A 50,562-nucleotide genomic window follows, 5' to 3' on the forward strand; every position below is an offset into this window, starting at 1 on the left:
ATGGGGAGCATTTAGTCCCTATCGTTCACTTTAATAGAATGATTGTAAATTTTGATCACTAAGCTTTCTTACTCATGATTTTGGCACATTTGTATCATCATATGCTGATTTATATTTTGCTGGGGGATTATTCATGAAAATGTTAAATTTCATAAAAATATATTCATTCATTGAAACTAATGTTTAAACTTACTTTTTAAATATTTTTTCACTATATTAAGTAAGTAACAAATATTATTTAAGTAACAAAACTATTATTTGGTAAACATCTGCTACATTCTCTTTCTCTTTCTCTCTCTCCCCCCCCCACCCCCTCTCTCTCTCTCTCTCTCTCTCCTCATTCACCTTTTTTATCCATCTTCCACTTTCTGCCCTGGTATCCTTTTATAAAATAAACTACTAGAAACCAATCTATCCCAGTCGCTCTTTTTCAGTGTTCTGAGTAACACTGTCTAGGAAAGTGACTGTGTATGAATCATTCAAGGACTACTCCTGAGTAGGAGTAGTGGGAAGATAAGGGATTTTATGCAGCAGAGAGGATGCAGGAAACACAGGTGTTCCTCTGAGTTCAAATCAAGGAGTCTAGAAAGAATGGAATCCCCAAAGAGTATGAAAATAAAAACAAACACCAACTTCATAAAAGTAACATAAAATAAGAACCACTGGTAGAAAAATCAGCGCCCTCTAAATAAGTGCCAGAATTAGCAACATTTTCTTCTTTCTTCTGTTGTGCAAATGGACCCAGTGCTACCTAAACAGTTTGAGCTGGAAGCATTTATACAGTGTATAATTTTATAATTGGTATTTAATATGTTTAGTTTTATACAATAATTGACGTAATTGTTGACGGAAATGTAGAAAGCTTCAGGTTTTTTTTTTTTAGTTTATGTGTGCATGTGTATCTGTGCATGCATGAGTGAGTGAGTGTGTGTGTGTGTGTGTGTGTGTATGTGTGTGTGTGTGTGTGTGTGTGTGTGTGTGTGTGTGTGAAGTGAGGGCAGGTGCCTGTGGAGCCCAGAAGAAGACAGCAGAGCACTGGAACTGGAATCACAGATGGCTGTTACCTACCCAAGGAAAGTGCTGTCCTAGGAATTCATGTCCTATGGATAAGAAGTAGCTACTCTCAACTACGCATTCATCTCTTCTGCCTTTTCATGGTTTCTTAAGGCGTTGTGTCCTATCCTCTTTGACAAGTAAAAATAAAATCACACTGTACGATTGCACTTTCCTAACTGAACGAGATTATCAACAAGTTCTACATAAGGAAGCAAGTGCAGAGTGGCGCAGGGGACAGTAAGGGGGACAGTCAACATGATTGCTCAGGATGAAAGATTTTATTTCTCACATTGTTAAAAATTAAAATCATTCGAAAAGGTTTAGACTGTCAAGGGTATGTAATGTTTGTGATCATAACTGGCGAAAATATATCTTCTAATAGATGGTCACCAATGGAAACAAGACACTGGTTTGTAGAAGAATAAAAATCACAGTAGAAGCACCGTATAGGAATATTTAGTGAAACTAATGTAAAAATTTAATGTGCTTATATCTTAGCACTAATTAATGCTTTCATATACAACTTTCACGAAGGGCGCCTTTCTTCTCTGAATCTTAACTACTCCTTTTGACTTGTTTTTGATGAGACCTACGATAAAAAAAAATAATAGTAAGAAGAGAATACATAAAAATTTGTCTAAAATTCCCTAAATTAATTTGTCTCCATATTTTTGTAAAATAACCTATTTTGTATATGTACATATATTTATTTAATGTATTCACTTGACATTTAAATCTCAGTCCCTCCTCCCTCCTTTCTTCTCAGTCCCACCCTAAGAAAGTCATTTTGCATGTATTATAGTCACCAAGCCTGGGTAAGTATAGTACAATTCAGGTAAAAATGCATGATCGCCTTCATAAAAGGATAGATGTGGAATAAACATTTGGTTATTCAAGTAATATTTTATTTAATTTCTATGTTCTTTTTATTGTATTATATCATTATTATACTTGGGGGGAGCAGAAGGACATTAAGGTTTTGTGTATTAAAAGAGAACTTTCAACCACACATGGAGGCTCCTGCTTTGATCCCAGCACTCGGGAGGCAGAGACAAGCAGATCTCTAAGTTTGAGGCCGGTCTGGTCTTCAGAGTGAGTTCCAGGACAGCCAGAGCTACAAAGAGAAACTCTAACTCAAATTTCTTAAAAATAAATTCTTAGGTCTTAAATGTTTAAGAAAGAAGCTTGAGGCAGAGAGCTGGCTCAGCTATTACGAGTGTGCACTGCCCTGGCACAGGGCTGACTTCACTTCCCAGCGTTTACCTTAGGAGCCTCATAGAGCCCTGTCACTCCAGGTCCAGGGACCTGATACCCGACTTGGACTCAGCAAACACCTGCACACACAGAGCACCCATATACAGATGCACACACATACACATAAATAAAAAAGTAAAAAATCTTTTAAAAAAATTAAAAATTTTGAACCTGTTGTAAATGGATAATTTGTAAAAAAAAAAAAAATGCAGAACAGTTATAGCTAGCATACCTACCAGCATTATCTAAGTTTAGTTGGTGGGAGAATAGTCATTAAGTCATTATATTACTTCCTATAAGTAAGGAAATATTTATTTCATAAGTATTTCATGATTTTAGCATAATTATCATTCCAAATATCAGTGATTTAATGGGAAGCATGTCTTTCGTACCTGTTTTACATGATCTCAGACATCTCCTTCTGGTAGTAAAATTATTATTATTTCCCCCACATCCAGTGTAGTTAAATCGGTGGCATTTCCCAGTGGCTGAATTGTAGTAGAATCTTCTCTCACTGGCTTTACATAATCCACTGTCTGCTGGTTGAAGACACCAGGGACGGCCACGATAATCTAATAGATAGATAGATAGATAGATAGATAGATAGATAGATAGATAGATAGATAGATAGAATTTTAAAAATCAAGAAAACATGTTAAGTTCTATGAATAGTAAATCTGAGCCTTCTTATTAGTATTCCTTGCAGATTGGCTTTATGGCACGTCTTCTGAATAAAGCAGAATCCTACAAAGATTAAAACACTGCAAAGCCCAAGGGTTTCAATTCCCAGAATATGGTTAAACAAATTAAAACGTCCATAATACCATGATTTTTCTCCAAGGAATAAAACATAGCACTTTTGATAAAAAGAAAAGCCTGTGGTTAGTATTTATGTGAACAAACTAGTTATACACAATTAAAACAATTTATCTTCTGAAACTTCAACTATGTATTTATAAATACATACAAATTAGTTTATATGAAATAAAATTTTCATTTTTCCATAGTATAGTAGGACACTGGTTTGGAATCGATAGCATGGTCTGTCAATGGGACCAGCAAACATTCAAAAACCGAGACCATGCAACTCGGGTAATAAGGACAACAGCAGCAGTGATGTTAAGTCTGAGGAGAAAACCGGGGGAGCTTATTAACATCTTTTTAAGTTTCTTTGATGGTTTCTCTCAGGAAGGACATGCCAGTACTTCTCAGCTGTCCAGCTATGCTTGATGGTTGTAAATGGAAGCTGAATGTAAGGTGTTGGATGGTATTGAACTATGGAGGAAAACTTTAGTGGCCGTGGTGATGGTGCGATGTCATACAGCACATGCAAGGAAAGACTGACAAACGTTCATGAGCAGGAGACATGACTGAAGAATCCAACGGCCAACAAAGGCAAGCAGCTGTGCAGAAGGCAAGCGGCAATCTTTTGGTACATAAACCCTAAATGGAAAAATACTGTAAAAGAGAAGAAGCAAAATGAAACAGCATGTAAGAAAAGACTTAGTCTGATAAATGAAGTTTTATCATCTCCTGCCTTCTAGACAGATAAGTAGAAGCCAGAATGTCTGGCTACAGCAACTGACATTCTGAGTAAAAACCTAGAAGATTAGGGAGGACTGCGGGTGATGGAATGATGCATAGGAGAGTTAGCATCAGATGGAGAATGTTTAGTTTCATTTAGGTCGTTGGCTAAATACATAGACAGCACTTCTGAAAGGAACCCTTGAGCTCTTTAAACAATGTCCACAGAGTGCTAGTCTGCTCGTCTTATACTCTGCTACCATGCACCTTCAAACGTGAATGTGCTCCATCAGAAACCCAGGTTAAGAACATGTGATGGGAATAGGTTCTAAAGTTCCCAGCACATGCTAGCATTTTCTTTCACAAATAGTCTGAGGAAGTAATCCTTTTTTTTTTAGATGCTTTAAAATATTTTTATTATGTTTTAATTTACATAAAAGTACCTCATGTTCCTCCCCAGTTTTCTCCTTCTAGCTCCTCCCAGCTACACTTCTTCAAATCCATATCCCTGCCACTTTCAAGTAGATATTATGAGGAAGTAATCCTAAAGGTACCAGAGAAATGTTGCAGTTGGCTTCTCCTATTGTCCAAATAGCTCCAGTGGGCACCCCGTGTTTGCTCACCACGCCCCAGTTTAAATTTGAGTAGTGAGCACCTGTACCACCTTGGTGTCCTGAATCTCCAAAGCCACCACCCATGTTCAGAGACAAAGGTGGCCAACTAGAAGCAAGTGAATAAAACTGATAAACAGAGAAATATATTATTTGTTTTATGTTTTTCCCCAGAAAACACCACATATATTTCATTACAAATTCTGTGTAGAATCATATGTAATGTACACATTATTTTGAGTTAGTGTTTCCTATACAAGATAAGTCAGTCCGTGGTAAGTTTCAGAAAGTGTATCTTAACAGAGCGAGATCTATAACTGTAATGTTAATTACGATGTGTTAATAGCAGTGCCCATGCTAAGGTCTCTTATGTCAGGACAGAAAGAAATTTTCATTCCCTGAGTACAACGCCTTCTCCACTTAACGGATGCAAGTTAAGCTTCATAATCAAAATCAAGCATGTTTCAAAGTGGAAAAGAAGCTCATTTGACTATTGCCCCTACACTGGAGGTAAGAAGACAGAATGTTACCAGAAACCAAAAGCTTACATCCCAGGTGAAAACTAGAACCAAAACAGCCTAGATTTCTAGGGGAATACAAATTATGGAGGGTATGCTACAGGTATAGTAGGCACACGGGCTCTAGCTTCTCTTTCTCTAACTGCATAATAATCCAGAAATATGAAGAAACCAGCGGAAGTGGGTTTAATGCAGTGCAGGACAGCGGAAGTCCGGTTTAATGCAATGCAGGACAGCGGAAGTCCGGGGTTATGTGAAAGCAGGCACTTGGGAGCACAGGTGCATCAGGAGACGCTTCATTACCAACTTAACCATCCAAGACATCACATTTCTGCTCCCTATACGCCGTGAGCTCTGTATAAAGGGTCCAGCATGGTTCTGAGAGCTGAGGTCAGCGTGCTTATGCACACCCCATGCCTCTTCATCTCCCCAAGAATGACCCATGACTGCTGTTTGCTTATCTCACTGTTAGTCCTGACACCACTCCCTGTCTACACAGGTTCAATACAACATACGCCATCCATAATCGTGTTCCTAACGTTGGGGAGAATGCTATTTTCAGAGTAGACTGCAATTCGAAATTTACCACTAAGTAAGTTTTTATACTATGCAAAGTTAAGTATTAAAAGACACAAAATGATTTTTGTTTTGGGAGCCTTTCAATAAGGTATTTATTTTTCTAGAACATAAACTGTAGATTAAATTGAAATGGATTCATTGTTTTTAAGATTATTTTAGTTCTGACCACTATTTAATTACTTTAGCATACATCATAGGTTTAAAGAAAAAGCAGACAGTTTCTGCGGGACGTTTGGAGTCCTTGACTCCAATTAAATTTCAAGAGGTAAGAAAAGGAAATATTTTTGTACCCCATGAAAAATATAAGTTTGCCTATGTTCAAATTAACAAATTTATTCTAGACATAGGTAGACACTCACCTATTTAAATTCCAGATATTGATAATCTACAATAAAAGAAAATATGTTTTGAAGTAGTTGCATACTGTGATTTTCTGGTCTACATCATGATTAGTGACAGAAATTTAAGACAGAATAAAAGGACACTAACCTGTCTGGTTTCTGTTCATGATCCAAAGGGACTTTAAGAGCCAAATGTATTCTATCTTGATCCCGCCATCAAAACCAGGTTGAATGGATTCCATCTAGAAGGCTTTTTTGAGAAATTTCACACCAAACCACCTCCTTTTCCATATTTTTGCTAGAAAACATTACTGTCTAGGGTGACTGCTAAAATACCAGGAGGTGGCCCAGGGTCCAGTTTTCAAGTAAATTGTTTTATGTAGATTTACTTTGTAACTCATACAGTAAACTTTATATTTAATGCACTAAGGCTTTATTGCAATACCTTATCCCCACAATATTTTCCTGTGTACATTTTTATTGCAACAAACAAAATAGCGCTTATGAACCACTGCATGGCCTGTGAACTTGTTTTCTTCTGAGCTTTTTTTTTTGTGGGAGAATTGATTAAGAAGTTTTTCCTTTTTTTAACCTATAAGTTGTACTAACAAGAAATATAATTTTATTACAACTTTTATGAAAATTTAAATAATACAAAACAAAAATATGAAACAAAACTTCTGCATGATTCCCTTTCTCCAGTTAAGTTACTATCAATGATTTGGTAAATGTCTTTTGCAAGTACAAACTATATATACTACTCTACATATTATTACTATCCTTAATTGCTTGTGAATGTATATTTATATCTTGTACAGTTATACATCCTTTAAAATATATGCATATTTCATCAGTTCTATTAAACATCACTTACATAGAATCTAATGCCTTTGATTTTAAGATGAACTATTTTGTATACTGCCTAATAAGGAAAAACTGACTATATTATTGTATGCTATCAGTGATAGGTTTCATCATGGTTACAGTCATATTAAATGCTGAAAAATGTAGCAGAGGGTGGCCTAGTCGGCCATCAATGGGAGGAGAGGGCCTTGATCTTGCGAAGATTATATGCCCCAGTACAGGGGAATGCCAGATCCAGAAAGTGAGAGTGGGTATGTTGGGGAGCAGGGCAGGAGGGGAGGGTATAGGGGACTTTCGAGATAGCATTTGAAATATAAACGAAGAAAATATCTAATAAAAAAATTGAAAAAAATTTTTAATTAGAAAAATATATTAATTTGTATTACATGTCAAGATACCATATGTGCATACATATGGAACCACGTATACAAAAATGAAAATGATATATGTTATTAATTGTAAAAGTACTGAGAGACTATGTTATAAATGATTTCTGTAAATAAAGTTTTATCGGGTTGTACGCTGAGAAGTTTGCTAAGCTAAAGGTCTACGAGTAAATGTTTATATTGGTAAATGTTTATATTGAACATATTATATGTTTTTGGACACCTTCAGCAGAAACTTACAGTCTTTTAATCATTTGCTATATGATAATTTTTTAAGTAAAATAAAATATATTGACAACTCACTGGGGATTTTTTCCTGTATATCTGATTATGATCAATTTTTACTGCTGTTCCCTTTTTTCTGTATGCTTAATGTTCCTAAATTCTAATGCTTTTTACAAAATAAAAATAATTGACTAGATTATTAATTACTAATAATTCCAGTTCCTTAAAGTGATAAAAGAAAAACCCAGAGCAGACTGAAACGTGCTGTGGCTGGTAACAGACAGTAAGGCCTGCTTTACAGAGAACACGTATCCTCTCACTGAGTGTGTGACCAAAGAAGAGCAGTCACTGAACTAGCAGGAACCGGTGCTCCATTCGACATGGGAAAGGGGCAAGGGCTGCTGGGCAGTTACTCTGAGGATTATTTCTCCCTCCTTGTGTGTACTGGGTCACTTAGCAGAGGGTGAAGTGTGGAGATTGTACAGCCAGGGAATCTGAGATTGAAAGGTCATAGGACAGACTGTAAGAAATCTCTCCTGGACAGGAGAGCCTGCACAGATTAATGAGGAAAGAGAGAACCTAAGTAGCTATTTGTTTGCTTATGTCAAGATGCTGACTAAACCATACCCCGAGCTCACTAAGTTAGCTGCGCTCAAGAATTTTTTTCTTAACAAAAATGGCTTTAGACAATGACAATTAAGAAGTTTTCGTGAGCATACTTTTTTCCACTTAAGTGCCTTATTAGAAAATATATGTTTGGTGAAAATATACTTACAATCAGTACCATCACACGAGTGCTAGCGTTTTCATCTTAATGTATTATGCAGAGGGGCTGGAGAAATGGCTCAGCAGTTAAGGATAGCTGCTGCTCTTACAGGGAACCCACATGGCCATTCATCTGCACTTCCAGGCCAGGAACTGCTGTCAGCTGCCTCATGCAACGCATACAGAGATGTGCAGACATACATGCATGCAAAACTCTCATACAACATACAACAAAATAAATAACTGTAAAAACCATTCCATTGAGAACCCTAGGAAAGGCTATCGCTTGTGATTGCTGACATGTGTACCATAGACCTTTCATCTTCTGGGCAGCAGATCTTTCCTGCTCTTCTGTATCCAGACCAATCAGAAATCTTTTTAGATTATCGATATAATTTTTTCAAGATAGTTTTGGGTCTGGATACATTTGAAGCAACTCATTATGTGTGAAATGGAAAAAAATAGATTTAAGCAAGATGAAAATTTAATGTTTATCTAATATGTCAGTCAGTTTTAATCAAAGAATGGGATTCTAACAATCAGAGAAACAACAGGCTGTGGATACAAAATAGTTCCAGTTTATCTGGGGAAGTATTTTAGAAAGTCTACACTAGTTAAAGAACAGAACACAACAAAGAGGATGTAGACTGCAAATCTGGGAAAACAGATTAATATACACACACAAAACCTATGGGCAATTGAGGAAAGCTGTCAGTGGGAGGAGTGGTCTTCCCCAGGAAGACTTAGCAGCAAGTACCTTAACCCTGTGACCTGGGACACCGGTACTCACATTTGAAATTACAACTTATTTGACTCTGACTCTGTCCTGCCATACTGTCTGTAAGGTCTCAAGCCAGTTACTTACCTGAATCCTTCACCTATCTGGCAAAAAAAAATCTCCTATTTTCATTCTTCCATTTCCGGGTTCTATTACAATCCCTTCAGCCAGATCATCAATTTTTGATAAATCTCCCTAAAGTTAGAATATAAATTTATACCTCAGGTCCTAAAGGCGGATAGATAAGTGTTTTAGGCCTCCAAATAATCATAAATAAAATCAAAAGACACAAAAGATGAAATTTTATTTAGTTAATTATGCTTGAATTTTGCAAGCACTGCATGTTAGCTATAATGAATCAAGCTTCCTCAATCTAAGGTTACAACATTAGTTGTACTAAGACTATAATCAAATATGCATTAACAAGATCTTTCAGTCACAATAGCTTTTATGCCTATAAACCTAAAGTGAGTTAGGGTTACCATCATCACCACCAAAAATATTAAAATCAATAATCTTGTTAATGGCAACCCAGAGGGTAATGTTACATGCTACTGTAGTGTTTTAAATACTTTATGACATAGTGTATTCCACGTGTAGCAAAGAAAGAACTAGAAGCTAAAGGAAACTGCATGCTTTTTTTTTCCCAAGGGTACAAAACCAGTCAGGAAACCAAAGAACTGGAATTAGCTCAAACTCCATTCATAAAGCTGATGTTCTTGACCAGTATGAGACATCTCTCCAAAGCTAAATAAGAAATCCTGCTAGACTGACTGGGCAAAGAGCTGATCAGATCAAGTTTGTGAAACTTCCTTATTTCTCATCTCCAAATCCCTTCTTCTCTTAATCTCCAATCAAAACGACCTGAATGTGCCTCATGCACTGTCACACACAAGGACTGATGCTCATCAAGTCTGAACAAGAGGAGAGACTTCAATGAAACAGACAACCTAATAAGGAGGCTGGAAACCAGCCGTGGGGGCAATAGTGGTGAGCCAGATAGCTTCCCAACCTCTAAAGCCAGATCATTTGATTGGCACGTTCAACCTGGCCTCATTCTAGAAATCACAAACCTGGACCTTTGTTTCTGGGATCAGATGCACAGCAGTGAGCACACTCCTGGCATTCAAACAGTTGGAAAGTCAGAACACAGCCCTGTGGTGCTGAGAGGGTTAGAGTTGGGGGCTCCTTACTGAGTAATTCTCACCTCAGTTCTGAGAGCTCATCTGATCTTCAAAGAGAAAAGCGACCCTCAGGGAATTATGACTTAGAGTATCATAGATTTTCCTAAACTGAGTCTTATCCCTCGTCTGTCTTCTTGTTGTCAATACAAAATTCATATTCCAATATGGATTTTCCTGCTCTCTTAAGAAACAGAAATCTTAAAAAAAAAACTAATAGTATAAATTAGTACTGTATTAATATGCAAATAAGTTTTGGTTGTAGCTTTATAATTGTCAAAAACTTAAATTTCTATTATTTTATTCAGTACATATGTTATTTAAAAGAATTGGCTGACAGAGTGAAGTTGTCCATTTCATCTCTTGTAAAAGGATCTGTTGATGTCTGAGGAGTGTTTCTCTGGAGGGCTCTGCCGTCTGGGACAACGATTGTCTTTGACTAGACTCAAGATAGTCTGTGACGAGATTTACTAGGTAGGTAGGGTGCTGTCTGTGATTTTGGCAAAGGAAGTGCCACATTCTTGTTTCTTGCCAGCATTCTTGACAGGAAGTAGAAGGCCTGGTATGAGCTCTGCTAAAGCTGTCTATTTATGGAAACCCAACTTGCCAGAATGTCAGCAGAAGCTACCAGATTTACGATGCAGGAATACGTAGATTGTGAGATAGATCCTATGCTTCTCAGTGAGAATACATTTGAAGGCCACCATATTTGTTTCAAACTGTATGTGCTTGTTGATGAAATGAGTGCCCACTGCACTCGTGACTTCTTGGGGTATGCATTTAAATGTGCAATTCCTTAGTTGGTGGGGTATATTTTCTTCCCAGAAAACTTAAATGATTGCGAAGTTCCTCTGCATGTAATCAATATCTTCCAAGAGAACGTATAGGTGAAAGCATTCTATTGCAGATCTCTAACATGAACCCATCGGTGATGACATTTGATTATTGAATAGTTCCTCTGCCAACATCACTCCTCTTCCAGAAGGCCAATGATTATGTGTATAATTACAGGTGTTTACTTCTTTCTCACCGTTTTCTGTGAGTGTAGAGTTTGGCCCTGGGTTAGCTGTTAGATAGAGTCAGGAAAGAGTTTCAAGTGGCCACAGGGTCTTCTTTATTACATCTAGTCATTCTCCCTGGCCCTGGAGGCTGGCATGAAGCAGGACGGCCCTGGCTCAGTGCTTAGGCGCTCCTTTCTCAATCAAAGACCAAGTGCTGGAGACTGAGTTAGCAGTAGGCTGTTGAAGTCTAACCAAAGATGAGTTTTTTCAAAATATCATAAAGGTGATACAGTACCAAGGCAGCTGTTAAGAGATGATGTATAGAAGCAAGGTGGGCTGTGAGAATTTGGAAAATAATTAACTTTTCTCCAAGAATGATCAGGTAGGTCTACCCACAAAAACCCGGAACCAATGTGACTGGTCTTTCTTTCCTAGTTGTAAGTTTACCAGTTAGACATAGTAAAAGATTATGTTAACTATGAATGTTAATATTAAAACTTAATCAATAATAAATATAAAAGCATCAAGTGCTATGTAAATATTATGAAATAAGCCCAACGGCAACAAGTAACAGAATATACTATCCAATCCTAAAGACAAAATAGAGTACGTGAATGTAGACGGAACTCAGAAAGCCTTGGTAAGTATAGTCAGCATTCTTCCAACCACCATTTGTTTCTTCTTTTGTAACTGCAGATCACAAAATTAATAAATAAAAAATATAAGTCATCTACCATACGCTTGACACTGAGATAAATGCTGGAGCACAGGCAGGCTATAAATTGTCATACTCAAAACCTTGTAGCATAGTCACATAAGCAAAGCAAGCACACCAAGTGACAGCCATATCAATGACTGGTTGGGTAGCCAGAGCAAAGGCAGAGGAAGGAGGTCTCTGCACAGTAGTGAAACCATAGATAGGAAGAGTGGGCCAGCGAATATCAGTTTCAGGGGGGTGATACATAGAATATTCTATGGAATGAACATGGATAACATGATTATGAATAATTCCAATGGGAAGAAAGTCTTATATTTAAAAGTTAGTTTTTAAAACTCTGGAGTAGGAAAAAGCTAACTGAAAACACTGACAAATTCAAACTGAGAAATAAGGCTACATTAAAGCAAAGAATGCATAAGTGCACATTTTCTACATGCTACATACACAGAAGCCCTACCGCAAAGCACATTCTAAACGACATTAAGAAAAATGATACTCTTATAAGATTAAATTACTTAAATTGATCAAATGTCTATAATTTAACATGCCCCTCAAATAATAAAATCATTATTTTAAAAAAAGATAATTCTAACACACACACACCTTCTATTGATATATCATAATATAGTAATAAAATAATAATAATAATAACAATAATAATATTCTTACCCCGACGCCTGGGCACTTTGGGAGACTGGGGAACCACGATGTTATTTACAGTACTGCGATCAGTTACAGTATTTCCATCAGTTACGTAGTCACTCATCTGTACCTCATTCACTGGGGAAGGGGAGTGGACTGGGTAGAGGATAGAAGCCATAAGCAATTACTATCTGAAAACACAACAGAATTTCATATCTTGACAGACAAGCAAATGTAACTGTTGTGTCAAAAACAGCAAAGTTGTTGCAATTGAGTTCCCCTGATGCTCTAAGCCAGGAAACAAGGACTTTTAAATACATGTGCAAGGTAAGATTCCCATTAGTAATTTTGTAGCTAGTGACTGAAATCCTGCAACAGTTAATACATAAGGTTTCCTTTTTCTTATTTTTTATGAGTAAGTATTAACCCTTATATTTTATAAGAATAAGAGATTTCAGCATTCCTACCATTTTGCTGAACATGTTCTGCAGTACTATGAGGAAAGTTAAGTACTTTAGCTGAAAACATTGTGAGATTCACAGTAACTGTAGAGATGTGTTAATTCTCTGTTTATTTCTGTTTGTTTGTTTGTTTGTTTGTTTGTTTGTTTGTTTGTTTGTTTAAACACAATGGTGAATCTCTTTCAAACCTAACTTCTGTTTGCCCAACTTAAACAGAATCTGAGTCCATTCTCAGGGGATCCTCATTTTAAGCGATACCTGCATATGCACCTACATGAGATGAGAAGGGAAGGTACCTGGATTCTCACAGATCTTCTTGCACTCATCCAAAGTTTCAAAGTTGTTGCGGTTGCCCAGGCAGCCACCGTACACGAATCGTTCACACTGCTTTGTCTGGTTGTTATAAAGATACCTCTTCATGTAACCTCGGCAGAGTCCAGGGTCCTCTTCCAAGAAGCAGAAATCTGGCCTTTCTAGAAATTGCAAAGTATATCAGAAAGAAATATTTTTGTTTTGTAAATCATTTAGTTATTTTAATAAAATTCATAATTAACTTACTTAGAAAAATCAGTCTTAAAAGCTTAAAGACTAAACTAGAAGGTATTTTTATATCTCATTAAAAGTAAGTAAAATGACTTTGTTAAAAACTGAATCATTATCTATCTAGCCATTTTGGTGATGAAAGTATATCATACATTTTTTTAAAAACTGATATTTTAGCTTTAAGTTTCTTATATTAGAGTACAGTGAATTCTATCAACATTTTCATAAGCCAATAAAATAAAGATACTGGGTTTTTTGATAATGCAATGACCTTCTATAGAAGTACAAAGTATTATGGTAAGTTTTGCTTTAATGATTTCTGTTGTTTATTAAGAAACAGTCTACTAAAGTGTCGGGAATCGCTTGGGAAGGAGTACGTGTTACTTCATTAGGAATGCTGTAGGGACTTTAAACTTTGGAAAGGATCTGAGAGGTACGGAAGCTGCCCTAGCTATTCTTGGAAGTTCCTGAATTCTTATGCTGGAATTAATATCTGCGCCCAATATGGCATGCTCCACTGTTAGGCTTCTCCCTCCCTTTCCACCCTTTCTTTTCTTCTTCTTCCAAGCATTGGACTGAACCAACAATGTAGAGGCAGAAAGGAAATACATGTTCAGGGATTAGAAGGGCTTTTGCAAAGTCTAAAACCCTTTCTTTGATCATGCTCCAAAACAGGCTAAACATAGCTGTCACAAAATTTTTAACATTATGACCTACATAATAATCTCTGTCTGCATGTGCACTGTTTAGAGAACTGGGTCAATGTTCCAATGTATTTCAATCAACATCTTACCACACTTGAATATTTTAAACAAAGTTGCAATTCCTCCATTTTCTCCTGTAAATGTATTTCTGTGGTAGTAAAATGAACTATAATACCCTATCGTGTCTTAAAGCCCCTTGTTTTCTATATCAGGAAGTCAATGCTCACAGCATTCTATTATCAAAAAAAAAGCATGTATTCCATGCCCTTCAGATACAGAGCTCAGATTCCCTTCCTTTTGCATGTACTGAGTGATGGCATTGATTGCTACTGTAAATGGAGGCTCTATTTTTAATTTAAAACTCTGATGAAGAGCATCATATTGCTTTCCCTGACTGCTATGTAAATTTATAATTTATAATTATTAATTTATAATGATAATTTATAATTTATCAGTGCTCTTCTCTCTTGTTAACAACCATTAGTACAGGAGTTTGAGTTGGAATTTATATTTCTTTGATAACTACTATTGTGTAATCATTCCCTATCATATTCTTGTCCTTTAACATGAGTGTCCTTATGATATGTAACACTTGGGAAATTTCACAGATGTTATGGGATATTAGAGAAAAAAAGTTTTGTAAACTTTTATATTTTTAGGGAAAAAAATGAAAACACTCCTTTGTCATGTGAATTAGTTTTAGTATATAGTTTTTCTTGAAATTTTAAATAACCCTTAAAATATACAAAATGTATGAGTAAAAAGTTAATGAAGTATATTGCATATTAAAAGCAAAATTATAATAATTTATGCTAATGATCATGATTAATAAATTCTGTATGGAAGTTAATTTTACCTGAGATACCATCAAATTGTGAGAATTTATCTTACAAGAAAGCTGAGAATGCACAGGTATTCTATATTTCTTAGTTCTACTATTTAAAATATTATTAAAATAAAAAATAAAACAGGATTATACATAAGCTAATTCTCCATGTTCGTTACAGTTTCATTCTTTTGGATTGGTGTACACACTAGTGATAAATGGTACTCAGTTATAATTGACAAAGAATGTTGATGCAATGGTGTGGTGGCACACGCCTTTAATCCAGCACTGGGGAGGCAGAAACAGGCAGATCTCTGTGAGTTCAAGGCCAGCCTGGTCCACAAAGAGAGTACAAGACAGTCAAGGCTGTTACAGGGAAACTCTGTCTTGAAACACCAGAAAAATCAATAAAAGTTGATGCCACAGAAGTTATAATGTTAATTTCTGTGCATGCCCACACATCAGGAAATTGCTTAAGACTAATCTTTTTTTTCCTGAGGTATTGTCTTGACTCTTCATTCTCTTTTGATTCCTTTTTGATATCTTGTGATAATGTCACTATCATTAAACCTGGGAATGGATTTGTCCTATTTCTATGCTAAGAAGCCATAACACTACAGGATTTCTCTGTAAATCTCTTGATGTCCTGGAACTCGCTCTGTAGACCAGACTGGTGTTGCAGGATATTTGATCATACTGTGAACCCTGAGGTTATGTTATTTATTGAAAAAAAAACTGTTTTTAGTTGTGGTGTGGCTCAACCTTAACACACACCTTGAATCCAAGAGCTTTCTGCTTGAATATTGTAAACAGGATTAAATAGAGTCAACCATAGGTCAAGAGATGGAGTAAGCCACCAGTGGCAGGAAGTGAAGACAGGATTATTAAGAAAAACCATGGAGAGTAAAAGGAAGTCAGGAGGATGGAGAGAGAATAGGGACATTTAGTTTGAAGGACATTTTTTGAGACTGCAGAAGAGAGGGGCATACCTTGTGGGGTATTGGTTCAAGAGGAAGGTCAGGATCATTCACTAAAATTATACAAGACCCAAGAGAACTGAAGCCTTTTGCAAAGACTGACTTCAGCTGTAAATGGAATAGCATCGGATTCAGAAGTCAGACAAACATTAATTGAATCTTTGGCTTTTGAAACTGCTAATTCAGAATGCAAAAGAGTGATTAGGTCTTTAAAGACAAGATCAGCATGAATAGATAGATGGATTAGAAATGCTGCTGATATTGGATCTTACATTTATGATGGTACTCTGATAGGAGAAGTAATTTCTGAAAGATTTTTAAAAATCAAAATGTCAGATGTTTTAATTATGGTAAGGTCATTTGAAAAGGGATTGTAGGCCAGGTCTTCTTAGAAACAATGTTTTTTCTAAAAAATAACCCAAAAAGATGGCCCAGGTTCAGGAATATGCAGAAGGTGTGGCAAAGGCCAGTATTGGATTAACGAATGCAGATCAACAAGAGACAGGCAACATAACTCTTCGCTATCAGGAAATGCCCTATGGGTCCTCCTGTAGACCCTAATATCAAAATTGACAGAGCCATGAAAAGACTTAATGCCTATTTTTAAAACAACACTGTTCTGAATATAATAAAGAAAGAGAAGCTTCAGTAGATAAAACAAAAAATTCGAGAGATCAGTAAACAAGTATTCCTGCAAACTGCTATAAATGATGAGAAACCAAAGCTATGAATGGCATTGGTAATGAAGATTTAGTAGACATGGAAGCAGATGTAACAATAATTTCACCAAAATCTTGCCATCCAGATCGGCCTCTTCAGGAGGTAAATATTCAGCTTATAGGGATTGAACATTTATCTCGGCCCAGTATATAGGGCCAGAAGGAAAATTAAAGCCATATGTGGCTAATACAGGCATAAATTTATGGGGATGTAATCTGTTCCAACAATGGAAAACACAGATTAACACTCCTCCAATCTCAGAAACAAGCCATAAAATAAAGAGTGCTTCTGAGAAAAATATTAAAAATTACTATCAAGAACAGTTGCAGACTCTTCAGGCTATACATAAGCAGGACCCACCAGCTGTTGGTCTCTCGACGATACCAAGTGCTTTACCTTTAAAATAGTTAACTGACAAACCTGTGTGGATGGAACAATAGCCTGTGACATCAGAAAATAATAATTTACCAAAGGCACATTGCCTTACTGGCAGAAAAGTGAAAAATGGGTTTTCTTAAACCATGTGTCTTAATTTCATGCTGGACTGTTAGACTGTAGATTTCCACATGGCCCACGCCATCTTGGACGTTTTAGCTTTTGAGTTTTCTTCTTAAATAAAAAGGATATTTTTGCTGTTTGTGCTTTTAATAAAACACAGTTAAGAGATTTAAAATGTTTGAAGTAAATTCAAAGTGTTACTACTGTTCCAACTTCTTTTCTGAATCTCTAAGGAAGGGTTGGAGTGATTTGGAGCTAAGATAAAATGTATTTTCCTAGTGGATCTCTATAAATTAGTTGTTTCCTAAACTATGGAGTTACAGTGAACGAGGTGGTGGTGGTGGCACAAGCCTTTAATCCCATCACCCAAGGGGAACTCAGATGCAGCTCCTAATTAGTATGTTTGCACACTAAAGAAATCATATTTATAGATTATTATAAAAACCCTCTACAGGATTACTAGAAAGGCATCCACTTTCCCATGGGGACAGGAACAAAGAGCAACTTTTGTGGCTGCCAGTCAGCTCATCTCCATGCATGCAACCCGGACAAAAACTGCACCAGAGGATACCCTAATCATGGATATCATACTTCTGGCTGAATTGGCAACTGGAGCCTCTTCATGACTCTCCACCAACATTTGCCTGGTGACTTATAATGTGAATACTGTCCATATACAGAGGATAAATATCCTCTCATTGAGAACAAATCTGGACATTTTGTGAGGCATGGAGAACGTTATACTCAGTCATTCCCAACAACCCTATGGTCATAAGGGAACCCCTTACAATGATTGGACGGCCTGTAGATTGGATCTGTTCAAAGGCAGAGTCCTTCACAGGCTTGGCCATGGAAGGAAAGGTCTTATACTGGGACTGGTATATGAATTCCTTCATGACCAGGATATGGTAGCAAAGGGGTCTGGGCCTTCCCACACTGAGGAAATAGCTCAGTTGTCTACATGGCTCACCCCTCCCCCAAAGAGGCACCTACTGAACTGTGGGTACTGACAGAATGGTCACAACATTTGACTAACACACAGTTTACTGATGGTACATCAAACACTGATGGGCCCAAAGCTAATGGAAAGTGGCAGCCTATAGACTGGGGAATGGAACGCACAGTCAGTGTAGTACCATTGGCTGAGACAAACAACTAGGAAAGCAAAAGGGAAATTTCTATCTTCTCCAATTCGTGGTGTGTGCAATGGTACAGCTATATGGTCATCAAAATGGAAAACCACTAACTGGCAGATAAACGACAAAGATATCGGGTCCTGGGAGGCATGAATGGAAATGGAAATGGCAAAACCTAGCAAAACTTAGCAAAGACATTAAACTTTATGCAGCCCATACAAGCAAGACAGATAAAACATCTGAAAATAATGAAACAGTGGACGCATTGTCTTCGTGTTTAATTAAAACTAGAATATTAAAATTTTGCCAGGGAACAAATTCAAACTCAGTCAGCAAGAATGGTAGATTATATATCTGAGAAACTTGAAAGTTTACCTCTAACACTAAAAACAAAGGGGAACTGGAGAACCAATTAAACCACAACAACCCTATGAGAGTCCCTATCACAAGGGATCCGTAGCCCATAGCCCGGTGGTGGTTCACCACTTTAATCCCAGAGTTTGGGAGGCACACACCTTTAATCCCCAAACTTGAGAGGCAAAGGCAGGCACATAAGAATTACAGTGATTTAAATCTAAAAGCTGCTTTCCAAAGGCAGGCTGAGGTTTAAAGTGAATGTCCTTTGTGGTATAAAAATAAATTTACTTAAAGCTTGAATTTATATATAAAGCAAAGGGGGAATATAGCTATATTTCTCCACATATACTATGATACATTTAGTTTCAAAGTTTCAAAAGAATGTTGTTTTTTTTTTTTTAACTTCAATTGAAAGATAATACTTTTTCTGTTGCCAAAAACACTTTGCCCTGGGAAGGATATAACTGACCAAAAAAAGAAATCCCCAGAGTTAGGATTGGGTAGGGTTTTGATTTTATCTTTCCAGGAGAATAAAAGCATCCAACTAAGGAAGCTGGAGACCACTAGACAAGAGAAATGTCTGAGGAAACAAACGAGATCATCAACAGAAAAGGTCCCAAGAAAAAGAGTACATTGGCCAAGTGGTTTGGCCCACTTCTATCCGACCAGCCTGAAATCCCCGTTAGGAGCCCTGAACCAGTGCAGGCACCCATGCCACCATCTTGCTGGAGCAGCCAGGACCAGGAGTGGGGACAGCCTGGGTGCGCACTCCCTTCTTTCCGCCGCCATGGTTGAATATTGTAAACAGAACTAAAGAAAGTCAGCCATGCATTTAGAGGCAGAGCAAGCAACCAGCTGACAGGAAGTGAAGACAGGATAATTAAGAAAAACCATAGAGAGTAAATGGAAGTCGGGAGGATGGATAGAGAGTCGCACTGGAAGTAGATAGAATGGAGAAAGGACATTTAGTTTGTGGGGGATTTTTTTTTTCCATGTGAGAAAAGAACATTCGTTCTGGAACATCGGCTGAGGAGGAAGCTCAGCTGGGTGCTTTCTCTACCTCTCTGAGCTAGCAGGCTCTCACACCAGCATCTGGCTCCCAATCCTTCATTGGTAAAAATCGATTGAGATTTTGTTTAAAAAAAAAAAAAAAACAGACTGGCCTCGAACTCAGAGATCCACCTCTGTCTCCCGAGTGCTGGGATTAAAGGTGTATGCCACCACCACCACCACCTGGATATTTTATGCATTTTTAAGTTGAATTCTACTAAGTTAGGTCTGAAGATTTCCAATTAGTGAAGGATATATTCAACTGATTCCAAAGGGATGGGTTAAAACGTGAACAATGTAAGTGTACCCTAGATTCTTCATCTTCGCTTCCTTTACATAACTTAATCTTTTCAGGATTTCCAGGATTTTGAATTAAACAGCTTGGTCTTTGGATATTTTTCTATTCAGTTCAAATATAATAAACGGTAACTGGATTAAATCTATTTCTAGGCCTCTATCAAAGTAAGTTGAACTTGGTGATTGGCATATCCCTGGACTATGCCAAAGAAGCCAATAGTGCAAGACTCTATTATAAACACAAAACTGAAAACAGACAGAAAAAAAAAAAAACGGAGCTTGGTTTTCTTAACACAATCATACTATTATTATAATAAATCTTTTGAAAGAGTTAGATCTAGTAAAAAAAAATCTTCATTCAAAAGAGTATGTGCACAGTAAATAATGATGGCGGCAATTATTGTTAACTTATCCATGCTCACTTCAGCATACAGAGCTGATAACAGCTCAAGAGCATACATCTTTTCAATGACATCTACTAAAGTCACACAGTGCTGAGATTAACAATGGCTTAGTAACTGAAGAATGAGACAATCAAGGGTTTAACCATTATCTGCATGGTATTTAAAAAGCCTTGTGAAAAAAAAAAAGCCTTGTGGCTCTTGGGCAGTGGTCTTCATCTTCCTAAAGCTCTGACCCTTTAATACAGTTCCCATACCATAAAATTATTTCACTGCTACTTCATAACTGTAGCTTTGCTACTGTTATGAATTGTAATATAAGTATCTGGTATGAATGATATCTGATATGCAGCTCTTGTGAAAGGGTCATTTGACCCCTCTGAAGGGGTCACGACCCACGGACTGAGAGCCCTAGATGCTTTGCTCTAGATGCAAAGCTCATGGCCCATGGAGCCTTCCCAATGAACAGTGTCTGTAGTGTCTAAGTTTTCAGTTAAGAAAACATTATCTCTGACGTCATGTGGATGTAAAGAGAACCCCACCAGGGGTGTATAAGAACTATCTTAGATCACTGCTACTGATTGACACGTAAGTGAGCATTTACCTGCTCCAGATGCTGCCTTCACAGCTGTCTTCTCATAACCTGCCAAAGGAAGGATGTGAATCAGTGGCCGTCATCGACAATGTACTATTATGACTTGATCTTCAACTAGGACAGTTACATAATCCAATTAGCATTCTCATACATGCCCTAATGAACCAAGTTTTATAGAGAGAGGTTATTTTAGCCAGTCATTTTTGTTTCCTTGTTTTATTATTGTTTTTACCTATTATGTTAGTGCATATCAAATGCAAGGTCTTATAAATGCTATGCCAAAAAAGTCTACCACTGAACTGAATCCCCAGATCCCACTGCCGTTTTCTAAACTTGTTTTAACTGATAGATAGAAATGTAGAATTATACATAGCAATGGGGTGTTATGTCATATTTCAATTCACTGTATACTAAGTGATGTTTAAGTGAGGCGAGATACATCTACCCCCTCAAATATATATCAGATTTTTTTGTTGAAACTTTTTAAAACTTTTCCATGCAGCTTTGGGATGCATAATATTGCATTGCATGTCGCTCCCCTACTATGCATTAACACCAGGTGGGATTACAAATGGTAAGATTGGCAATCATTATCAAAACGTTATAAAATTATGATGTGACTGAGAGTAAGAATGCCAATGAAGTTTAATCACACATTATATGCTTTATAGTCTTTCAGCCATATATTCAATGCCAAAGCTAGACCAGGTAAAGTTTACATGGGAGGGATACAATTTTGATGTTTTTTTGTAGTATTACAAATTTTTCATATAAATGACTCATTTCTAGGTCAGTTTTAGAAACTCTAAGCTTACTCAAATAATAGAAGTTTATATGTGATAATACATTTATCCTTAGAGCCTAAGGGTCAGTTCTCTGACTCACTATCTTCAGAGAAAAGCGTTGGAGGAGCATGCTGCTTATAAAGGTGCAGCCAAGTCTATAGGAAAAACAACTGTTTCCTGACTGCCCAGCTCCCAGGTAGGTACGCTCGCTGCATTAATGTCATTGTACCTATGAAAGTCTTCCATGGACTATGGGTTTCTTCCCTTTGCAGTATAGATAATAAATGAAGCTTCATAATTTTATGATAACTGGTAGGATGAAATCAAGAAACAACAGTGGGCCAGAAACCTAGAAATGTAAACAGCAGGCTTTCCTGGGAAATCACATTGTTCTTCTAAAATTATTGAATCTGCACTGAGACCTCAACCACACCAACTCTTGTGCCACAGGCTTCCCGGAAACCTACCTGGTATGCATGTTTTCTTACACTCTTCCAGGGTATCAAATCGGTTCTCGTTCCCTTCACATCCCCCGTATATAAATTCTTCACATTGATGAGTATACATATTGAAAAAATAACTCCTTATCATTGCTTTGCATGGACCATCATCTGCCTTCATTGCACAAAATGTATGTAGCGGTTTCATTGACCCCAGCTCAGAATCTACAAGGTAAATTTTAAAACATCACGTGTGTAGCTCTCTCCCAACACTATGATAACATCCTTGCTGTTGTTTTGCCAAATATACAATTTCCACCGTCAATTTTTAAATGAGAAAATTAAAACTGAAAATTCAGGTTATTATGGGTTCCATGCAAGTAACGACCTGAGTGAGCGAGCCTATATGTTCCACGTGTTTGATAATTTATATATGATCTATAAGGAAGGCACTTGAGGCTTTAAATGGCATAAACCAATTTGTCCTTTAGAGGGCAGCAGTGCTCTGTTAAGAGACAATCTATGAGCACTACTGTAAAACATTCTCTTCATTCACCATTATTTTAAATACTAAAACATGAATGGACATCACGTCAAAGTTCTCACCTAAAAATTATTTTAAAACAAAGTGTAAATTGTACATAGATGATAATCTAGTAATAAATCCATTTTTTTAATTCCCTACAATTTTAAAATGTGAATTTTTGGAAAATATTTTACATACATTTGATCTAGGCTACTTTCAACTATCTTCTTCCATTTGCAATTCATTACTATAGTTAAATATTAATTAATATATTCTGGCCATATTTTAATAAAGTTATGATTCTAACAAAGACATTGGAATGTTCCCACTTATTTCTTCCTTTTTTACTTATTTACTTGTTTGCGAACATGCTTGCAGGTATGCATAAGTGGAGGGGTGCACATACTCCCTGACTGTCTCTCTTCAATTGCAATCTCTCACTACCCTAGAACTCAAAAGGCACGCTAGGCTGGCTGGCTGGCTCTGGGGACACCGGGCCTCAGGAATCTGCCTTTCTCTGGCTTCCCACTACAGGACTTACAGACATGCACCGCCAAAGTCCAGCTTATTTTTACATTCATTCTGGAATAAAACTCAGTTCCTGGTCTTACAAGTCAAGCTCATTCCTGTCTCCTCAGCCCCAATCACCTATAGTACTGGTAAAATCAGATATCTGTGGTGTCAAACGTCAAGTTGACTGAATCAAGAGTTATCTGAGAGATGGCTACTGAGCAGGCCTGGGGTATGGCGGGGAAGCACTGATTGATTCTTTGACTCCCACGCTCTGGGCTGAGAACTAGACAGTGTTACCGGAAGGAGAGCTAAGCACAGATTTTGTCGTGCTTCTCTCTGGCTGACTTATATCAGCTCTTGCTTACTGAAATCGTGTGTGTGTGTGTGTGTGTGTGTGTGTGTGTGTGTGTGTGTGTGTGTGTGTGTGTGTGTGTGTGTGAGTGTGAGTGAGTGTGAGAGAGAGAGAGAGAGAGAGAGAGAGAGAGAGAGAGAGAGGGAGAGAGGGAGAGAGAGAGAGAGCGTTTCTGTCGGTATGTGTTCAGGAAGACACAGAGCCCAAGTTCAGCCTGCTATTTAATAAGTTGGCCACAAGAGGGAGACAGTGTACCACAAAAGAGTTGTTTCTTCAGTGCTGTTGATGTAGTTACAGTAATTACCGGCAAACTTTCCTCTGAGTAATTACAATCTCATGGAACTTCGTTATAAAATCATCTAATGATCTCCCAGCAGTGATGCCAGACACCTTTAATCCCAGCACTTGGGAGGCAGAGGCAGGCAGATTTCTGAGTTGGAGACCAGCCTGGTCTACAGAGTTAATTCCAGGACAGCCAGGGCTACACAGAGAAACCCTATCTCAAAAACAAAAACAAAAACAAAAAGCAGATCTACTTTTGTAGATGTTCTTTGTGATGCAGGTTTTATCAAGTTGCTTAGACTTATACGTGCAGATGAGAGAACTGACTCTCATATGCTATTATACCAGGTATAATTCACAATAATAAGAGTAAGATTATCACAGACCTGAAAGGCTGAGATTTCACCCAAATACTTGGACTAAACAATTCAATTTAATAAAGTAATGTCTGCTCAATAGCACTCTAAAAATTGCTTTATAAAGCTGGAACTCATTTTTGATGAAAATCTGGTGCTAAATTCATAGCAACCACGTAAAGACAAAAACACTATCAACTTTTTATTTCGTTATTACCTTATTTCTTTAGAATTCCCATATTAATGAAGTTACCATAATTTTATATCAGTATATTCTATGCATTGATCTTGTTGCTGTTCACACCTAAGCAGGATGTCCCAGACAACAGGAAGACCTCGGGTTAATCTCGGACATCCACAGCCATCCACTCTTGGGAAGGTGTATGCCTGTCTTGGTTTTCATTTATGGGGATAACCTTTTTGAGTATTAAAATTGTGCCCTGAATACGTATCTATCAAGAACTGGGTTGTTATTGCAGATACAACAATATATCGGGCAGCAGGCCCTTTTAATGACGCTTGCAATCACTAATTTACAATAATTACAATAGTAATTTATTGAAGAGCTTACTAAAGAGCGAACAGCAGACTACCTCAGGGAAGGAGTAAGGATAATTTTTCTTACACTTGGAAGAGTTGAGAATAATGTTTTTAAAAATAAGGACTATCCTTCTGTACCCATGAAACTAGAACATTTGCCGAATATTATAACAAGAATCTGATCCGAGGTAGCCAAAAAATAGAATTATAATTTACATTTGAATATTTGTGATTGAGTGTTTATATTTTGTATCTCCTAGCATAAGGGTAACAATCTGGTTTTCTTCCCTGTGTCTTGGGATGTCAAATAAAAAGCTCAGTGAAATACAGAATGCTCAAGGGTCACGGGATGCCTGGGTGATAGCGTGTCCCTCCCCTGGAGAGTGTTTGTGGATCGAGGGCCAACAGGTAGCTTACTAAGGGTCCCATGCTGCGTGCCTCTTGGTATTGTAAAACTAATTAAAAATTAAACAGAAATAAAACAAACCTAGATAAGACTGTGCAACTAGTTGATCAAAAGAGTGTCAAGTCTACAATGTTAAATCAAGCTGTAGCTAGCTGCAGGACTCCGCCCTCTAATCCTAGCCCTCTGAGACTGAAGCAAAAGCTCATAAGTGCAAGGAAGGTCAAGCTGCACCGTATAGTTGGGAACCCTCCATGACACTGTGGGGATTTAAGACTCTCCTCTCGGCTGCCATCATTCCCTCCCTCCCATCAACTAAGGCATCAGGCTCAGGAGTTGGGTTTACCCAACCTTGTTCCTGGGGAATACACTGGACAAACTCACTAGAGATGAGAATGCATACATGAGACTCTAATATATGTTAGAACTACACTATAATCTGTCAAATTGTGAATATTTCCCATTATCAATAACTTGAGTTCTATCAATAGTTTTGTGCAAAGTGTTACTGTGGGGGAAATATATAAATCTACAATGATATAACCACTCACATTTTTTTCATTATTAATATTCTTATCTCACACCTCATGAAATTGGAACTCCAGTCCACACCAATCCCTTTGATGTCTGTCTATTCTCATCTCAGACACTGTTATCTTGAACACACTGGTAAGAAGGAGAGGGTGGCTGGCGCTCAGGTTTATAGTTCTTCCCTTCTCTGGCTTCTCCGAGCTCAAAGATAAAACCGTGTTAGCAAGAATCTCCTTCAGACAGTTCTTGCAGTATTTCAGAGCTAGTTCGGAGCTTTACTGCTTACCTAAGACGCCTCTCTTGCTGAAATGACTTGATTTCGGGTAGTCTAAAAACTAACACACACAATACAAAAATTGTCTTAAGAAAATTATCACTTTGGTTTTTTTGTTTTTAAAAAAAAAAAAAGCCTAAGGGGGCTAGAGAGATGGCTCAACAGCTAACAGAGGACCTGGGTTTGACTCCCAGCACCCAAAACTTTAATTTTGAATATTAAAACTGTGTTCTTTATCTATCAAGCTGGGTTGTAACAGGCTAAAACACCAGTTTCAAGAGACTCAATGCTCTCTTCTGTCTTCTGGGGACACTGCACACGCATGGCGCACAGTCGTAGATGCAGGCAAAACACACATACACATATAATAATAAAACAAAAGTTAAAAGTATAAATTCTAGCTTAGTGAATTTCATACTAAGTTGAGAACTTTGACAAGGTAAAAACTAAAATCAACCTTTGCAATATTTTACCTGTGTCATCAGCTTCCTCAGACAGAGCATTAAGAAACTCGGGAACAAGGCTAAGCAACAGACACACAGTGGCCCAAAAGGCATATTCTTTCTTCATTTTGTAAGTCATTTCTGAAATACAGAACACAAACATGCTTAATAAGCAATCAGTGTGGCTGCATCTGTAGGCTAGCAGGGTTCTCAAAAGCTTCCGGGTGAATTTACTACGTCACATGTAATGCATCTCCCAAGCTGCTGACAGTTCTAAAGGTCACCTTTAAGACATGAACGTGAAGCATCTAGGGTTACAAACACATCTGAACATGTAATAGCATTCAGCAGGAGGCCATCTTGTAGCCTTGAAAACACAAGGTAAACGGAAAATGTTTGAGAGATGGGTAAATGCAGGTTGATATGAGTTGGTACTATCTCTCGTATGTGGAAATAAATAGAAGTACTGGTGGGGAGGGAAGGTCAGAATGATGGCTTGATGCTGTAAATGCAACCTAAAATGAATGAATAAAAAAACTGGTTCGGCAGGCAGCACATACTAGCTGGACTGAGGCCCCTGACATGTATATACAGCAGAGGACTGCCAGGTCTGGCTTCAGTCAGAGATGCCACACATAACCCTTGAGGGACTAGAGGTCCCAGGGAGTGGAGAAGTGGGGGTGGGGGGATCCTCTTTGAGAGGGGACTTCGGGAAAGAGGAAGGAATGGGATGAGGAACTGTCAGAGGCAGACCAGAATGGGGTAACAACTGGACTGTAAAAAATCATTAAAGACCCATGGAAGGAGTTACAGAGACAAAGTTCAGAGCTGAGAAGGAAGGAAGGACCATCCAGAGACTGCCCCACCCGGGGATCCATCCCATAATCAGCCACCAAACCCAGACACCATTACATATGCCAGCAGGATTTTGTTGACAGGACCCTGATATAGCTGTCTCCTGTGAGGCTATGCCACCGCCTGGCAAATACAGAAGTGGATGCTCACAGCCATTTATTGGATGGAACACAGGGCCCCTAATGAAGGAGCTAGAGAAAGTACCCAAGGAACTGAAGGGGTCTGCAACTCTATAGGAGGAACAACGATATGAACTAACTAGTACCCTCCAGAGCTGTGTCTCTAGTTGCATATGTAGCAGAGGATGGCCTAGTAGGCCATCAATGGGAGGAGAGGCCCTTGGTCTTGAGAAGATCATATGCCCCGGTACAGGAAAATGCCAGGGCCAGGAAGCGGGAATGGGTGGGTTGGGGAGCAGGGCAGGAGGGAGGGTATAGGGGACTTTTGGGATAGCATTTGAAATGTAAATGAAGAAAATATCTAATTAGAAAAAGTGTGAAAAATGTAAATAGTAAAAAAATCATTAAAGATTATATATAATATTTTATATGATTTTGTATATGTACACAAAATATTATATATATAATTATATATAATATATTACACACATATATGTATATATAATATATATACTAAAATAATAAAATACCTGCTTATTATACTTGTTATATTAGTATGTTTTTAAAAACTGGTTTGGGTATAAACAGGTTGCACTTTCCATGCCACTCAGCAACTTTGCTTTCTTAGTCAGAACTCTTATTTTCCAATTATTTTGTTGTTCTTGACGTCAACATTCTGAAGGCAGCTCTCAACTTTGTCTCTCTTTCCTCTTGCTTTGGTCCCTCCTTCAGAAGGAAGCATTGTCACAAATCCCCTCCTTGTCTCTTGTGGTATTTGTTTGAGAACTCCCGTTTCCTAACCAGGTTTTCTGCGAGATAAGCACTGAGTAGCTGAACACAATGGACCCCAGCCACTCCCTCCCTGCAGCTCATCAAGTCACCTTTCCCTGGTTTAAGGAGTTGTCCGCCTTTAAGACAGGCAAGTGATGAGCCAGCCCTTTTGCAGCCCGAGGGAAATGGATTCCCGTAGGAAGTGGGACATTTCCTGTTTCAGAAAGATTTAAAGATCTGGATCTTAAAAGGAAAAGAAGTTGAAAAACATGTAGCTTTAAAAAACAAAATACACACACACACACACACACACACACACACACACACACACACACACACACACAAAGACTTCCTCTTTGCACTCAAAGGGGAAAGGAAACGATGCCGGACCGGGAAAGGACCGGGAAACGGGATGTTGAGGCTTCAGAGTCAGCGCAAATGCGTGATCTACAGCTACCCCTTCAAATGCCTGTCTTTGTATCATATACGTTATTGTCTCAATTTTTACTTCTATAACAGAATAACTAAGACTGCATAATTTTTAAGTTATAGAAATTTCTGTCATAATTCTTGATTCCAGAAACTGCCAAATCAGAATACTGACAAATAGAAAATACATAAATATTCTGAGTTCCATGCCAGCCTGGTCTACAGAGTGAGTTCCAGGACAGCTAGGGCTACACAGAGAAACCCTATCTCAAAAAAAAAAAAAAAAAAAAGAAAGAAAGAAAGAAAGAAAAGAAAAAGAAAAAGAAATAAAAAAGGCATGGGTGGACTGAAATACATGAATAGTGAAGTAATGTGTGCCCATTGAAAATGTTACAAATTTATAATTCATACAACATACCTCATGCCATTATGAGAGTCTGATCCACACATGTGATTATAAAGAGTATTTCTACTAAACATCTAGGTTTTAATTTGATTTTTTTCAAATACTTTCGGAGACGCTTTGATTCCATTTGGTTCCACGGGAAGTCCGTTGCAGCTGTGTTTTGAATGTACTGGGAGGTAAGGTTTTTGTCTGCCTGGTTCAGAATGCCGGCTTAGGTAGAATGCCTGCTAAAAACTCAAGAATAGAGACTCTACGTCTACCAAGTTAATCCTATTTAAAGGCTGCAGCTTAAAAAAATCACTTATTTAGTCATCTAGTCTGTGCTTGGTTCCAACGTAGTCAAAACCAGCTTAGATGAATTCGGTCAAAATGTCACTAACCACGTTCCAGACAATGTGGAGCTACCTGGGCCTAGAAGGACTGATTTGTATTAATCTCAGAAACAGCTAGAACCAAGTGACTGAGCACCATCAGGGATCTCTAATCGCTTTATTCTCTGTCTCAGGACAGCCTCTTCCTTTTTTCCCCTCCACACAGCATAGAATATGAGCCTCACCATTCCTGGATTCTGAGCCATTGAAAGAGTTCGGCTACTTTCTTAATACACCAGGTCCAAACAGCCAGTAAATAGCGCTGGCAATTTCAATTTGTAAACACTGGAACCTCTCACTGGAGTTCCTTTAAAATGGGACACAGTGGGGACCTGCATGGATTTCATGAACTGCAAACCTGACTCAAATGATGCTAAAGCTACAAGGGATCTGGCATAAGCAAAGGCAATATCCAAACCATGACTGATCCTTTTTTTATGAGAACGTATGTATCTGTGTCTGTAGTAGCAGGGTGGGGTGAGAGTGGCAGAAGAGGGTGGGGGAGGTCATGAAGCTGGAGTTACAGGGGCTTGTACGCAGCCTGATATGGATGCTGGAAGGCAAACTCTGATCCTCTGAGAAAGCATCAATGGCTCTTAACAGCCTAGTCATCTCTGCGGCCCCAAACAAACATGGCCAGGCTTAAAATAAAAGTATGTGTGTGTTGGCATAGAGGATAAATAGATAGTCCTTAAAAGAATGGGATTCTTATGTAAATCGATGCATTATCAGATACATAGTTTACCAATATGTCCTTGGTTTCTTGCTTGAGGTGAACTGAATGGTTTTGTCCCCCATTAAACCCCCAGGGTGTGCTGCTTTTCCCAGAACAATACAACTAACTTGTTACTAGACTCTCAGAAAAGACTGTGGTAGCAGTTTGAATATCTATCACCCAGATGAATATGTTTGTGACCACACTGATGGCCAGAGGACTCAGAGATCAACATCTTCCTGTGCTTCAGTCGTGAGACTGTTACTGGAATCAGTGACACTGTCTGAGTGTCAGCCATCAGACAACAAGACCCCTATATACGTAGAATACAAGGCCTCATGGAAGCAGACCTTTACAAGCTGCTGAAGACATGGCCACAGTTGAAAGAGCATTAAATATACCCACTCCACTCCTGTGATCCCAACTTCACCCAGCTTTCAACATCACCCTGGATCTCAAATTCAGTATGTGATTTAGTCTTATTATGACAGATGTTGACAAAAAATACCTCAAATCTAAAGTTATGACAGAAATACCTGAAAACACTGTTATAGAAAAAAATGCACACAGAGCCCTAGCCTCTTCCTTCTTCACCCCATGATCTTCCCTCTCCAGAAATAGCTCACCAATGGAACAAATCAGTGTGTTTCCATCTACAACTTGCGGATGCTGTTACACATGTATATACTGTAATATTCTGCATATGTAAATAGGAAGCATATGTATTGTGTATAGATTTTTTAAATGTGCGGTTTCATTGAGGAAGCTTTCTCTTGGAATATTAAATGATAAATACTCAAAAATCCTCACAAAACCAACATCCCTGACTGTCACACGTAATAAGGCATGCCAAGAATATAGGGGGACTGACGTTCTTTTGATTCATATTCCTCTGTTTTATCCACTTCCTCCCATCTACATCCATTTTAGCAGACAGCAGAGTGAGAGGATGGGAGGCCTGCCAGTGTCTGAGCTATTATTCAGGGATGTATATTTAACCTAGTAAAAATAGAGACGGATTCAAGACCCAAACTGGTTAAAAATATACCCATCTGTCCCCAGAACAAAAACTTTACTATTAAGATGACAATATTCCTCAGTGTAGTCTACATATTTCATGTAACCTCTATACAAATCCCAGGTAAATTTTTTTTGTCAACATTGATAAGGAAATCTTAAAATTCATGTAGAGATTCTAGCTATTTACCACAGCTTAAGCAATCCTATAGAAAAGCAAGGTTGAAAGACTCATACTTTTTGATCTATGTGGGTGTCTTTGTCACATGAACAGATAAAGAAAATATGTCACGAGGCTGGAAAGATGGCTCAATGGTTAAGAACACTGGGTGCTCTTCTAGAGGACCCAGGGTTGATTCCCAGCACCCCCATGGCAACACATAACTGTCTGTAACTCCAGTTACAGGGGATCTGACACTGACATACATCTGTGTGCTAAGACGGTATTAGCAAGCAAAACACCAAGGCATATAAAATTTAAAAAGAGAGAGAGAGAGAGAGAGAGAGAGAGAGAGAAAATAAAGAAGAAAATAGGCCACATATGTATAATGGAGTTCTTATTCATCCACAAAGAGTGAAATCAAGTCAGTCCCAAGAAAACGGATACCCATGAAAACCATCGTGTTAAGTAGACGAAGCCAAGCAAATGCATAGAAAACAGCAAGGGCAGCCTAAGAGCAGGATTAACAAACAAGGGGAGGGGGGCTGAGTAAGGAGTGGACAGGAAGTTGCATGGCGGGTGGATCTGGATAAGTGTTGACATATGTATACATGAAATTGACAAAGAAAATTCCACTCGTTGGCATATTCAATGTGCTAATCATATGCAAAAGGTGAAGACAACTCAAAGCTACAGTAATCAATGTATTTGGCAGCTGTATGGATTCATGGAGAACTGAGAGAGTCATTAAGCAGATCTTTGTCTACAAACAACTGACAGTGTCAAATATTTCAAGACCACTCAGTAGGGAAATGTTTATCTTTTCAGCTAAAGATGAGGTGCTCAGCTCTAAATGAGATATCTATAGCAAGGCCCTCCCAAGACTACGGGATCCTCATGGAAGTGGGGGGGGTGGGATTTGAGGAATAGCTTTCTAATACATTCCTCGTGAAAAGGATTACTCATGAATGGACATGATACAACTAGACACTCTCGGGTCTGGTCCAGCATCCCTGCAGTGAAGCAGTGTATACATTGTCATCTGTAAATTATCTAGGAAATTCATATATTAATCTTACACATGAGCCGCTGTGTTGATGCATGTATTTAATCACAGCACTCAGAAGACAGAAGCAGGCAGATCTCTGTGAGTTCAAGGCCAGTCAAGTTTACAAAAAACGAGTTCCAGGACAATCAATACTACACAGAAAAACCCTGCCTTGGGGATAGGCATGGGGACAGTACAAGCTTGCTACTAATTAAATCTGAGCTTCCTGGTGTATCACTTCACACATATTGTTGATCTTTTAAAAAAACTTTTATAGGCTGGACAGACATGGTGGAAAAACGCCTTTAATCCCATCCACAGAGGCAGGCAGATCTCTATGGCCAGCCTGCTCTACATAGTGATTTCCAGGACAGCCAGAGTTGAATAGTGAGACCCTATCTCAAAAACAAAGAAAGAAAGTTTCATGATGAATATATGTTAGTGAGTACTTTCCTATATCTAGAAGAAGAGAGATTTTACTTTGGCTAATTCTTCACACATGGTCTATGGATGAAAGGCATAAGAGACAAACCTGACTACTAGAAAAGGGGAAACATTTTGGAGAAACATCTTCTGGGTTCACACGATTTTCTCAGCAGCAGTGGCTAATGCTGTTTTCTCTGTGTGTTTATTACTCTATTCACACAATTTGGCTGAGCCTGGTTGGGGGTGGGGGGGGGGTCATACCCACTAAACCACAGGAGTCTGCTTTCTTAAACTATGTGCCTTTTTGTTTGCTGCTTCTCAATTTTGGTGAGTTAGCAGCACACTGATGCCAAGGACAATGAAGGAAAGCAATCAGTACAAAACTAAGGTGTTTGAAGGGAGACGGGTTATATAGCTATTCTCATAATTGTCTCGGGTTTTTTCCTCTATGTTCGGTTTTTGTTGTTGCTGCTGCTGCTGTTGTTGCTGCTACTGCTGCAGCTGCAGAGAGAGGCTGCCTTGACAAATCTTTTCTATGTTCTGAAGTTATCTGAAGTTAAGCAGTATTCTCATCTGAAAATTCCAGAACATTTATAATAACTAAGTGCGGTAAATGAATTGTTAGCAATATTTTCCCCCCTGAGGTCGTCAAGCCGCATTCCCTAGTGTAGGAATGGCTTGCCTCAGGAAGAGGTCTGTGAAGCAGGGCTGTAGTCTCAGGAAAAGAGTATTTTCTGAAAAAATACATTGTGGGAATGCAAACGTTTGGGTAATCCTCCAGGGAAGAGCATGACTGAGAGGCTGCACGTTTGCCACATACCACAGAGCAGTGAGTCCACACGGGGCCTCATTTATCTCCTTGTAACTTCCCTGGGAGCCACATTCCTAGTGCACATGGTCATCGCTTAAAGCAAGATGCGAGCATCAGGCTCCTTGATGACATAGAATTTAAATTGAGCTAAATGGAGCTCTTGCTATAAGATATAGATAAATGTTAACTTTAAAAAATGATACTAGAAGCACAAAAAACATTTCCTATATAACATTGTACCTTTTTTTAGTGATGTCTTCAGAGGGATTTCCTGCCTGATAAGCTGCTGTATCTTGATATTAATGCTGTGTAACTAACCAGGCAGGCATGCTGAGCTGATGCTTGCTGTACGTTATGTACATTCCAATATCAAAAGCCTAGATGGCGAGGAAGAAGCAGAAGGGATCCCGAAAGACATTTGTCTGCGGCACTCTTAAAAGAACTAAGATGTATGGAACAGGTACCAAATTTTAACACAGGAAAATATAAAACTAACAAATGTATTATTTCTGTCTCTGTTTATTTCCCTTGAAATACTATCTTAAACTGCCTGTTGCAAAAGAAACCTAGGCAGTATCTGTTACAACAGGATAAAATCTGGTTTCTCTGATGTGCTAATGCTGTAAGTAGAATGTATTAGGTAATATAAATTACACAGTGATTATTATTATAATTTTTAAAACTGAGAAAATGTTTTATTCTTCTAATTTAAACTCTATGCTTTATTAGCAATTACATTTACTAGTGAAAAATATTTCCCACCAATCTATACGAATAAATACAGAAAATCAAGTTTCAGCCCAATTCAAAGAAAATCTAAGAATTCCTCACCTACTTCCATGGAAATGGGGCAGAAGTTTGCCCAGTGATAAACCTGAATAAACAGACAAAGCTAAGCCTGACCTCCCCCCCAAAAAAGTTGTCAAGAGACTAGAAATGTGCCATGTATCATAATTTCTTTTTTCTCTAAACTTTGGGGGGAAGAAGAACCATAAGTGTACTCATCAAGGAGTCAGCTGAAGAGAAGAGCTGGACAGAGCGGATCCTATTGGGCTTGAGTCTCTTTCAAGCACCTGCCTACTATCCAGGTTTGCCTTGTCCGGCTTTAACCTTGTGTTGTATGTAAAGCTTGTTGAGCCAGTTTCGATGGCCTCCTGGGGGTGCACTTCTTAATCGTGCTAAAACCACAGCTTGTCAATTAAAACGGAGGTGACACAAATGAGAGGTTCCATTACTGAGCCTTTAGCATCACTTTGGTTTTCTCCTTTGTATCTTGCACGTGTGTTGGGGTGGGGGGGATCATCTTATCACTGTTTTATACAGGAAACAAATATATTGGTTCAAAATGATGAAATGAATTGTCAAAAAGAAAAAAAAAGTTCGCTAACTATAACAGTGTAGAATTATCTAAAATCAGTTCTCTATACAGTAAAATACTTCTCTTCAACTAGTATAGGTCTTTCACTTTTTATTTTACAATCGGATAGTCAAAAATACACCACTGGTGAGATTTTTAAATACTCTTATAAGTATGTTTGCAACTTAATGGATTTGTTTTAGTGAAAGTGACAAAATAAAAATCTAGAAAGAGGGTGCTAAGCTGGGTGTGATGGTGCACACCTTTAAGCCCAGCACTCAGGAGGCAGAGGCAGGTGGATTTCTGAGTTCGAGGCCAGCCTGGTCTACAGAGAGAGTTCCAGGACAGCCAGGGCTATACAGAGAAACCCTGTCTCAAAAAACCAAAAAAAAAAAAAAAAAAAAAAAAAAAAAAAAAAAAAAAGAAAGGAAGGAAGGAAGGAAGAAAGGAAGAAAAAGAAAGAAAGAAAGAAAGAAAGAAAGAAAGAAAGAAAGAAAGAAAGAAAGAAAGAAAGAAAAGAGGGTGCTAGAGAGATGGCTCAGTGGTTAAAAGCACTGACTGCTCTTCCAGAGGTCCTGAGATCAACTCCCAGCAACCACATGGTGGCTCACAACCATCTGTAATGAGATCTGATGCCCTTTACTGGTATGTCTGAAGATAGCTACAGTGTACTCATATACATAAAATAAATAATTCTTTTTTTCAAAGTCTAGAAAGAGGAGAAAAGATCTGAAAAGGGCAGTCATAATCTTCCAATGGAATTGTATTCCAAACCAAGTTACAGGACTTTTTTATAATGGATAAAATTTACGTTGATGGATGTAAAGTACAACATAGCATAGCACCTTCAGTACTTAAGATAGACAACTGTGATGATTTAGTCTGTGGCAAGTGGGAATCAGGCCAGTCTGGGACAGCTTTCCTTTGATATCATTCTAAACCAGGTAGCGTAGCTTAAAATTCATCTTCATAGGTAAAGGCAAAGAGATTGTATGTCTAAAGCCACAGAAGCTGATCTAGGGCTGCCATAACCAAACACCACACAGTGAACAGCTCAAACAGCGGGGAAGTGTGGCAGTGTAGGCTGCTGTTTCCTGTATTAATACTGGTCACTTTGGTTCCTGGAGAGGGTGCTCTCTGGCTTGCAAATATCCACTTCCTCTTCCCAAGGCCTCATTTGGCATCTTTACGTGTGCACAGAGAAAACAACCCCACGGGATGAGAAACACCACCTTACTTCTATTTCAGTTTAATTAACTCTTAAAACATGTATCCTCAAATATTGTCACACATGAGGCAGGGCTTCAACACACAACTCTGAGGAGAACTATCGTCAGACTATAGTAGGAATTTGTGTCAGACGCGAGAGGCACTAATATATATCAGTTGCCTGGAGACAGCAATACAACAGCAACCCCACAGTCGATTTTCTCAAACCAATGCTTTTTCCATAGCTACAGATTTCCAAGTTCTGTTTGCTCCTGCATTATGAAACTCGGGGCATGGCTGACCAGAGTTTATCATATCCCTAGTAGGATGTAGAAGACATGGGTATACGGAGTATAAACACTTTCTAGTTTGCCCATATTATCTTCATTCCCCACCTCACCCCAGCCTTTTCTATTTCTTCTTGGTGTATACATATATATTTCCTAAAGAGATGTTTCAAATAAATAAAGAGAAACTGTTGACCAATTCCCTTGCCGAGGTCTCATTGCCTCCTGGAATCTAGTCCTGACTTAATCTTTTGAACACGGGGAAAACACTGCTTCCTAGTCAAATTTCTCTTCAAATGTTGTCTTGTGGAAGTAGTTTGAACACAGAAGACAAATAGTTCCATAGATATGTATATCTATGTCGTCTTCATGCATGTATGCACGTGCATATGTATGTGAGTGTTGGGGGGAGGAATTACAAGTGTATGTGTATAGAAGCATGAAGTTAATGTTGGGTGTTTCCTCAATCTCTCTCCACCTTCAGGGTTCAGGAAGGGTCTCTCACTGAATCCAGAGCTCACTGTTTAGCTAGTCTAACCAACTTGCTGATTCCCTGATCTGCTTCCCACAGGACAGGATTGCAGACAGACCTCCACGACCACCCAGTGTTTATATGGATATGGGAGATTCAAACTTCTTCTTGCTTACAAAAGTTTTACCTGCTGAACTAGCTTTTCAGTTTGTTGTTGCTGTTGTGCTTTTTTGTTGGTTTGGTTTGGTTTTGCTTGCTGTTGTGGGAGAAAAGTCACCAACAGTCTTACCTAGATGCTTTATGAGACACCATAATGATTAGTCTGGCAAGAGATGCCTATTTGCGCAATATGGTCATGAATGGTATGGGGGTAACCAATAGCTTTCTAATTGGAATTTTCAGGCTCACTCCACAGGAAGAACTTCATGCCCAGTACTGTAAATCTTTGCCAGAGCATGAGGCTGAGATCGGCGTAGGCTCTGTGGAGAACTCACTACTATTATTCTGCTAAATATCAAATTACCTTCTAACTACTTATACTTACAAACATAGATTAGTGAAGCTTTCACCCTCGACCAGAGCAGATTCTCTCTTCTGTTATTAGAAAGAGTCACAGCTGGTAGAGTACAGAAAGTAATTGATGGCGGAGTACTCATCTTTAGATGAGACATCTACATTACAACATGCTCCCATGTTTGGGCCAAACTAGATGGGGGCTGGGGGAGGCAGATCATAAGAGCCAGAGCTCAGGGAAGACTGCTGAGAAATAGTCTTCTGGATTTGACAAGGTTTTTATACTCAAAAATCTCAGAGTAACTGTAGTTGCCTGCATAAGACCTGTACAAGATCAAGCCAGCCTAGCATAGTTAAGGAAAGAACTCACGACGCCCCACCTCAGCCTGAAAGGCATTGTTAGTGATGGTGGCTGAGGCATTGTTAGTGATGGTGGCTGAGGTATTGTTAGTGATGGTGGCTGGAGAGCTCTTTTCATGGGTTTGGCTAATGATAGTGTGATGGTGAACGCTGTTTACCGGATAAATTTAACTGTGCTGGGCTTGTAAAAAAAAAAAAAAAAAAAAGTGTTTTTAGCTTGTATAAGCTACAAGGAAGTTGCTCCTACCTTGAATGTACCTTATCAGCTGGCCCAAGATGGAGCACTTCCTGGCACAGTTGGACTATTTTTTAAAAAATTTTGATAGTTGCAAAATATTTCATTGCCTCAGCTATTCCTACAAGGTAATAAGTCACAAGACTATACAGGCTAACTGCTAAGCTTTGCTTTTTAATGAAAGGCTTGCTTGCTTGCTTGCCTGCTTGCCTGCTTGCCTGCCTGCCTGCCTGCTTGCCTGCTTGTCTGCTTGCCTGCTTGCCTGCTTGCTTGCTTGCTTGCTTGCTTGCTTGCTTGCTTGCTTGCTTGCTTGCCTGCCTGCCTGCCTGCCTGCCTGCCTGCCTGCCTGCCTGCCTGCTTGTCTGCTTGCCTGCTTGCCTGCTTGCTTGCTTGCTTGCTTGCCTGCTTGCCTGCTTGCCTGCTTGCTTGCTTGCTTGCTTGCTTGCTTGCTTGCTTGCTTGCTTGCTTGCTTGCTTGCTTCCTCGCCTGCTTGCTTGGATGGATGGATGGATGGATGGATGGATGGATGGATGGATGGATGGATGAGCCACCTGCTGGACGTTTGTTACGAAATCAAGCCTTGCCAGCACTCAAACAGAGTGAGTTAATTTGGCTCCCCAAAATTTTTACTTCATGGTTCTTGCCTTTATCCTCCGAGGGCTAACAATAGCTAGGGCCTAGTCTAGAAAATTTTCTCTGATTGGGTCCTGGCCAGTCTCTTTTTATAATAATAATAATAAGTCTAATTAACTAAAATCAAAATATGAGTCAGACTGGTGAATCTCTGAACAACCCCAGAACCTCTAGTTGGAGTTTGGATAGGACCTACATCCATGTGCATCCTGACAGCCCTAATTAGACTCAGCAATTTATGGAAAGGTTACAGGAGAGGGAGTGGAAAATGGATTTGATAAAATACATTGTATACGTGTATGAAACTGTCAAAAAATTATGTTACCACTTTGTCTCTAGACAAAAAAGAGGAGAGAGGGAGAGAAAGGTAGGGGAGGGAGGGGGAGGAGAGAGTTTTTCAAAATGATAAGCAGTAGTGAACGTTTAACACTTTCTTCTTCATAATACAAAGTATTGCCAATCCCTCACTAAATGATTCCTGGGCTGTTGTGAGCTCAGCCAATCAATTCCTGGTAATGTTTGCCTTTATGTCAGCAATCATTCCCATTAGACACTTGATTTAGCCTCACAGCCGGATTTTATTAACCAGATAGTGGTTATTATATACAAAATAGGCATGACTTTGGTTTGCAACATAATCACTAAGTCATGCATTGTCCTACATGTGAATGTTCACTGTTCAGAAATACCTATAATTCTTTTTTTAAAAAACCAAAATTATATTTATGAACTAAATATTACAAAGATGACCAGATATACCTTCATGTTTATTTTAGCCAAAGAAAATAATATTATATAACTAAGCAGTGTATATATTCGAGCTTGAAACTGCTTGGTAATGACAAGTAGGTGATTATGCAGGAAATAAACAAAACAATATTCATTTTAAAAGCTCGTCACATTCACAACAAAAAGTGTATTTGAAGATTACTGGTGGAGAGGAAGGGAATGGTGTTCGAGGAGAGATACGTGGTTTGACAAGAGAAAATACAAAACGGTTTGACAAGAGAAGATACAAGCCGGGCGTGGTGACACAGGCTAGCCTATGCCTGTCCCAAGAACAAAGCTTTAATCTGCACTCATCATGGTGATAAGTGATTGATGGTGATTGACTTAGATGTCAGGATATGATCATCTGTGCCTAGGGAAGTGGTTCTCAACCTTCGTCATGCTGCGACTCATTAATACAGATCCTCATGGTCTCTAGCCGGAAGATATTTCATTGCTACTTCATAACTAATTTTGCTAATGTTACAAATCATAATGTAAATATGTAATATGCGGCCCCAAGGTCACGACCCACAGTTTGAGAAGCACCGGTCTAGGGGGATCTGTGTGATGTATCTTGCTGGGTAGAAGATAGGGGGCTTTTTCTAAATGTTCCTTCATCTAATTTCACTATATAGAAAGATCCACTCAGAGTCGCCTTTAACTTATCCTATGATGTCATACCTGTGACTCAAACAGCTGCCACATGATGTTAAGAAAGACAGCTCTAAGTACATTGATTTACTGTAAATGATGAGAATGTTCTGGAAAGAGCCTGAATTCATGCTGAGGTAGCCAATCTTGAAATATCCTGCCTCTGTGTTTTGAGTCCAAGTAAGAGGGGCTAATAACTGGCCCCATTAATTTAAGCTTCTAACTAGCATGGTTATTTTTCTTTTAGGAACAAAATATAACTAGGCAATTGTTGTTTGTGCTTTCATAAACAAGCTATTAATCAATTTGTAAAAACATTTTTAGTTAGAGGCCGTTGAAGGTGATGAGACAATTGATAATTGATACTATATAGTGCACAAGGCCTAGCCAAGTCTTCTTTTCTTTAACTGTGTTGCAAGCCAGTGAGATGCGGCAACCAGTAAAGGCACTTGTTACACAAATACTGCAGTCTAAATTAACCCACTGAACTTAGGCAGAGGAGGAAGGGGAGACTAAGTTGACCTGTTTTACTTTTTCAATTTTCCAAGGTAAGGATTCCCTGTGTAGCCTGGCTGCCCTAGAACTCCATAAACCAGACTGGCCTTGAACTCAGAGATCTGGCCACACCCAGTTGATTTTTTTTTTTCTTTTTTGGTTTTCCAAGACAGGATTTCTCTGTATACCTCTGGCTGGCTGTCCTGGAACTCACTCTGTAGACCAGGTCTGACTCGAACTCAGAAATCAGCCTGCCTCTGCCTCCCAAGTGCTGGGATTAAAGGCGTGTGCCACCACTGCCCAGCTGATCATATTTTTAAAGACTCCCCTGCTCAAAAATTAAGTATGGGGAGCAATGAAATAAACCATTTTGGACCCGAAGAATGAATATTAGAACATGAAGCAGTTTTAAAACAAACCAGAAATGAAAGCACACAAACACATGGCTCCTGGCTCTGGTTCATCATCTTCCTGAGAGACTGACCAATCCAATAGTGAATCTTGGCCTTAGTTTGACTTGGTCTTGACTTTAGTTACAGAGGGTGTAATTTTCTGGAGAATTGCTCAATATAAAATTCCCTGATGTCATAATATGTCCATATTTGAAACTGTGGCCATTTTAAGGATTATTTTTTTTTCTTTTAGGTACAAAGTAGTTGACAGAAATGGTTTTATAAAATAAATAAGGCTCCTCTTGGAATAAAGATGCTAAACTCTTTAGATCATGTGGCTCTAACCACTTATTCATAATATAAAAAGTAAAAGTGGACCGGGCGGTGGTGGCCGCACACCTTTAATCCCAGCACTTGGGGAGGCAGAGGCAGGCGGATCTCTGAGTTCGAGGCCAGCCTGGGTCTACAGATCGAGTTCCAGGACAGCCAGGGCTATACAGAGAGAAACCCTGTTTCAAAAAACAAAAGCAAAACACAAACAAAGTAAAAATGGAAATCACTTCATGGGGAAAAAAAAAAAAGAGAATACTCTTAAGTTGCGACAAAATAGCATGGACAAATTGAGATGTTAAAAACGATTAAAAAACTTTTATCGACAGTGTGGTTATTCAATGTGTACTGCTAGAGAAGAGGACATTCATAAGTATCTGAAATATTCTGGCATATTTTATAGTTAAACCAAGACTTAGAAGACTTAGAAACCAATCCGGGGGTGGGAGGGCATATCTGGACCACAACTTCATTTCTTATCGGTGGCTAGTCTCACTGTAGACCAGGCTGACTGAAACTTACAGACCCACCTCACTCTGCCTCAGAGGGCTAGGATTACAGGAGTGCCCCTGCATCTGGCCTTTCTTCTCAGTTTGAGGTTGTGATGAGAGCAAGGGATAACAACTAGTGAGGGTGGGCAGGCACCATAAAAGGGCATTTGTCAGAATGCCCCCGCAGGGCACCAAGAGTGCCAACGCAGAAGTCTGCTTCCTGCTTCTGTGCCATCTCCCGAATGAGCACCTCTGCCCAGAAGCGACGGTGACATCGTGACTGACACTGAGCAATGCACCTGGACACCTTGTAGTTGGGCCAACTGGACTGGCCAGCACACCTCCACCGCACCACCACCACCATCTCCCTTGGGTTTCTTACCTTGATGAGTCAGTAGTCCTTAAATGAGATCTGGAGATGAGGTCCCAAAATTATACCGTCTTCAGAAGAAATCCGGAGACAGGTCCCGAAAGTGATACAGTCTAAAAATAATAGTTTAGAGGGTCTTAATTGGGTTCCGTTTCTCTGGCAGTTAAAGAAATTAAAGGCAGGAAATTTCAGAAGAGCAATAGAGAGAAGTAGGAGTTAAAGGCAAGCATCTACTTAGGGTGGGGAACACACTCACGCGTCAGACACACGGAGAAAAAGATTCTCTGTAAAGGTTGCTCGGGAAGCCGAAAACCCCAGTCTCTTCTCTCGAGTCCTGAGGTTTTAAAGCATTCGAAGAGTCTTCCTCCCCCACTTCAGGGTTGGTCAGTTTGCCGTTGATTGGTCCGAAACTATGAAACTGTGAAACTATGTGTGACATGTCCTCATCAGGTCTTGACCTTGTTGAGCCAGTCCCTCAGTAAGGATTCTCCCCTGGAAGCTTTTGTGTCAAAGTCAATAGGTGAGGAAGCTAGCCATTATCTAGCCACGGCCCTCTCCCTATCTGGTGCCTACCAGGAAGTCTGTCAAACTTTTACCCTAATAGACAACAATACCCAGCTTCTGGTAACAGGAAAGAAGATGGGCGGCCACAGACTTCACCTGGAGCAAAGCACTGCCCCAGGCTCACCCGAGGCCTGGGTCCTGCCCAAACTGTGGACACTGTGGGATCCTATTCTGCCCTACTCTGCCTCTCTAAGGTAGTTTTCCCAAGTTCCACGGGAAAATCTCTTAGACCGTCTGGGTCTGGTGGCTGAGGGCTGATTGCTGCCCACTGTGGTTAACTGAAGACTTAACGCTGCCCTGTGTGTGTGGCTGCAAAACTCGGTTCACCTCTGCTCACAACAGATCACCATACTGACTGTTCAGGTGGCAGTTAAATCTGTCATTCTTAATTGGCCCAGAGGCCATTTGGTCTATACTTCCTGCTCAAATTTACCCTCAGACCTCTGGGGTGATGTTGACTGCGTGTTTTATCAGATTGGGAGCAGCAATCTGATAAATCTTAGCCTCTCACCTCAGGGACACAGCTGCTTAGTCAGACCGTTTCCTAAGGCCTTGCCTTCTCAGGGACACAGCTGCTTAGTCAGACCGTTTCCTAAGGCCTTGCCTTTTCCAGAGCTCAGGTCTCCAGCTGAGACAGGCAAGCTCACAGACACGTTTGCCTCGCTGACAGGCTTCCTGCTGAGAAAGATAAACTCACAAAAACAGATTTCAGTGTGAGAGCAAACTCAAGCCATCGTGTTGTTACTCAAAACTTGCTCTCTGCTGTTCCTTTATTCAAAAGAGCTTACTTTTTTGTGACTTTGTTCACTAATCAAACACCTATGCCTCAAAGTATTAGAGTTTTCCAGATTTTAAAAAAAAAAAAAAAGTTTAAAGTTTATGCAACTTGCCAAGGTCTGAGGAAGGGATTCAAAGTATGTGAAAATGATTTAAGGTGCGTGAAAAATGAGACTTTCAAGATGGTATACGATGTGAAGACTTCAGGGTTCACTCAGTGGAGTTCTGATGAATCTAGCCCTGGTAAAACACTGGCTACTAAACTTTTTAAAAACATCATAGTCACAGGCCCAAAATTGTTAATTTTCTTTAGTTGTTTTCTAAATAAAGGCACTTATCATTGTGAAAAAAACACCTCTGTTCTTTTGTTCTCTTCCCTGACAAGAAATCTCTGTCTTATTACAGATAAATAAATGTTCATGCTCCTATTATGCTAATAACTTTTCAAGCTTTGTTTTGCTAAGGCTCAAAGGTCTATTCCAACTGTTTACAGATTTTTGTTAACTGCTTTGCTACAATGAGTACTTCCTTGCAGAACACAGACAGTGGTCATTCTATCTAAACCTTTAACCTCTTTTTATATGCTTAAAACAGTTCATGCAAACTTCAGGGCTTCCATCTGTCATTGCTCAGAAGATCCCTTGCCACTGGTAAGCCAATGTAATTGTTCTTTGTCTCTCTCTTTAGGTTCACTCAGCAAACCAGACCCTGTCCCCCACCCCCACTCATACCCCCACCCCCACCTCCACATCCACACCCACCCCATCCCAGCCTGCAACTCTGGAATTCCAGCTTTCCTAGCCTGCCAGGACAACCCTCTCCACCTAAGAAGCAGCTACGGAAGAGAGACACTACATCACCCTTTATCATCAACAAAAGGCTGGAACTATTAGTTCTCTCAGCTGTCCAAATATACAGAAATGAGCTCAAGCTGGACCACAGAAGGATTTCTGGAGGATAAATAAAAGCCACCATGCCTCCGGAACTTTTGAAAGCAGTTCCCATCGGCCAAAAGTTGTCCTTTCCCTTACTTCTGGCAGAAGTGACAGATGGCTCCATTGACATATACCTACGGCTGCATATCACAGCCCATGCTGGCCTCCAAACTTCCTCTGCTCCTACTCACAAGTACTTTTTACGAATTTCAAAGCTCTCTCACCCCCCCCCCACGTGTGTGTGTGTGTGTGTGTGTGTGTGTGTGTGTGTGTGTGTGTGTGTGGTGTGTCTGTGTCCTTGAGTCTTCATCTCCCACTATTTCCACTCATCTCCCTGCTCTCCAGCTTCCCTAGCCCTGGCCATGTCAAGTCTCCTGGCCATGTTCGGTCTACTTCTTTTTCCCTCTGCTATGAACTCCTCCAGATGCCTCTGGCTGTTTGTTCATTCTTTCTCTCTCTCTCTCTCTCTCTCTCTCTCTCTCTCTCTCTCTGTCTCTCTCTTTTTCTCTCTGTCTCTCTCTCTCCTCTCTCTCTTATGCCTACAATAAAAACTTAACCATATCTTGGAACAATCATGTCAGCAGTTTCTTTACTGCATCCCCTCGCACACAAGAATGAAACCCATGCTCACAACACATGCTCAAAGCACAAACTGTTAGATTCTGTTAGATTATTTAAAGCAGCTGTAGAGAGATGGAAGAAGGAAAGACAGATAGGCTTGGTCTGACCTTAGGAGGGACCATGTTTATTCACAGCGAGGAAGGACTTTATCACTCACGTGTGCAGATGGCCAAAATGCCTTCAGAAGAAGATAGGATGAGGCCCCTTATAGGGGCGGAAATGACTTCCATTGTCCACAAGGGAAGCTGGGAAGTGTAGTCTTTCAGCAGGAAACTATCATTGTAAACTCTGAGACGGTATAAAAAATGCAGGGCAGGGGGGTTGTAGCTGTTTTTTGCTGAGGAGGGTGTTGCTGGAGTGGTTGGTTCAAGGTCCATTGAAGAGGGACTGCCTCTCTGGTCACGAAGCAGAGAGTCTTAACTTGATCAGCCGCAATGGAACATTTGAATTCATCCTACATTCCTGAAGAGACCTGAAAAATTATTATTAGAGGACTGTAAACAGACTATTTTGGTTACAAAGTAAAACCGAAGGGTTTTCCAGGAAGATTGAGGAGTAGGGAGGAGCTGAGGTGAGAGAGACAGAGTGGACCAGTGGGAGAAAGTGGCCATAGAGTGCATTCAGGAGGGTAACAGTGACTGGTCCCACTGCCACAACTGTTGCACCAAAATGAGCTGTCCAAAGTGGCAGAGAGCTACAGAGAATCAAAGGAAGGGAACAGAAGAAAACAACAGACGAATGTAGGGAATTGTGTCTGGCCTACGATGAAAGGGAGGAAGGCCTCTTTTACTTAGAGTTTCTCCACAGCACACAAAAGGTCTTTTTGTTGATGTATCAGAAACAGATGGAGCTGTTGTAGAGTGAGAGCTATTGGGAAAACTTCCGTGGGCCACTTTGTTTGGGTATAGGGAGAAGTTCAGTAAATATAATATTTAAAAGGCAAGGTAAAGACATAAGTGTGAGGGTAACAAAGAGGAAAGCTGAGATCCAGTGAAGGGCCAGAGAGGAGGAGCCAGAGCCCGCACACAGGAGGCCTGTGCTTGAATTGTTTCTGGTCCCTGGCTCTAGGCCCCATCTCAAACCAATTGGGATGTGTTGGCCTAAAAGCAGTGTGCCCACCAAAGAGAGCACAAATCCCACTGCAGTAGTCACCTCTAGTCCTCTTCAGCTTTGGATCACGACAGCAGTCCAGGAGTCAAGCTGGTCCTGAAAGACTTAAGGAAACCTGAGCTGGTGAGACACCGAGGTTAGTGGACACAAGAAGGCTTCATTCAGCTGTTTTTGTTCTGAGTCCAAAAAACAATGTCCAGAGTGTCAAAAAGAGGTATGACTTGGAGGGATGACCCATGGCCCATTAGTCCCTTTTTCGAGGTCACCTAAACTGCTTTGAAGGGCTTGGGGGCATCGATCTCTTAGTAACTGCTTCAAGGCTGACAGAAGAGCAAAGAAGGGACCAGCATGTAAGGTGTCACCAAAGAAGAAGGTCCATCTGAGGGGCCATGATATAACTTAACAGCTGGCAAAGATCCAGAACATAACGCAGGAGGTAAAAACTGTACAACTTTGTGCGGAACATTAACGAACAAAGTTATATGAGGAAAACTTTTACGTCAAGATTAATATGAGTTAAATAATGTTAAGCATAAAGTTGGCATAAGGTTAAATGCAGTTGTATGACAGCTGGACCATGTACCAGCGCTCAGGAGAAGGCAAAGGTATCTGTAGTTAGCTGTTTATTACAGAAGACTCCTACATACTGAGCAAGCACCTGGAAAGCATTATAAAACAGGTCCGTTAACATAACACCTGATGCAGAACACATTACTAATTTATTTAAAGATGCAGCTGCTAAAGTGGTAGCTCATGGACCTAATCTCTCCCTTCCTTATCAATCACTTATCCTTCCTTCTCATTACCTATTAGGATTGCACATCAATTTTATAGAAATTTACACGTGACTTAAATCTCCGCAACTCTCATGTTTGAATCTAATTCCTTATTTACAAGAAATTATACACTTGATAATGATGGGAAGGAAGTGTCTTAAACAACTTACTGCTAAAGAGCCTATACAAATTATAATGCCACAAAATAAAATGCAGGCTGATTGTTTGTCTCATGCTGATAATAATTGGCAGGTAGCATTAGCTTATTACACAGGACTTATAGATAATCATTATCCCAAAGATCACCTTTTAAGGTATTTTAAAATCTTTTCTTTAAACCCATGCAAATGACCTAAAGTTCTACCTCTAATAATCTTATAGAGATTTCTTATTAATGCTTTTATATATGGCTCTTCAAAAGGACAAGGAGCATATGTTTATTTATGAATTCTACATCATCCACAAAAAAGATTGTACCCACCACTGACTGTACCCTTAACAGTCTGAACTCACCATAATCAATCAGCTTGTATTATATGCTTCTCAGCCACTAAATATGTTAACTGGCTCTGCATGGTTGTTTCTCTTTTAGAAACTGCAAGACTTAAACCCAACCCACTATCAATGTCATTTCTCTTGCTCCAGGTGTGTGTATACAACAGTAAACCCAACCTTTATTCACAACTCATGTTCGTGCTCATTCTAATCTGCCAGACTTGTTAACATCTGCCAGGTTTCAGCCTGGGATGAGATGGCGTCCTCCTTAGTCCTCTTACTTTCTTTTTGGGGTGTCCAAAATTCTCATAGCTTCTTCTACACCACTGCCATCTGCTGGTGGAATTTTATCTCAACGGTAAAACCTAATGCCATTTCACAAATATCTTTCATATCTCAGAATTTTGACATCCCAAATATGTTGATGTAACAAGTGAAATATCTTTTCTAATATGATTTTTGCTTCTGGTCATGGGGTGAAACAATCTCAGATACACCTTCTTCTTTCTAGGACTCCCATTACAACTAAAATCTGACCATGGTCCTGCTTATGCTAGCAAATGCTTTAAGGAATTTTACAATTTATGAACTATTAATCGTATTACCGGATTCCCTTACAATCTACAGGGCCAATCTATCATGGAATGTCACTATCAAATACTTAAATGGCATTTTTTTTATAAAAAGGGGTATATAGACCCACCTAAACCCCCACATACTATGCTATACTTAGCTATGCTAACTTTAATAAATTTTTTCACTTTAAAAAATAATGCTATTTCTGATTCCCAAAAGCATTTTGCCCTAGAGAAGTCGCAACCTAAATATGGTTGGTTGGTTGGTTGATTGGTTGGGTTTGTTTGTTTGTTTTGTTTTGTTTCATTTTGTTTTCAAGTCAAGGTTTCTCTGTGTAGCCTTGTCTGCCCTGGAACTCATTCTGTAGACCAAGCTGGCCTCTCAACTCAGAGATCTGCCTGCCTCTTCCTCCCAAGTGCTGAGATTAAAGGCATGTGCCATCACCACCCAGCTTAATTTATTTATTTTTTTAACTAAATGATTAGTCTAACTTAATCTTAAAGGCATGCGCTATCACCACCAAGCTGAGGACTGATTTTATGCTTTTTTAATTACCAGTCCCAGCAATGGTTATTGAACTACAAATAGAGATTTCAAAAGTGGCATGTATAATTACTAAAACTATTAAGATTATCACACACACACAAACACACACACAAAACCTTGAGCATAAATCAATCAAGAGATGGGTTAAGTTGAGAACCACAATTTTGCAAAACAGAACTATTACAGATTTTTTTTGTTGCTGCTCAAGTATAATTTTAGTTGTCAACAATTTCCTGGAATATATTGCTTTAATGTTTACCTCCAAGCTTGCTTCCATATAAATTGCATTTGTACTTAGCATGACTAACCATTAACTTGTATACCTTAGTTATCTTTAACAATTTACAATAAGTGAGTAACTCTTTTATCAGACCAGGATTTTATAATTGTTGGATTCCTGTTAAGTTTGACCCTTAAAATTGTAATTCTTGAGTTAATGATCTTTTAAAGATCAAAGTAAACTTTAACCCATAAATATAATCCACAGAAACTGGGAACTTCATTTTCCTGATCGTTTAAAATTCACTTTTTACAAAATTCTAGTTTTTTTTTTTTAATATGACTCATCTAAAATAGCTTAAGCTTGACAAAGATATAGCCATCATAGTTCTTATATGATCCAGTTTTAAAACAAACCATCTTAGTAGCCTGGTATTGCTTCTTTAGTCTAAAAATGGAATACAGTGATAAGCAGAGGGATACTTTTTTAGTCACCTTAATCCAAGTTGGTGCTTCCATCCTGATGAGATCACCAGACAAGCCATATAGTTGTTAGGATCTTGTTAAGTTTCAAGCCCAAGACCAGAAACTGAGGGGTCTATTTAACATATCAAAGCATACCTGGCCTCCAGGTTCTTTGAGCATCTCTGAGTCCCTACCTGTTAGAGGGTACAGCTGGAAGATCCTGTCTTCTACCCTGAGCTCTCCAGCCCAGGGGGGCTGGGCTGCCCTTCCCCCCAGAGCCTCTTTCCTGTATAATCCAGACATTTTGTTTACCTCTTTTGCTCCTCCTGTTCTTTTAGCCTACTGGCTACCTCACTTGGTTCCCTTCACTCTCTTCCCCTCTGCTTCTCCCCACATGGTTCAAGATCATGACCACTCTAGACTCTCCCAGGTGTGTCTGCCTGTCTATGCTCTCCCACATATCTGTAATAAGCTTTCTGCACCGCTGTCCCTAGGAGCAGACATGTCCTTTCGCTACCTTTTTATTTCTTTGTTTCATTGACCAAGATGCCTACAGGCCACACAGTTGTTATTTACTCCAAAGTGAGCCCAAGTCACCAGCCAAGATGGAAGGCATGCAAGTCCTGAGCGTGTTTGTAAGCCAGAGCCTTGAGTAAGATTAAAGTGAACTGTATGTTGGATGGGGGAGGTGCCTCAAGCCACGGTAGCGTTCTTCTGTCTTGTGGAATTATCCTAATCAGTTTAGGTATTAGAAATCGAAAGGCTTTGGGCCAGCAGTAGCCAGTTGTCCAGTGTATATTGAGGCCAAATTTGGATGAGAGTTGAACAAATGAGCTAGGTATGAAGTTAACTAAATGGAGCCTAGCTGGGTACTTTGGAATGGAGAATTTGAAACCCATAGCAGGGTCCAGGGTCCCCACCACAACCACCAAATCCTGAGTATCGTTTAGGCCCCAATGCTGATTCTCTCAGTGAAGAGAACACTCTTTATAAAAAGGTCTCATGAACTTTGCATCCTGCATCAATAGAATCTATCCTCATGATTTATTGTGAAGGTCGCAGGTGCTTTGCTACTTTGCAAGGGAGTTTCCAAGTAGCCATCCCTGAAGCTTTGTTGTGATAATTGTCACGTGGAGATTTTCTCCAAAGTTTTACTGTGTTTAAACCTGTATAAAAAATAAATCATGAGATCAGACGCTGGGACTTTTTGAGCTGGTGCATGCTTAAAACGACGATGAATTGGTTTTCAGTCACATCAGTTTCCTGCCGGCAGTGACGCTTGCAGGGACCCCCCCACACACACACACACACACACACAGGAAATGACTTCT

General features: G+C 39.3%; 1 protein-coding gene across 11 annotated transcripts; it reads right to left on the reverse strand.

The window, feature by feature from the left end:
* Positions 1 to 1,315: 1,315 nt before the first annotated feature.
* On the reverse strand, positions 1,316 to 45,236 carry Tfpi (tissue factor pathway inhibitor). 11 transcript variants are annotated; one of them, XM_030249392.1, is made up of 10 exons: positions 43,223 to 43,447; positions 42,404 to 42,565; positions 42,160 to 42,260; positions 26,484 to 26,594; positions 22,261 to 22,458; positions 21,018 to 21,056; positions 13,201 to 13,377; positions 12,471 to 12,599; positions 2,703 to 2,882; positions 1,316 to 1,645 (listed from the first exon to the last, which is right to left on the reverse strand). In XM_030249392.1, the coding sequence occupies exons 4-10, from the start codon at positions 26,590 to 26,592 to the stop codon at positions 1,557 to 1,559; spliced, it is 921 nt and encodes a 306-aa protein (XP_030105252.1). In that variant the 5' UTR covers positions 26,593 to 26,594; positions 42,160 to 42,260; positions 42,404 to 42,565; positions 43,223 to 43,447; the 3' UTR covers positions 1,316 to 1,556. The 11 variants fall into 11 exon arrangements, with proteins under 11 accessions (XP_030105252.1, XP_006499209.1, XP_006499208.1 ...); XM_006499146.3 differs by having other exon boundaries at positions 42,404 to 42,573; XM_006499145.2 differs by having other exon boundaries at positions 42,404 to 42,646.
* Positions 45,237 to 50,562: the final 5,326 nt, after the last annotated feature.

Source organism: Mus musculus, chromosome 2, assembly GCF_000001635.26.
Source record: "Mus musculus strain C57BL/6J chromosome 2, GRCm38.p6 C57BL/6J".
NCBI lineage: Eukaryota > Metazoa > Chordata > Mammalia > Rodentia > Muridae > Mus > Mus musculus.

Bases quoted from the DNA above. Each gene is read 5' to 3' on its own strand.
- Tfpi (XM_030249392.1), bottom strand. From the start codon at position 26,592: ATGACTTACAAAATGAAGAAAGAATATGCCTTTTGGGCCACTGTGTGT. The intron at 21,057-22,260 runs GTAGGTTTCCGG...TTCCTTTGGCAG, and splicing joins TAAGAAAACATGCATACCAG to GTTATGAGAAGACAGCTGTG. The intron at 12,600-13,200 runs GTACCTTCCCTT...TCCTCTACCCAG, and splicing joins GAAGATCTGTGAGAATCCAG to TCCACTCCCCTTCCCCAGTG.